This window comes from Myxine glutinosa, chromosome 7, assembly GCF_964187855.1.
Source record: "Myxine glutinosa chromosome 7, kmMyxGlut1.1, whole genome shotgun sequence".
NCBI lineage: Eukaryota > Metazoa > Chordata > Myxini > Myxiniformes > Myxinidae > Myxine > Myxine glutinosa.
The window spans coordinates 169,383,066-169,444,013 of record NC_136267.1 but is presented as its reverse complement, the minus strand read 5'-3'; the positions used below and the strand labels follow the sequence as shown (position 1 = coordinate 169,444,013).

The 60,948-nt window shown below is 43.8% G+C and overlaps 2 protein-coding genes across 2 annotated transcripts; one reads left to right on the top strand and one right to left on the bottom strand.

The window, feature by feature from the left end:
* Nucleotides 1-10,854: 10,854 nt before the first annotated feature.
* LOC144892852 (uncharacterized) lies at nt 10,855-12,602 on the bottom strand. Its single transcript, XM_078781181.1, has 2 exons — nt 12,074-12,602; nt 10,855-11,224 (listed from the first exon to the last, which is right to left on the bottom strand). The coding sequence occupies exons 1-2, from the start codon at nt 12,148-12,150 to the stop codon at nt 10,903-10,905; spliced, it is 399 nt and encodes a 132-aa protein (XP_078637307.1). The 5' UTR covers nt 12,151-12,602; the 3' UTR covers nt 10,855-10,902.
* A 2,204-nt stretch (nt 12,603-14,806) lies between these two features.
* On the top strand, nt 14,807-36,017 carry LOC144888222 (uncharacterized). Its single transcript, XM_078782531.1, has 3 exons — nt 14,807-15,060; nt 26,402-26,470; nt 35,346-36,017. Exons 1-3 carry the CDS (start codon nt 14,845-14,847, stop codon nt 35,388-35,390), a joined length of 330 nt encoding a protein of 109 aa, XP_078638657.1. The 5' UTR covers nt 14,807-14,844; the 3' UTR covers nt 35,391-36,017.
* Nucleotides 36,018-60,948: the final 24,931 nt, after the last annotated feature.

The window sequence follows — 60,948 nt, the reverse complement described above, 5'->3', positions numbered from 1 at the left end:
ACTACAGCCACAAAACGTGACACATTTAATGTTCCTGTCTCTGCAAGTGCACGTTTTGGTACTCATACATGCTCTTGGGCATTTGCATGGAGGAGGCAGGTCATCGGGCCTGCACGATACTGGCAGTATCACTGGTGTTATGCCAACGTCCGTTGCTTCATACCCATACTGGAGTGGATCTGGTTTGGTGACGGCAGGAGTTGGGGCTTGCAACCACATCTTACACTGAAGAAATGCTCGCTTTATGTGTTCTCGTAGCGTTGATGAACAGCACACAAGCTGGTTGAAGTCCAGTTCTTTCTTGGAGTTGTGGTACTGCTCCCATCGATATTCATCGAAAGTGGAACAGTCGGTCTTCTTTAATCCAGACACAAGGAACTTTTCAGCATTGCTTGTTATCTGTGGTGACAGTTCTTCTACACCAAACCCTTCCAGTAGGGAGAGATCGATGGATGCTTTCAGGCCAGACAGCTTTGGACCCACCTTGCTGGTACTGTCGCAACCGCTGAGAGCATGAATGGCTGGGAGACACGACACCAAACCGTTGTCCAGTTGATCAACCAACATGTGGACTGGTACAGTTTTCTTTGTTTTCCGGTTACCAAGCTTCACGTACAGCTTTTGTAGTTGCCAGGTTGTGTTGAAGTGGAAGATGAGGTTGACAAAGACATCTGTGTCAGGCGAGTCGACCAAGACTGATTGAACCCCGTGTTTCACAACACCATCATTAATATGGAACATGATTCTGTCGTCGGCTTCTTCTTGGTTGCTTGAGAGCTCTGCGATCTGTGTTTCAGTGCCAGCTAACAGTTTCCTGCATTCACCCCCATATACTCCTCCAAAGAATATTTCCTTGTCCGACTCGACATTCTGCAGCATCCACTTGAAGACATACTCCTGCAACCGAACTTTGTTCAACATTGAGCTCCAGAACATATCAAGATCGACAGGGAGTTTCTGATTGTCAGACCCAATGGTGATTGTGATTTGTTCTGAGGAACTTCGCTGTGCCCGTTCCATTTGCTTGATTGATGATTTTTGATAAACATCAAAAATAATGTCTATTCTTGTGGACACGGAGCCAGTAGCAAGAATCCTGTTGGAAAGACTCTCAGCCAATTCCCCGAATGTGTGAAGGCCCATCTTTTTCATCGGTAGTTTACGCACAAGTGCCATGAAGTCCACTATTGTCATCTGAGCGTCACTCTTTACATTCCTCGTCTCCTGTGGAAGGCGACTGACAAGTTCCCTGGCTAAGGAGGCTTTATCGGGCTTCTTCAATTTGATGCCATCTTTACATTCAGTGGTGAGAAACTGGGATGTGCTGGTCAATTCATACTTCAGGAGTTCTAGCATGCTGTACCCTCTTTCTCTAGCATAGTCAATGTACCTAACCGTTTCCGCTGCATCCTTTTTCGCCATCGATTTCTTCGCTGTGAACGGAGTAGAAGTACGTTTCACGAAAACAGTCTTGCGGTTGGTAGGGATTGTATCATGTAGGTGCTTCTCCTTATCCTGAAATCTGGTCTCAACAAACTCTTCATAACTCTTCTCACCAATTTCCAGGCATTCAAGTAATCCGTCGACAACCTCCTGGGGAATGTCAGCTCCAGTAGAGATGTTCTGAAGTCTGATTCCAGCGTCGAACGGATTGTTGATGGATTTTATGTAATCCAGAAGGGCCTTTGCACGAACATGGCCAATCTTCGTAGAACTTGGATTGAACTCATGGTGTAGGCTCAGCTCACTGTCATCTTTGTCTCCCAAGTTGCACCATTCCAGCAGCTGTGCCACATGAAGATCTTTCTCATGCTTTAGGAGATTCCATAAGGCTACTGCTTCTTTCTGTCTGGTCATCCCAATGATACCTCCAGCAACCTTGGCGGGTTTATTGTAACACTTCTCGAGTGCCATGTCAAATCCTACTGCACTGCCTTGTCGGGTAGTGTGGTACATCACCCATCCACCATCTGTAAAGCATCTGTAGATACCCGGGAACTTCCTTTGTAGGTCCAGGCAATCTTCAAGGAACAGCGTACCCCATCTGCTATAGTTTGTCCGGCCAAACCCGAAGAACAAAGGCATGCACCTCCGCACAGCTGAAACGAAAAGATGCCAATCGCCTTGCCGAATAGAGTGTGTAAGATCTCTCAGGATAGGATACAGCTCATCCAGAAACAAGCTCCAGTACCTCACATTCTCATTACAGGGCGTTTCTTTCCATTCGGTGAAATACTTCTTCAAGTCTGCATGTAAGATCTTGCTTTCTTCCCAAATCTCTCTGAACTCTGTATGGTCACTATCTAAAGCCTGCTGCATCTTAGTTTCCATGGTCTCTATTTGCTGGTCTAATTCACAACTAGTACTGTCCTGGTCAGGTTGAAACTTCTCAAACATAAGAACTGTCATCACCTCTGATACAAGACTCATTCCCTCCTTGCCTTTGCAATAGTGACCTCCAGTCATGACACTATTCTCTACAACGAGCTTGCCAAAGGCTTCAGTCTCAATCAAAGCCAGATCAATACCGATACAGCCTAAAAACTTCCCAAGGCAAGCGATGACAATCTTCTCCATGTGAAAAGGTCCCATTCCAAGGAATATGTTACCAAACTGATCTGGCTTCAACAGCTGGATTGCAGGCTCAACGACAAAACACCCATGACCGGAATTTCTAGCCATGTCTAGACTCTAGTCTAGACTCTAGACTAAATTCTAGTCTAGACTCTAGTCTAGACTCTAGTCTTGACTCTAGTCTAGACTCTAGTCTAGTCTAGACTCTTCAGGAATCAAGTAATTGAACAATAGGAACAGGAACAGGAACAATTACGAATAATATTGTAGTTCGTAACATGTTGAAATCGGTTTTTGGCAATTATCTTAAAAACCATTGACTTTTGGATATGAAAATGTATTACTGACCCCCCATAATGTGGCCATTGCGCAAATTTTGAGTGGTCGGGCAACCTCCTAGGTCCAACGGTTCTGTAGATACAGTCACGGCAAAAAGGGGGCGTGGCCCAAAAAGGGGTGTGGCCATTTCAGCTATTTCGCCGTCAGTGGCAAATGTGTTACCAACCAAATATTGTTCCTGGACCTTCAATTAGTGGATTCCTGAAGAGTTTAGGTCTGTACAATAAAGTGCATACTCAACCACCATGAGCTACTCTAGTAAGAGATCTTACACACTCTATTCGGCAAGGCGATTGGCATCTTTTCGTTTCAGCTGTGCGGAGGTGCATGCCTTTGTTCTTCGGGTTTGGCCGGACAAACTATAGCAGATGGGGTACGCTGTTCCTTGAAGATTGCCTGGACCTACAAAGGAAGTTCCCGGGTATCTACAGATGCTTTACAGATGGTGGATGGGTGATGTACCACACTACCCGACAAGGCAGTGCAGTAGGATTTGACATGGCACTCGAGAAGTGTTACAATAAACCCGCCAAGGTTGCTGGAGGTATCATTGGGATGACCAGACAGAAAGAAGCAGTAGCCTTATGGAATCTCCTAAAGCATGAGAAAGATCTTCATGTGGCACAGCTGCTGGAATGGTGCAACTTGGGAGACAAAGATGACAGTGAGCTGAGCCTACACCATGAGTTCAATCCAAGTTCTACGAAGATTGGCCATGTTCGTGCAAAGGCCCTTCTGGATTACATAAAATCCATCAACAATCCGTTCGACGCTGGAATCAGACTTCAGAACATCTCTACTGGAGCTGACATTCCCCAGGAGGTTGTCGACGGATTACTTGAATGCCTGGAAATTGGTGAGAAGAGTTATGAAGAGTTTGTTGAGACCAGATTTCAGGATAAGGAGAAGCACCTACATGATACAATCCCTACCAACCGCAAGACTGTTTTCGTGAAACGTACTTCTACTCCGTTCACAGCGAAGAAATCGATGGCGAAAAAGGATGCAGCGGAAATGGTTAGGTACATTGACTATGCTAGAGAAAGAGGGTACAGCATGCTAGAACTCCTGAAGTATGAATTGACCAGCACATCCCAGTTCCTCACCACTGAATGTAAAGATGGCATCAAATTGAAGAAGCCCGATAAAGCCTCCTTAGCCAGGGAACTTGTCAGTCGCCTTCCACAGGAGACGAGGAATGTAAAGAGTGACGCTCAGATGACAATAGTGGACTTCATGGCACTTGTGCGTAAACTACCGATGAAAAAGATGGGCCTTCACACATTCGGGGAATTGGCTGAGAGTCTTTCCAACAGGATTCTTGCTACAGGCTCCGTGTCCACAAGAATAGACATTATTTTTGATGTTTATCAAAAATCATCAATCAAGCAAATGGAACGGGCACAGCGAAGTTCCTCAGAACAAATCACAATCACCATTGGGTCTGACAATCAGAAACTCCCTGTCGATCTTGATATGTTCTGGAGCTCAATGTTGAACAAAGTTCGGTTGCAGGAGTATGTCTTCAAGTGGATGCTGCAGAATGTCGAGTCGGACAAGGAAATATTCTTTGGAGGAGTATATGGGGGTGAATGCAGGAAACTGTTAGCTGGCACTGAAACACAGATCGCAGAGCTCTCAAGCAACCAAGAAGAAGCCGACGACAGAATCATGTTCCATATTAATGATGGTGTTGTGAAACACGGGGTTCAATCAGTCTTGGTCGACTCGCCTGACACAGATGTCTTTGTCAACCTCATCTTCCACTTCAACACAACCTGGCAACTACAAAAGCTGTACGTGAAGCTTGGTAACCGGAAAACAAAGAAAACTGTACCAGTCCACATGTTGGTTGATCAACTGGACAACGGTTTGGTGTCGTGTCTCCCAGCCATTCATGCTCTCAGCGGTTGCGACAGTACCAGCAAGGTGGGTCCAAAGCTGTCTGGCCTGAAAGCATCCATCGATCTCTCCCTACTGGAAGGGTTTGGTGTAGAAGAACTGTCACCACAGATAACAAGCAATGCTGAAAAGTTCCTTGTGTCTGGATTAAAGAAGACCGACTGTTCCACTTTCGATGAATATCGATGGGAGCAGTACCACAACTCCAAGAAAGAACTGGACTTCAACCAGCTTGTGTGCTGTTCATCAACGCTACGAGAACACATAAAGCGAGCATTTCTTCAGTGTAAGATGTGGTTGCAAGCCCCAACTCCTGCCGTCACCAAACCAGATCCACTCCAGTATGGGTATGAAGCAACGGACGTTGGCATAACACCAGTGATACTGCCAGTATCGTGCAGGCCCGATGACCTGCCTCCTCCATGCAAATGCCCAAGAGCATGTATGAGTACCAAAACGTGCACTTGCAGAGACAGGAACATTAAATGTGTCACGTTTTGTGGCTGTAGTAAAGGCGAAAAGTGTAGAAATCCAAATAAGTAAATTCCAAAATAGGATGATGCAAAAGGTATAAGTGTCATATAATGTTGTGGCCTTGGTGGTATCATACAATTGTAGTTCGTAACATGTTGAAATCGGTTTTTGGCAATTATCTTAAAAACAATTGACTTTTGGATATGAAAATGTATTACTGACCCCCCATAATGTGGCCATTGCGCAAATTTTGAGTGGTCGGGCAACCTCCTAGGTCCAACGGTTCTGTAGATACAGTCACGGCAAAAAAGGGGGCGTGGCCCAAAAAGGGGTATGGCCATTTCAGCTATTTCGCCGTCAGTGGCAAATGTGTTACCAACCAAATATTGTTCCTGGACCTTCAATTAGTGGATTCCTGAAGAGTTTAGGTCTGTACAATAAAGTGCATACTCAACCACCATGAGCTACTAGAGTATCTCAGGATAGGATACAGCTCATCCAGAAACAAGCTCCAGTACCTCACATTCTCATTACAGGCCGTTTCTTTCCATTCGGTGAAATACTTCTTCAAGTCTGCATGTAAGATCTTGCTTTCTTCCCAAATCTCTCTGAACTCTGTATGGTCACTATCTAAAGCCTGCTGCATCTTAGTTTCCATGGTCTCTATTTGCTGGTCTAATTCACAACTAGTACTGTCCTGGTCAGGTTGAAACTTCTCAAACATAAGAACTGTCATCACCTCTGATACAAGACTCATTCCCTCCTTGCCTTTGCAATAGTGACCTCCAGTCATGACACTATTCTCTACAACGAGCTTGCCAAAGGCTTCAGTCTCAATCAAAGCCAGATCAATACCGATACAGCCTAAAAACTTCCCAAGGCAAGCGATGACAATCTTCTCCATGTGAAAAGGTCCCATTCCAAGGAATATGTTACCAAACTGATCTGGCTTCAACAGCTGGATTGCAGGCTCAACGACAAAACACCCATGACCGGAATTTCTAGCCATGTCTAGACTCTAGTCTAGACTCTAGACTAAATTCTAGTCTAGACTCTAGTCTAGACTCTAGTCTTGACTCTAGTCTAGACTCTAGTCTAGTCTAGACTCTTCAGGAATCAAGTAATTGAACAATAGGAACAGGAACAGGAACAATTACGAATAATATTGTAGTTCGTAACATGTTGAAATCGGTTTTTGGCAATTATCTTAAAAACCATTGACTTTTGGATATGAAAATGTATTACTGACCCCCCATAATGTGGCCATTGCGCAAATTTTGAGTGGTCGGGCAACCTCCTAGGTCCAACGGTTCTGTAGATACAGTCACGGCAAAAAAGGGGGCGTGGCCCAAAAAGGGGTGTGGCCATTTCAGCTATTTCGCCGTCAGTGGCAAATGTGTTACCAACCAAATATTGTTCCTGGACCTTCAATTAGTGGATTCCTGAAGAGTTTAGGTCTGTACAATAAAGTGCATACTCAACCACCATGAGCTACTCTAGTACTTCTGACAAACCAGACGTGATCTGCTTAACAGAAACTTTCCTCTTTCATGATGTCTCTGATTCCTTGGTATCTCTCCCAGGTTACTCCCTCCTCCGGTATGATAGACCTGAGCCTCGTCCTGGAGGTGGGGTTGCTATCTTTATAAAAAACTCTCTTCCTCACTCGCCCTGCACTGCCCTCTCTCCACCTCACCCCCAGGAATACCTTTGGCTACGGCTTCCCCTTCGCTCCCACCTTTTGTTCATATGTGTGTTGTACCGTCCACCAAACAGTGATGACTCCATCTACATCTCGCTGTCTGAGAATATGGACCAACTTCTATCTACCCATCCCAACTCTCTCTTCCTCATATGTGGTGATTTCAACTGTCACCATGCCAGTTGGCTGGGTGTGGGTACCTCTCTCACCAGCCATGGCTCTTCAGCAAAGGACTTCTGTGACTCACTGGGACTGACACAATCTGTCAATTTCCCGACCCAGATTTCAGTCAACGGAGCATCTTCTCTTCTGGACTTGGTTATGACTAACTTCCCTGAAAATGTCTGCTGCTCTTCTTCTGCTCCAATCGGCTCTTCTGATCATGTGCTTGTTAAAGTGGACATCTCTATGACCATTCTCAGAGAGCCTCCTCAGCGTCGACGAGTCTGGCATTTCACTCAGGCCAACTGGCACGGTCTTCAAGCAGCCATCAATCATCTGGACTGGTCTCCCATCTCTACCGCCTCTGACATCAACTCATCCTGGGAATTCTTCCAAAGTAAATTGCTCTCTCTCATGCACAGATTTATCCCATCTCGTCTTCAGTTGTCATACCCTTCCTCCCGTCCATGGTACACAGAATCTTGTGGTGAGGCTATTGCCCAGAAACAACTTGCTTTCGTCTCCTGGAAAGCAAATCCAACGGAAGGAAATCTCATTTCCTTTCACAAAGCCCGAAACAAGTGTGTGTCCACCCTCAGGAGAGCCAGGAAACAATATCTCTCCGTTCTCACGACCGAACTCTCTTATCTGTCTCCTTCTTCCAAATCCTGGTGGCGTCTGGTCAAATCTGTTTCTGGTGTTTGTTCCCCCTCCATCCCCTCCCTCACTTCAAATGGCCACACGGCTGACTCCGCACGTGAAAAAGCTGAATGCCTCAACTCTGTGTTTGCCTCTAAATCTTGTGTCCCAAACCCATCCCTCTCTGTACCCAGTCGTACCCAGCTGCTCCTGGACTCTGTGTCCTTTCCTCCTGACAAGGTGGAAAAGTTTCTGTCAACCCTCGACTCGGATTCTGCAACTGGACCTGACGGCATCAGCCCACGGGTCCTAAAATCCTGTTCTTCCGCTCTTTCACTCCCTCTCTCTGTTCTCTTCACCCTCTCTTTTGCTCAAGGTCATCTTCCATCTGCTTGGAAATCTGCCAACATCACCGCTTTGCACAAAAAGGTGCAAAAACAGATCCCAGCAACTACAGACCAATCAGCCTTCTCCCAATTATCAGCAAAGTCATGGAATCCATCATTGCTTCAGATATGAAATCTTTCCTCTTCTCCAATGGCTTGATCTCTGATCATCAATTTGGTTTCAGACCTGGACACTCTACTCTGGACATGCTGCTTCTGCTTTCTCAACAATGGATGGAGGTCCTCAATGCCAAACAGGAAATTAGAGCAGTCTCCCTTGACATATCACGTGCCTTCGATACGGTCTGGCACCCCGCTCTGCTCATCAAACTCTCCTCTTTTGGTATTCATGGAAATCTCCACGCATGGCTGGCGGACTTCCTCTCTAGTCGTAGTCAACCTGTGACCCTGAATGGGTTTCTCTCATCTCCTCTTCCTGTTCAGGCTGGAGTTCCACAAGGCAGTGTTCTGGGCCCTGTGCTTTTTCTGGTCTTCATCAATGATCTCTCTGACTCTCTTGAAAATCCTCTGTATCTCTTTGCTGATGACTCTACTCTCTGTCGCTCCATTCTTCATCCCTCAGATCGGCAGTCTGCAGCCTCCTCACTCTCTGCAGACCTGGACAAAATCACAGACTGGGCAAACAAGTGGAACATGTCTTTCAATCCTGACAAATCTCACACTCTTACGATGTTTCTCCGAAAAGACCGACTGGACAACCCTCCCATCCACTTTCTGAATAATCCTCTCCAAGAAGTTCTGTCACTCAAGCTTTTGGGTCTCACTATCTGCCATGATCTTTCCTGGGAAAACCACATTTCAAATCTGGCCTCCAAAGCCAGTCGCCGACTGGGCATCCTCCGTCGTGCGAAGTCCTTCCTTGGCACACCTGAGCTCCTCACCACATACAAGGCTTTCATCCACAGCTCAATGGAATACTGCTCTCCCCTCTGGGCTGGTGCTCCTGCCTCACACCTAGCTCGTCTTCACGCTGTTGAAACCAAAGCATGCAGAATCATTGGAATCTCCCGCGATGAAGCTAACTCCAAGGGCCTCTCACTCACTCACCGCAGGCATGTTGGTGGTCTTTCCGTCTTCTACCGACTCCTCTCTGGCCTTGCCCCCCCAGCTCTCTCTGGGCTCTGTCCCGCAAATATTCCTACAGGTCGCACAAGATCTGCCTGCAACCCTCTTATGGTCAAACTGCCAAAATCAAGACTCTCTGCTCACCTTCACTCCTCCATTCCCCTTTTCTCCCACCTCTGGAACAAACTCCCTCACTCTCTTCAATCCCTCTCCACCCTCCAGGTCTTTAAAACAGCTGTTCACCACCATCTCTTATCTTCCCCCATCCAAAACCTTGATCTTTTCTACCCCTGCTAATTTCACCCCAATTCCACTTTTTTGAAATACCAACTTCTGTCCTGGAAGTCCTTGGTGTCCTTGTGTTTTATACTTCTCCCTCCCCCCCCCCCCTTCCCACGCCTCCTCCCCCCAAGCCCTCTCCCTTCCACACATCTCCCTGCTCTCAAATGTTGTGTTTGTGTGCTTCCCCTTCTCTCCCCATCTTGTCCTCCGCTCCCTCTTTTTATATATATTTTTTGTCTGGTTGATTTGTTTGTGAAGTAAATGTTAGCTCTTTCACGAGCCTCGATTCAGTCTACAAAAAAAATAATAAAAAATTGAAAGTTCCTGCAAAAGTTAATATAAAGGGGCGCCCCACATATATAGGTTAAAACTCGTCAGTAAGTAATGTAATACGGCAGATAGTTGAAATATTTGGGAGAATTGTGACTGATGATATAAGCACGAGAGTTGGCACAAAGTTAGAGTATGCCCTAAGGAAGATATTTGTCCTATGACAACAATGGCGGCCATTTTGCAGAAAAGGACAAATCTGCGATGGCCCTATAGCCAAATATCTTTCTTAGGACATACTCTGCCTGTGTGCCAAATGCCATGCTTGTATCATCAAAGGCACAATTCCTGCACCTATCTGCCATACTATGCTTTTTAAACTGTATAAATCAAATTGGCGCCCCTTGATATGAACTTTTCTAGAGCATGACTTGGTTCCTCCTAAGAACACAAGGGTAGTATGGCATACACACGAGATGTTTTTGAATGTCCCTTCTTTTCTCGAGTTTGCCACATGGCACATACCCTATATAAAGGGACCTTTTATATGTCCCTGGCATTTTCCCCAAGAATTCTGAGCAACTTTGGGAAGCTGTCAAACATGAATGGGACAATATTGACATTTCTCAGTGCAAGAAGATTCGTAAAAGTTTGATCAAAAGAATGGATTATTTAAAGAAAGCTAAGGGACTAGCTATTCCATACTGATTTCTACAGTTATTTCTGCATGTTCTGGTGTTTTTGTGGTTTTTAAAAATGTATGGTCAGCAGGTAGTTTCACGTGGATGGCTTTCTCCAGATACCAGGGGACAATCAACACAACCCGATTACACAATACCTAAACTCCAAAAAAGACGGATCACTTCAAGAATGAAAATGGGCATCAGTAAATGAGCAAGGACTGGCGGTATTTGGTCATAAGGACAATCATGGATGTGCTGCATGAGTGAACGTCGAAGTTGAGTCTTTTACAAAATAAAGGTTCAGAAAAATTACAAAGACGAAAGCGAGTTTTTTATTTCAGCTTTTACAGCCTTTTTAATGTCATTTGTAAATCTATCAAAGGAAATCAAGTATATTCACATATTAGAAGGTAATTGTCAAATTACCTTGATGCCAAAATATCTTCACCCAAAGCCCCTTAATGCCAGAGTCCCATTCATCCGTTGTTATCTCTCCCATCTCTCTCTCCACGATGTCGCCCCAGCTCTCGCTCTCATCCACCAGCTTCACACAGTTGTGTTCCACGAACCCCTTGTTGCCATCGTCCTGAGTTCCCAAATCCTTGTATCCTTCGTCGATTCTCTCTTTACCTTCGTCGTGGCATTCATTCAATACCTTTTCCCGTTTCAACCTCCTGTTTTTGCGTAAAAGTACCATCCTGCCCTTGCTCCAGCTGCGCCGGACCCTGGATGGGCACATTCAATGGACGTAGTGTTAAAGCTACATTCGAGTACAGAATTTATTTAGTAAGTTTGGGTGTTAATTTTTTGTAAAAACAACCCCAGTTCATGTGAATTCTTGAAGATAGGACAAAAAAAACTTTTCCGCAATCCTTTTTTGGTTTTGCGCAGGCTTCTATAAATCTCTGCCCATACTGGTGAGTTGTACATATCAAGCATCTTTAGGAGAACTAACAAGTTGCCAGTACCTGCACTGGATTCTAAGCGGGGTAAGGATGGAGATGGCAAAAATGCAAATGGCGTCTTCGGTCATGAGCTGGCAAGCTGGGAGCAACAATTCACTTTTATTGCCACATCTCATCCAATTCAAATGCTCCAATGGCGAGACGTGCTCCATTTGAAACAGTTTCTTCGATATATCACAAATGCGATTTGCGAAGCGAAGGTGTTTTTTTCCAGGTTGACTCTTACCGATTTGTCAGCAAGGTAATCCTGCGCCGGGAACTGCGACAGGTACAGCCACGTGGTATAAGCAGGTACTTGCAAAGAAAAAACCCCAAAATAATTGTGCTTTTAATTGGGGCGATGTTGATCAAGAGGATCATAGGAAGACTTGTTAAAGGAAAACACTTCCAATAAAAGGAAAAGGAAACAGAATTCATCGTTTCACAAAAAAAAATATATTTAATGATTTTACTCTGAAGTTCTTGTGAAAATTCAAACAAACTTATCTCAAGTCTGTTATAAAATGTTTTTTTTCTCAACTCTACGAGCATCTGTAACCGAAATAATTTGTACATAAAAACGAACTCGTGTTTAATCTTCCAGTTTCCTCACTCCAAGCACCGACTTACCTGCTTGGATGTTGCTGTCCCTCACGGCAGGTGTGTCGTGCTCCTTGTCCCGGTTCTCTTTCCAAGTGGGTTCTCATTGTTGCCCAGGATAGCTGGGTTTCATTGAATGACGAGGATAACTCAGACAAGGAACAGCTTAAACTTCATGAACACCGAGAATGATAAGCGAAGAAACATGCAGAGAAAACGCCGAATGCCGTCGTTTAATATGTGACGTCACAATGGTACTCTGATGTCATAAAGTCGCTGTGACTTTATGTATGTGTGTATGTACAGGCCGTAACCTTTTCCCATTTGAGTTATTGTCATCAAATTTTCACCAAACCTTTACTATGATAACATAGAGAAGGTATATTAACAATGTGTCAAAAGGTCAAACGTCAGCGTCACCTAAAATCATCAATTTTCACCCAATTGGCCTGAAATTTCAGGAATTTGCATATTGGTAAAATCAATTGGTTCACTAATCAAAAGGTAGGCGTCAATTATTTTTGTTTTAGATCAAAAGGTCAAAGGTCAAGGCTGCATAAAATCATTTATCTTTTTTTTTTTTTTTTCCTCCACCACAAAAGTGAATCGAGGTTGTTTTCACCCCTGTCTGTTTGTCCGTTTGTCTGTAAACAAAATATCTCAAAAGGTTGCAGACAGATTTTGACGAAACTTGGTGGACAGGGTGGCTGTCTGACAAGGACGATTCGATTCGATTTTGGTGAAGATCTGAATATGGATTCGGATATGAGAGTTATTTAACTTTTGAGTGATTCTTCACCATTGGGAGATTGGGCCAAAAACGATACCGAGCAGGATATCTCGAAAACTTATGGATGGATTTGGATGAAACTTGGTGGACCGGTTGGATGTCTGACAAAGACAAATAAATTCGATTTTGGTGAAGATCTGAATATGGATTCGGATATGAGAGTTATTTAATTTTTGAGTGATTCTTCACCATTGGGAGATTGGGCCAAAAACGATACATAGCAGGATATGTCAAAAACCTATGGATGGATTTGGATGAAACTTGGTGGACCGGTTGGATGTCTGACAAAGACAAATAAATTCGATTTTGGTGAAGATCTGAATATGGATTCGGATATGAGAATTATTTAATTTTGTAAGTGATTCTTCACCATTGGGAGATAGGGCCAAAAACGATACTTAGCAGGATATGTCAAAAACCTATGGATGGATTTGGACTAAACGTTTTGGACCGGTTGTGTGTGTGACAAGGAAGAATCGATTCAATTTTGGTGAACATCCGGATCCGGATCCAGCTATAGAATTTTTTTAAGTGATTCTTCACCATTGAGTGAGTGATATGGCCAACCAGGTGGAGGTATGCTCTGTACTGAGTGCCCTTCTAGTTATTCCCGCCAGGGAGTAATGCATTCGATCGTGTCCGTCCGTGTGTGTGTTCGTGTGTTTGTGAACAAGATATCTGGAAAAGTTCTGAACGGATTTGGATGAAAGTTGGTGGGATGATTGCCCTTGGGATAAGGAAGAATTGATTAGTTTTTGGTGAAGCTCAGGATATTATTCCGGATCCAGGAATTTTTTGAAGGATTGTTTATCATTGGAAGATAGGGATCAGCAGCGGCCACCCTCGGCGGGAGTATGCGCTCCACTGAGTGGCGTTCTAGTTTTTAACTGTTTTCGTTATTTTCGGCATACAGAAGAAGAAGAATATAACTGAATACAAATGGTCGCGGACTTTTCATTTTCACATGCTTTCTAGTTTGACATTTTTTACTTTCTTCAGTGTCCTTCATCGTGAGTAACACTCGACCCAAACAAATCCAATTGAAATCTGACGCAACAAACCCGGGCAGTGTATAATCAGTAGAGGCCTAGAGGCCTGATGTCTTCGGCCCACCAGAAAACCAAGATGGCGGCCATATGTTGTCTGGGTGTGTTGGTGGGTGGAGTCGAGCTGGTGGGTGGAGTGAAGCTGGTGGGTGGAGTCAAGCTGGTGGGTGGAGTCAAGCGACAGATGTGGGCGGAGATATCTACTTGCTGCAGCTTCTGTGAACAGATGCATCCTTCCCATATCCCATTGTAATAACATTCCCAGCTTCCTCTCCAGCTCCACAAAGGGGATGGTGTGCGGCCGAGGTATCCTGCTGGACACGACCCATGGCAGGAATAGCCGGTGTGGTTCTTGGTTCATGGTTGACAGGAATTTATTCATTCATGGAACCAGCAATAACTTGCCTACTCTACGTCCGCCAATTAATAATGTGAGTCGACTGGACACCCAGGTTAAGGTCCATCTGACGGACTGTGATGCACCAATCACAGTTGGAGTTGAACTACCTCGAAGGACATTTTAATATAAAAGTAAATAAATGCTCAAAGCACTCTTAACCTGCACCTGCACGATCACACAGCGGTGGGCACACATGGAGGTAACCAAACAGTACGAACAAACATTAAAGCGTTCTGCGAAAACGATTGAGGAACAATGGGAGATTGTTCGAATGATTGGAACGAGGAGGTCACACGACGTGTTGAGCGAGCGCATCACACCTGCCATGAACAGGTGTGCGCCAACTAAGGGCGCTGCGTCCGGGCTGAGTAGACCAGGTGAGGTTCTTCACGCCGTTAACGTAATTACACCATCATGAAGGTGAATCTTCTTCTTCTTCTACAAATCACACCCATTCTTTTTATTATTTATTTATTATTAATAAATATAAGTTTTCTTCCTCTTCTTCTCTCACCTCACTTGTTTCTAGTCAAGCACAACGAGCACGTGGTTGCGGGTTTCAGGCATGGGGGAGTGGACCCACGGTCTGTGCTCTTGTCTGGGGGACCTGGGGCTGTGCATACAGACGTGCTGTTGTCCGTGCGTTACGGCCGGACAGAATGCTGAGGCGACGGCGGTGGGAGGCTGCGTGCTGTGCGCATTGGCTTTCCTGGCTCCATGTATCGGGTGGTTCTTCACGGCACAAAGTCGGAGGAACGTACGTGGGATGAAAGGTATCGAGGTGAGAGAGTAACGACAACCTCACCGACTACATTTGACGCCATTGTAAATGTATAATAATAGCGCACGGTACTCTCACACTCGGCCGTGGAATAACGAACAACCCGTGGCTGCAATTGCGCCATAATATTACGACTTTGTGAGGATTAAGCAGAGCAGTGGATACAGAGCGTCAGTTTAGGAGGTCGGGGTTCAAACCCAGACCGAGGCGAACCAAAGACTTTAAAAATGGTGCTTACTGCTTGTCTCAGCATTTAATGAACTAGGGCATGCCCGTACTATATATATGCCCGTACTATATATCTATCTAAAATTATATCCCCCCCCTCTATTTACATGAAATGGTTTGGTCCATTCGCAACGCCAAAGCGAACGGCGAACGGCTTGCGAGTACAGTGACAATCCCCCCCCTCTATTTACATGAAATGGTTTCGTCCATTCGCAACGACCACAGAACCCCCCCTCTATTTACATGGAATGGTTTGGTCCATTCGCAACGCCGGCACACGCGATCGTTCGCTGCTCTCTGATTGGTTGAATCGTTTTTTGGACATAGCTCGGTAAGTAATTGTCCGATTAATATGAAACCTTGAAAAGGCACATCCTCGGGTCCCCAGCAATATACCTGGCAAGTTAAAAGTATATCGGACCCGTGGTTGTCGAGAAACAGCGGTCACAGACAGACAAACGTACAAACGTACAGACAGAGATTACTGGAATTATAGATAGATAGCACCGCAAAGTGGGCGTAACCCCTCAGCCCATGCATGGTGGAAACCAATTTCAAGATGGCTGCCGTGGCGGCCATATTGAAAATCGCAGCGTGCCCATTTTCGAAAAGAACCTTCCCCTACTCAAGCCCAACACACACTGCAAAAATGGATTTAATCGGACAAGCCGTTCTGCTCAAAATTGATGGAAACCAATTTCAAGATGGCTGCCGTGGCGGCCATATTGAAAATTGCAGCACGCCCATTTTCGAAAGGAACCTTCCCCTACTCAATCCCAACACTGCAAAAATGGATTTAATCAGACAAGCCGTTCTGCTCGAAATTGATGGAAACCAATTTCAAGATGGCTGCCGTGGCGGCCATATTGAAAATCGCAGCGCGCCCATTTTCGAAAGGCACCTTCCTCTTCTCAAGCCCAACACACACTGCAAAAATGGATTTAATCGGACAAGCCGTTTTGCTCGAAATTGATGGAAACCAATTTCAAGATGGCTGCCGTGGCGGCTATATTGAAAATCGCAGCGCGCCCATTTTCGAAAGGAACCTTCCTCTACTCAACCCCAACACACACTGCAAACATGGATTTAATAGGAGAGGCCGTTCTTGAAATTGACGGAAACCAAAAGTTGACGGATGCACGGACGACGCCCGTGACGACAATACCCCTTAGCCCAATTTGGGCTGAGGGGTGAAAAGCGCGCTGAGCACGGGCATGAAACAGAATGATGTAAAGATGAACTGTTTAGAGTTTGGGGTCATTGGTCAAAGGTCAAAGTCTGTAATAGGTTTATAAGTTGAGAACGGCTGAAGTGATCCAATTCAAACTTAGTACAGGTATGTATAATGATGTAAAGATTAACGTATTCGATTTTGAGGTCCAAGGTCAAATCTGTAAAGGTCTATAACTCGAATGGCTGAAGTGATCCAATTCAAATTTGGTACAAGTATGTATAATGATGCAAACATGAACTGATTAGATTTTGGGTTCAGGAGGTCAATGGTTAAAGGTCCGTCTGTAATAGGTCAATAACTTGAGAATGGCTAAAGAGATCAAATTCAAACTTGGTACAGATATGTATAATGATGTAAACATGAACTGATTGGATTTTGGGGGTCTCGAGGTCAAAGGTCAGAGGTCATAGGTAAAAATTGTGAACAGCTGAAGGGATTTAAATTAAAACTTGGTGCAGGTATGCATCATGATGTAAACATGAACTGATTAAATTTTGGAGTCGATAGGTTGGAGGTCATGTCGGATATAAAAATATACTAACTTGGGCACAGCTGAATGGATTTAAATCAAAGTTGATACAAGTATTATCATCAGACTGACAAGCTCTCCATGGTCAAGGTTGAATGGATTCAACCAGCTGGTTTCCATCAGTGGAACCATGGACTGGATGTCAGCCTCATCTCTTCTGATTCTTGACATCTGTAGGTCAGGATGACTGAAGTTGTCATGTTGGCCTCCATGAACCATGTCCCTTAGCTGTCTCATATAAGTGCTTCGGTACTCAGATGTCAGGTAGTATCTAGCCACAGCTCCAGGTTTCAGGCTGAACCCTTTTGTGCCTCCAGGTGTCTGGGTGTCCTTGTTGACAGTCTCTTTGATCGTCTGGTCCACAGGTATCCGTCCAAAGGGATTCTTGCAGCCGATCTGCACAGAAAACCCACCTTGCATAAAGTGGGCATGGATGTCAGGATGTTCGATGGGTAGCCGAGACATTGTGGCATAGTAGTAGGTCAGGAACCGGGCGTAGTTCACCTTGTCATAGGCAAAGCACCAGGGAATCATCTCTCGAATAGCTGCCAGGTGAAGCATCCAGTTACCTTCTCGAGATGCTCAGATGAGGCCCAGCATAATCTCAACCATGTCTAGGTAAGACATCCAGAAGGCTGCAAGGCTGTTCTCATCTCTGAGGGAGTTCAGGTAGGTTTCGAACAGCTCCAAGATACGTGTGCATGATTCATCCTGAAGCAGGTCCTGGAAGGATGCTTGGCAAACATTGTTGTGGAACTCTCCAATGCTCTTCAGGGCTTCTTCTAGGTGTTGGCTGTCTTCAGGATGAGTGTTCTCTATCCACAGAAGGAAGCCTTTCCAGGCAAGTCTCATCAGTGCTTGATATGCAGTCTTGTGTGCTCTAACTGCCCGGTTGTACCTGCGACCTTCCTTCAGCCCAGCCACAGACCCTTCTACAATGACACCTGATTCAACAAACACATCTCTGAGTCCTGCATCTTCAAATCTCTTCCCTAGGATGGACAGGAGGTTGCAGATTGTGTGGAAGATGCCCATCCTGATGATGTTCTTGAATTTGTCATGTTTCCACACTATCTCAGCAGCCTTGGCAAAGAGTGCTTGGTCAAACACGCAGACTATCTTGTCCAGCTGCAGGGACTGCATGATGTGAAACGTTTGCTCCAGTACGTCATTCACAGTTGACATCTCAGTTGCAGGAGCATTGATTGTGGGAAGGTAGCTCACAGTGTCCTGGATCACTGTCACATCATTGTGGATCTGGATGTTGAACCCTGTCCAGCTGCTTATGGTCTGGTTCTCAGGATCTGACATTCGAGTCAGGAGCCATCCATGGTTCTTCTTCTTTGCATCTTGAACTTCTTTGTTTGTGTCGGAATCAAGGGTCTCAGTCTTAGGTGGCCCAGTTCGCTGTCCAACATTGTAGGTTGGTAGCATCAATGGGGCAGGACTGATGCTCCTCTTCTTCGATTTGCTGACTGCAGGCAGGACCTTCTGTGGCATGGGCCCTGCAACTTTGGGTTGGACAGTAATGCCATTGACCCTGTGAGGTGCCTTCTCCACTCAGTGTCTCTTCAAGACGGTCAATGTTATCCTAGGCCAGGGTGGTAAACACACCAGGATGCATGTCTTCTGGCAGTGGTATGTCCTCTGCTGAGCGTTCCAGCTTCTGGACACAAAGACCTGTGTCAATCTCCTCTACTTGGGAGTAGGATGGCCAAGACGATTCAGACTTCGTATCAGTTCTGTGTTTCCTGTCAGTGACTTCACAGCAAATGGGAGGAGTATGTGCTTTGGTGGCTTAGTCTTGCCACAGGTGACAGCAAAGACTAGATCACTGCCAAAAGAAGCAGCAAGATGCTGGACTCTTTCAGAGGGATTTGCACACTCAGTATCCCCAGTCAGCAGGGTATACAGGAACTTTGTGACAACTTCAGGGATGACACTTTTCTGTGTATCAGGTGGCCATGACTGTTGGACATCTTGTTTCTTGATCTGATTCCTCAGCTGTATGGCTGCTTTGGTGAGGACATCCATGGATTTGATAGACTGTGCTTTACGTAGATCTTGCTTCATGTTGTGGGCTTCCTTGACAAGGTCATCCATTGACAGGCTGTCTGGATAGAGAAGCACCCTTCCTTTCTCATTTGAGACAAAGTGAAGTGACCCTTCCAGCTCACTTTCAAGCTTGCGACGAACATGCTTCTTTGTCGAGGGTTTGATCTTGGTGATGCCATGGGAGTTCATGGATCTCTCAAGCCTGGCTGTGAGGTCTGTTAAAGGCAATATTTCAGGGTTTGGGAGGAATTCAGTCCTCACATGCATGAACAGTTCCTCATAGGCTTGTCTCTCTGTCTCCTCATAATCTGCTGCCTCACTCTCTTCCTGTTGTACTTCTGAAGAGCTGGTAGAAGACACTCTTCTTGTGTACTCTTTGTAGCACGTCTTGTGGTAATTCCCCTCTGCGGCAACTAGGTCTCTGCTCAGCAATTGCAAGCACTCTTAGAGCACATTTCTTTATTGCCGCCTTGTGGATGGTGTCGTCTGCTCGTAACTCAAGACACTGCATAAGAGGTTCCCTTGATTTTTGTCCTTTGATGTATTTTGGCTTCTGGCAGAAGATGCAGATCTTGTCGTACAGTCTTGAAGTAGGCCTACTTGGTGCATCCCTGGTCCTGGATGATGATCTTCTGGAAGCAGCTTCTGTGGGTTCAGCACTGGCACCTTTGGAGAGGATCGAGTCCAAAGACTTCTTCATGGTAAACATGCTGCGGCATTTGCGATGGTACTGTACCTGAGGTACTTCCCCTTCTTTTAGTCCTTTTGCCAAGTCAAGGACTGGGGCATGCTGTCTGATCTCTGCAGCCCGGAGCAAAGCCTTCCATGAATCCAGGTCCCTCAATGTCACCAGGGAATCGGTCATCGTCTGAGCAATGAATAAGACAGTTTGTGCACGGCCGCTTCTTCGGCAGGGTGGTACCTTGATCCATCGACATCACTCTGATCACTGTACAACACTATCTGCAACATACAAAAAGATAATATTGGTTAAGATATTAGTTTTGAAAGAAAAGATAATATAAGTATAATTGGTGAAAAAAAAAACGCTTAAATCTACCTGTAATTCAAAATGTTAAGTTTCCAGCTGAAGATAAATACAATTATTGCAGGCAGTAAACACAATACAATGTAAAAAATAGTGTGAATCACATTTATTTTGCATTTTGCTTTTTAATCAAAAGGAAATAACCTTATTTGCATTGTAGCCTAGTCAAAAAATCTGAAAATGTGCCTTTATAGAATGATTGAGGCATTTTTGAGTAAAAGCAAGCAAACCACTTTTTCTGGGGTAGTTTTTCATGCTGAATATGAATCTGTTGTTTGCCAAGCCCAAAAATGCGTAATTAGGTCACTAATCAAGGTCAAAGGTCAATGAGTGCAAAATTCAAAATTTTTGAAAAAATGCTTTATTTTACATCCCCTATCTGTACATTTCAATTATTTTACAATATTTTGTCTAGTAAGGTTGCTAAAGCTTTTCAAAATCTTATTTTTAAAGGAAACGTGAGGACACATCTATGCTCATTTGCCTTTATCTCTGTAAGGGGCGACAATTAGTTTTTGCGTAATTTGCTTGCAGTTTAACCTCTAAATGCACAATGGGGCAGAGTTTTTATGCTCCTATTGATGGTCTAGAGATAGATTTTATAAAGACAGAATCTAAATGTCACCGGTAAACAACATAGGTCAAAGGTCAATGAGTGCGAAAGTCTTGCAATGACGTAACAGTTACTTGCACTTGAAACCATCCCTTTCACTCAACAGTGAAAGTGGCTTCATCTTTCTGACCCCAATGCATTTGCCATGTTTGTCAAATCATTTCCATTCAGACAGAGCAGGGTGTTCTTCAATAGACCCTTAATGATGAAGAATGAATCTAATAGCCTAGCATAAGCCATCTAGTTCGTACCCTAGGCATCAGGCATTAAACATTTCAGGAGTACAGGTAAGGGTCTTTTTAAGATTGTTAAAAAATGAAATATAAAATCAAATGAAAGTAAAGGAATGCATTCTTCTTTGGTGAGATACATGTACATACAAATGTGTAATGTATGCTTGACATCTCACATCATAGGCAGGCCTACATACATGTACATTTACCTAACAGTAGCAAAAAGACAGGCAGGGCATGGGCATTGACGATGAGTGCCTAATGCATCTACCACTAATGAATTAGTGATATCGGTTAGATGTTTTGTCTTGAAGAAGCTTTACTTTGTGTCTTTGAGAATAAGATTAAAACCCGGGCCAACACTGCCTGCGCTTATTCGATCATTTAAGGGCTGTTGCAGTATATCATACAACGTTGTAGTTTTCATGGTCAGAACATGCGTGCCTGGTGCTTAGTTTGGTTTCTGTTTCTCCCCTCAGGCCAACCATGGAACCTATTGCCAGCCTCAAGCGACAGCGTGAGGATGTGTCGTTTGAACTTTGTATCATTTGTCAGGGAACTAGCCAGGTCAAAGATACGATTTTCAACCAGACAAACCAGGGTATTGCTGCCATCAGAGAGGCGACCGAGCTCCGATGCAAACTTAGACACTATGAATTTCGATCAGCCGTGGACAGGCTTTCGACTCTCTTTGCAGAGCCTCCAGAAAGTCTCCCCAAACTTAAATGGCATAAGCTATGTTACTCTGCATACACACACAAGGGGAAAATAAATGCTAAGCTAGCCAAGGAACAATCGAAAAACGAAAAAGATCCTGAAAGAAAGAGTGTTTCGGCTGAAGCATGTCCGTTTTTACGCAGTAGTACTACTAAGATGAACTGGACATTGTGTATGTTCTGCCAGAACTTTGACAAGAAGCAGAAGACAAGTCGTGTCACAACCTTCAAAATGAGTAATGAAATTACGGAAAAAGCTAAATTTGTACATAACATCTTAGTCCGTACTGCAAATGAGAATGATTTAATCTCAGCTGAGGCATGTTACCATGTTAACTGTCTTAGTAAATTCTTTAGGGATGTCAAAAGGGCGGAAACTGAAAGCAAATCAGCAGACATGGCGATATCATGGTTGTGTCAAGAGCTGCGTCACTCTGCTGAGAAAGGGCACGTATTTGAACTATCTGCAGTGTTCGAGAGGTACAAAGAGTTAGCCAGTGAGTGCGACGGCACAATTCCTACATCGTATCTTAGTAGACTGGGGACTTTTAAAGAAACTTTGTCGAATTGCATTGGGGACATTTATGAATTTCTTGTGCTAAGAAATTTGGCGCCTTCAGAGAAACAAACTTTGCTTCTTCCACGACATTTCAGTCACATACCTCTTTCAGAAATGGTGTGCGGTCAGAACAGTGCAGACTATATTCCCATATTTAGACAACAGGATGATCATTTTCTGTCTTTAGTGCACGTTGCTCTGCAACTCCGCAGTGATATCATGTCACATCCTGCATTCGAAGGTTGCGATGTAAGCGAAAAAGCAGAGTTGGCAAGTGTACCACCATCTGTACTCATGTTTGTGAATATCTTGCTTGGAGGCCAAAGTAGTGTCGATGCTGAGTTTGACGAAAGTGAGATGTCTGAAACTGGTTGGGTGAAGAAGACAAGGGTCCTTAGCATTGGACAAGACATGGTCTATGGTGTATGTGGAGACAAGAAGGCACCGCCTAAACACGTTGGAATGGGTATGACGCTGCACCAGTCAACTCGATCAAAGAAATTAGTTGAGCTATTCCATAATGCTGGGCACATAATCAGCTATAACCGGGTTCTTAGGTATGACACTGCCATGGCTGAAAACACTCTGAAAGCGCTTGATCAAGAAACTGGGGCAGTTGTTACCAGCAACCTGGTTTCGGGACGATTTGTGCATTTTTCTGGCGACAATATTGACATCAATGACTCTACCCTAGATGGCAAAAATACATTTCACGCTACTCAGTTAGCTGCCTGGCAGAGGGGGCCATCTGCTGAAAGCGGTCTTGGAGACATCAAACCATCCAATACGTCAACGTTGGATATACCAACAGCAGTTGAAAAGATCCATGAGGTATACATCAACAAGGATACCCTCATTCCCGAGTTTGGAGAGGTTGAAACAGGATGGTTTCTTAGGGAGAAAGATACTGGCAGTGCTCTTCAAGACAGTGAACATCGGGACATGGCATTCTTAGCATCTCGCCAAGGAGAAAGCGAAAGATATTCCTGGACCACGTTCAACCAGTTGCACAGCACTTTGGATGAGAGCAGGAACAATTAAGAAACGGAAGTATGTTCCTGTGCATGACATAAAGTCGGAACTTGGACTTGCTGATCATGTCTATGAGACTTTACCAGCATTTCATGCGTTGACAGGATGCGATACGGTTTCATTTTTCTCAGGACACTCAAAGAAAACAGAATGGGATATCTTCCTTGAACACAACAGTCTGCTTCAAGATCTTGGCAAGTTTCCGACACCATCAAAGAAGGTCACAGAAGATGCTGAAAAGTTCATTTGCCATATCTACAAGGAACCATCTGAGAACTGTAATCAAGCCCGCATTAAACTGTTCAACAAATGCCATGCAACGGAGACCCTACCTCCATCTAGTGATGCAGCAAAGTTCCACATAGAGCGTGCAAACTACCAAAGTTTCATTTGGAGAGAGGCCAGTAATCCAATGACAGATCTGCCACCGCCGACTGATTGTGGATGGAAACTCGTTGATGACAAGTTGTCACCGGTTCTTACAACTTTACCGTCAATTCCAAAGGGATGCCGAGAACTTACTCAGTGTGGTTGCAAGAAAGGTTGCAGTTCTGATAGTTGCTCTTGTCGGAAGTGGGGGAAACAGTTCTGCACTGAGGCCTGCAAGTGCAATGCCAGTGAAACACCATGTCGAAACAGGCCAAAGTAGGGGGGGGGGGGGGGGGTCAGAGCTTACACAGTTAAGCTAATTGGCATTCCCCTGGATGGCTCCTCCTTCCAGCCAATCAGTCTGACAGACTGCAATTGATTCAGGATTAATTAAGAATACATGTGATAATGATCAACTGCCTGCACTCCAAACATGTTTGCCATGAAGTGCATTTTGCGCCTTGTGCCATGTAAGTGCACTTTGCGCCTTGTGACCGTTAGCCTTAATTAAGTGGCTAATTAGTCAAATATTGACATTTAGTAGAAAACAATCTTGCTATTATATAGGACTCAGGTAAACCACTTCACTGATGGTATTTAAGGCAACAATTCAAGTGAATTAAAACAGTATGTCAAAAAACGAAAAGTTGCTTCATTACGGATATATTCACAAAAATCTGATTTTTTCCCTTCACAATTCCCTTTACTTTCATAATTGTGAAAAGCTGTAGTAACCTTACCAGACAAAATACTGTAAAATAATTGAAATGTACAGATAGGTGATGTAAAATAAAACATTTTTTCAAAAATTTTGAATTTTGCACTCATTGACCTTTGACCTTGATTAGTGACCTAATTACGCATTTTTGGGCTTGGCAAACAACAGATTCGTATTCAGCACGAAAAACTACCCCAGAAAAAGTGGTTTGCTTGCTTTTACTCAAAAATGCCTCATGAATTCACGTTTCCCAGAAATTTGACTAGTCTATTGTTTTAATCCACATTGGTGGAGATAGAAATTTGGCACTGGCGTATCTTTCATTTTTTGCAAATTACACAATGGCGTTAATGACAAAAAAAAAAAGAGTTTTAAAAATTATTGACAAAGCTACCTATCTCAAAAGGCTATCATATCTTATTACACATATCAACCCTATAAACATTTTAGTACTACTTTGGTTTGGTCCCCCCAGGTGGTACCGATATCTGCTCTGGCCCATGGACTACATGTAATGATGTGGGCGGAGGCATATCGGTCGACATCGTGACGTCGAAGAGTGACGTTTTAGTTTATTTTTATTTTCTTCCTCCTGCCATCCAACACAAATGAGCTGCCTTCTACCCCACTAATGATGTATCTGATGTAAGAGACTGTTCTAGTCGGTTATTTGAGAAAAAAGAAGAAAAATACCCCCCCACCCTCCACCCCTGTCATTTTAGTAATTTTGCTGTGCGGGGTTAAAGGCTGTCAGTCAGCCATCTTTGGTCGGTTGGCAAAACAAAATCTTCTGCATATGTATACTCGTGTATTGTCTTTGTGCCAAGTTTGACGAAAATCAGTCCATGCATGTCTGAGAAATGGATGGGGACACGTTTAAGTAACAAAATGGCCACCAGTCGACCATCTTAGACCTGATCTCGAAAAGAAATGACGTGTGTATGTAAGCCATCATTCATTATCTGTGTGCCAAGTTTGAACAAATTGGTAAATGCATGTCCGAGAGATAGTTGAGGACGTGGTCAATATTGGGTTGTTGTTTTTTTACAACTAAAATGGCCACCAGTCGGCCATCTTGGACCTGATCTCGAAAAGAAATGACGTGCGTATGTAAGCCATCATTCATTATCTGTGTGCCAAGTTTGAACAAATTGGTAAATGCATGTCCGAGAGATAGTTGAGGACGTGGTCAATATTGGGTTGTTGTTTTTTTACAACTAAAATGGCCACCAGTCGGCCATCTTGTATCTGATCTCAAAAAAAAAAATGTTGTGCATATCTATGTAAGCCATATTTCCTCAATTGTGTGCCAAATTTGAACAACATCGGCAAATGCATGTCCGAGAAATGGTTGAGGACGTGTTCAACATTGGGTTTTTTTTGTTTGTTTTGTTTTTTTACAACCAAAACGGCCGGCAATCTTTGATCGCATCACAAAACAAAATGGTGTGCATATGTGTACAATCATGCATTGTCTTTGTACCAAGTATGAACAAAATCTGTTCATACATCTCCGAGATATGGTTACTGATGGACGGATGGACAAGACCAAATCCATAAGCCCCTGTTTCCTAAGTCCAGCGGGGGCTAATAATGCACAGGCATGGCTAAAAGACCACTCGTGAGCATTCACCACTCTGTTTAGCACACCAAGCTCCATTTGCATGCTATGCCATGGTTAATTAATTATATATAATCATTTTTGCAGTCCCCTTGATTCAAATAATTAATAACTTCATTGTTCTGTGGAACAAATGTTTTTGCCTCGACAGACGAGTCAACTTTATTTTCCTTTTTTTTTGTACCAAATGTCATTCGTCGTATTTTTATGTCTGTGCTTTAAAATCTTTTCCTTGAGCTATGAATGGCTTAAAAAAACAAAAAAAACAAACAACATTTGAACCATTTTTTGTCCTTGCTAATAAAGGTAAAATGTTTATGCTCGTAGATGCAGTTATAACTTATCACATCCCATCATAATTTTGTTGTTTTTCTGTCTCTTTGTAGGGCTCCTTTCTCGGAGATTTCTGCTGCTCCATGTGCTGTACTGGGTGTGTGCTTGTGCAAACGGCCAGGGTAAGAATTGCTCCTGTTGAGGTGGTCGTAGTAGACCCACTGTGTCATAGATTAAATGATCTTGCAAGGTAGTAATGAATGAGGGTGTTGCAAGAAAAAGACAACTATGCCCATTTGGCTTGCACAGAATCTCATTTTAACACATCACGTGATAACTGCTGTTAGGAAATATGGTCCGTGACCGTTGCCAATGATGTTGAAATTACGAAATGTGCTCAGAGTGTGAGATTTCTGGTTACTTTCACTCATTTAATTTGACTAGTTGGTTGGTCCTGGGATTTCGGAAGAGTTCAGTGTGAACATCGGTTTGAGGCAGGGAAGCGCTCTCAGCCCACCCGTGTTTATCATGGTGATTGAGCTGGTAAGCAGGAAGGTAAACGTGAAAAAATATTCTGGGGAGGATATTGTATGCAGACTGTTAATGTGGAGAGTGGGCAGGAGGTACTGGGGGAATGGAAGGAGGCATTTGAGAAGCATCGGTTGAAGATGAGCATGGAGAAGACTGAAGTGATGTGGGTCGGGCAGCAGAGAAAAGAAAAGAAGTGAATATCTGGTTAGAGGGGAAGTTTTTCGGAGGGACTTCTGTGAATATATAAATGAGAAGGAAGAATAACCAGTTCTGCATTGGGTTTTTCCATTTCACGGGGCTTTGTGGGTTTGCTTCTGGAATAAATTAAAGTTTGAAAAACGGAAACTGCCCAACATTACCCTTTCCAAGAAAGATCTACGGTGGAACAAATGGCTCTGACATGGACTATGGTACATGGTACATCAATCACTCCAGATTGAAAGATTCTTTCATCAAATTGCATTGTTTTTGTTTGACAGTATGAAGAAATATGTCATTTCTTGTTTCGAGTCACTTTAATCGAGGTGCGATATTTTATTATTTATGAGTAAGCAACAACACTCGTTGAGCAGTAAGGGTGGGGAAAACCGCCAATGTCATAACTCTTGTGAACAATTGAGGAAGAAGCGGATTAAAGCCTGAACCTTGCCACTTATTTACCAGTTCGCAAACCTCGAGCCTGATGTGACAGTTTGTTTCGTGGATGAATGCACTGGATTTGGGAGTTGCTTCCTCTTGGTTATAGACCTCACTTCGCTGGGTACAAAGTGGGTTAGCGACACATTGCATCAAATTGAACTACTGCTGTGTGTAAATCGGACCTGTGATTGGGCATTGAACACGGTTTTTTGTTTTTTTTAGAGGGGGGGGGGGGGGTTTATATACAGGGTCGAGGCTCATGAAAGAGCTAACATTTATCACACAAAAAAATCAAATAGACACATAAAACATATAATAATGGGAGTGGTAGACAAGATGGGGAGAGAAGGGGAAGCACACAAATGCAACATTTGAGAGCAGGGAACGTGGGACGGAGAGGGCTTGGGGGGAGGAGGCATGGGAAGGGAAGGGGGGGGGGTGGGAGAAGTATAAAACACAAGGACACTGCAAGGACTTCCAGGAAAGAAGTTGGTATTTCCAAACAAGTGAATCTGGGGTGAAATTAGCGGGGGTAGAAAAGATCAAGGTTTTGGATGGGGGAAGATAAGAGATGGTGGTGAACAGCTGTTTTAAAGACCTGGAGGGAGGAGTGGGATTGAAGAGAGTGAGGGAGTTTGTTCCAGAGGCGGGAGAAAAGAGGAATGAAGGAGTGAAGGTGAGCAGAGTCTTTATTTTTGGCAGTTTAACCATAAGAGGGTTGCTGGCAGATCTTGGGGGACAGAGCCCAGAAAGAGCTGGGGGGGCAAGGCCAGAGAGGAGTCTGAAGAAGACAGAAAGACCACCTACCTGCCTGCGGTGAGTAAGTGAAAGGCCCTTAGAATCAGCTTCATCGGCCTGATTCCAATGATTCTGAATGCTTTGGTTTCAACAGCGTGAAGACGAGCTAGGTGTGAGGCAGGAGCACCAGCCCAGATGGGAGAACAGTATTCCATTGAGCTGCGGATGAAAGCCTTGTATGTGGTGAGGAGCTCAGGTGTGCCAAAGAAGGACTTCGCACGACGGATGATGCCTTGCTAACTTGAAAATCACAACAAACCCAATTTGTTATCAATGTTCGTCTTTCATTAATCATTCACTTTCTAAACTCCCCTCTTGCCCCTCCCATCCAAATCCCCCCCCCCCCTTGCACCTACACTCCTAAACTCCCCCCTTGCCCCTCCACTCTTAAACTCCCCCCTTGCCCTTCCCCTCCTAAACTCCCCCCTTGCCCCCCCATCCAAATCCCCCCCTTGCCCCTCCACTCCTGAACTCCCCCCTTGCCCCTCCCCTCCAAATCCCCCCCTTGCCCCTCCACTCCTGAACTCCCCCCCTTGCCCCTCCCCTCCAAAACTCCCCCCTTGCCCCTCCCCTCCTAAACTCCCCCCTCACTCCTCCCCTTCAAAACTCCCCCCCAACCCCTCCCATTCAATTCTCCCCCCATACCATTCCTCTCCAATTCTCCCTCCTCCCCCCTCCTCCTCCAAGCTGCCTCCTCCCCACTTCGTCTCCCTTCTATCTCATACCTCCACCCCCCCAAACCTTCTACTTTCCTCTGCCCCCCCTCAAACAACCCCTCACTGTGCCTCATCCCTTCACCATCAAACCTTTCATCCTCCTCATCCTTCCCTTTCTTGGAACTCTTCTGCAATATCTGACACACTATCAACTGCTCTCCCTACCTCCCCCTCTCATCCTTCATCTTACCCTACTCCTCCCCTCCCCTGTCCTGTACCCGATGCTCCCCCTCTCTCTTCATTAACGGTATGGACCTCAAACATCCAGGGCCTTCGCTCAAACCTGACTGATCTCTCCATACAGGTTGCTTCTGACAATCCAGACTTGATCTGCTTAACAGAGACTTTCTTCCTTCAAGATGTCTCTGATTCCTTAATATCTCTTCCTGGTTACTCCCTCCTCCGGTATGATAGACCTGAGCCTCGGCCTGGTGGTGGGGTGGCTATCTTTATCAAAAACTCTCTTCCTCACTCTCCTTGCACTGCCCTCTTTCCTCCTCACCCCCAGGAGTACCTCTGGCTACGGCTTCCTCTCCGCTCCCACCTTTTGTTCATATGTGTTCTGTACCGTCCCCCAAACAGTGATGACTCCATCAACATTTCACTGTCTGACAACATGGACCAACTTCTATCCACTCATCCCAACTCTCTTCCTCATATGTGGTGACTTCAACTGTCATCATGCCACCTGGTTGGGTGTGGGTTCCTATCTCACCAGTCATGGCACCTCAGCAAAGGACTTCTGTGACTCACTGGGATTGACACAATCTGTCAATTTCCCGACCCGGATCTCAGCCAATGGAGTATCTTCTCTTCTAGACTTGATTATGACAAACTTCCCTGCTAATGTCTGCTGCTCTTCTTCTGCTCCAATCGGTTCTTCTGATCATGTGCTTGTCAAAGTGGACATCTCTCTGGCCATTCTCAGAGAGCCTCCTCAAAGTCGATGAGTCTGGCATTTCACTCAGGCCGACTGGGACGGTCTTCAAGCAGCCATCAATCGTCTGGATTGGTCTCCCATCTCCACTGCCTCTGACATCAATTCTTCCTGGGAATTCTTCCAAAGCAAACTGATCTCTCTCATGCACAGATTTATCCCATCTCGCCTTCAGTTGTCTTACCCTTCCTCCCGTCCATGGTACACTGAATCTTGTGGTGAGGCAGTTGCCCTGAAACAACTTGCCTTTGCCTCTTGGAAGGCTAATCCAAATGAAGGCAATCTCAGTTCCTTCCACCAAGCTCGGAACAAGTGTGTGTCTACCCTCAGGAGTGCCAGGAAACACAATCTCTCCTCACTCAAGAATGAACTCTCAAACCTGTCTCCTTCCTCCAAATCCTGGTGGCGTCTGGTCAAATCCGTTTCTGGTGTTTGTTCCCCCTCCATCCCCTCCCTTACCTCAAATGGCCACACAGTTGACATCGCACGTGACAAAGCCGAATGCCTCAACTCTGTGTTTGCCTCAAAATCCTTAGTCCCAAACCCATCTCTCTCTGTTCCCACCTTTCCCAGTCGAACCCAACTGCTCCTGGACTCTGTGGCCTTCTCTCCTGACAAGGTGGAGGAGTTTTTGTCAAACCTCGACTCTGATTCTGCAACTGGACCAGACGGCATCAGCCCACGGGTCCTAAAATCCTGCTCTGCCGCTCTATATCACCCTCTCTCTGTTCTTTTCACCCTATCTTTTGCTCAAGGTCATCTGCCAGCATCCTGGAAATCAGCTAACATTACCGCTTTACAGAAAAAAGGTGCAAAAACAGATCCTTGCAACTACAGACCAACCAGCCTGCTCCCAATTATCAGCAAAGTCATGGAATCCATCATTGCTTCGGATATGAAATCTTTCCTCTTCTCCAATGGCTTGATCTCTGATCATCAATTTGGTTTCAGACCAGGTCACTCTACTCTGGACATGCTGCTTCTGCTGTCTCAACAATGGATGGAGGTCCTCAATGCCAAACAGGAAATCAGAGCTGTCTCCCTTGACATATCACGTGCCTTCGATACGGTCTGGCACCCAGCTCTGCTCACCAAACTCTCCTCCTATGGTATCCATGGAAATCTCCATGCATGGCTTGCGGACTTCCTCTCTGGTCGTAGTCATCGTGTGGCCTTGAATGGATTTCTCTCATCTCCCCTTCCTGTTCAGGCTGGAGTTCCCCAAGGCAGTGTTCTGGGCCCTGTGCTTTTTCTGGTCTTTATCAATGATCTCTCCGACTCTCTGGAAAATCCTCTCTATCTCTTTGCTGATGACTCCACTCTCTGCCGCTCCATTCCTCTTCCCTCAGATCGGCAGTCTGCAGCCTCCTCACTCTCTGAAGACCTGGACAAAATCACAGACTGGTCAAACAAGTGGAACATGTCTTTCAATCCTGACAAATCTCACTCTCTTACTTTGTCTCTCCGAAAAGATCGACTGGACAACCCTCCCATCTACTTTCTCAACCATCCTCTCCAAGAAGTTCTGTCGCTCAAGCTTTTGGGTCTCACTATCTGCCATGATCTTTCTTGGGAAAACCACATTTCCAAGCTGGCCTCCAAAGCCAGTCGCCGACTGGGCATCCTCCGTCGTGCGAAGTCCTTCCTCGGCACACCTGAGCTCCTCACCACATAGAAGGCTTTCATCCGCAGCTGAATGGAATACTGTTCTCCCCTATGGGCTGGTGCTCCTGCCTCACACCTTGCTCGGCTTCACGCTGTTGAATCCAAAGCTTTCAAAATCATTGGAATCTCCCGCGATGAAGCCATCTCTGAGGGCCTTTCACTCACTCACCGCAGGCAGGTAGGTGGTCTTTCTGTCTTCTACCGACTCCTCTCCGGCCTTGCTCCCCCAGCTCTCTCTGTGCTCTGTCCCCCAAATATTCCTACAGGTCGCACAAGATCTGCCAGCAACCCTCTGATGGTTAAACTGCCGAAATCTCGGCTCTCTGCTCACCTTCACTCTTTCATTCCTCTTTTCTCCCACCTCTGGAACAAACTCCCACACTCCCTTCAATCCCACTCCTCCCTCCAGGTCTTTAAAACAGCTGTTCACCACCATCTCTTATCTTCCCCCATCCAAAACCTTGATCTTTTCTACCCCCACTAATTCACCCCAGATCCACCTTGTTTGAAATTCCAACTTCCTTCCTGGAAGTCCTGGCAGTGTCCATATGTTTATACCTCTCCCACCCCCCCCCCTCCCCTTCACATGCCTCCCCCCCAAAGCCCTCTCCCTCCCACAGATCTCTCGATGTCTCCATGTCTCTCGGTACCTGCTCTCAAATGTTTTGTTTGTGTCCTTCCCCCTCTCTCCCCATCTTGTCTACCGCTCCCGATATTATTTGTTGTATGTGTCTGTTTGTCTTTCTGTGTGATTAATGTTCGCTCTTTCACGAGCCTCGATCTTGTATGCAAAAAAAAAAAAGAAAAAGAAAAAAAAAAGTGAGATTTGTCAGGATTGAAAGACTTGTTCCACTTGTTTGACCAGTCTGATTTTGTCCAGGTCTGCAGAGTGAGGAGGCTGCAGACTGCCGATCTGAGGGATGAGGAATGGAGTGGCAGAGAGTGGAGTCATCAGCAAAGAGATAGAGGATTTTCAAGAGAGTCAGAGAGATCATTGATGAAGACCAGAAAACAAGTGTGCAGTGGGAACTGAGAATTTCTGAGAACACCAAATTTTAAGTGTGCAGTGGGAGAGGAAATGCCATGGAGGTTAATTTTCACATACTGAGGAAGTCTCGAGCATGTAAAAAGTTGAGCTTTGATACCAAAGGAAATAAAAACCTTTTCATGTGTTGTGGCATCAAAAATGTGTCCTGTGGTAGCCATTGGCACATATGTTACCGTGTTGCCTGCCACAAAAAGCGCCATATTTGTGGTAACACTATCGACCAAATACTTTTGATAAAGGCATTCTGGAGAAAGATTATGCAAATTTTAGCTCTTTCACGAGCCTCGATGTTGTATACATACAAAAAAATTAATCGGCACTGACATTTGGAGCCATCATCCAAAAGGGCAAATGGCATGTCACCAACTGCCTCCAGCCATCGACGGATGTCTGCAATGTCGAAGGCAGAGCATTAATGACTCGGTCATATCAGGACCAAAGGTGGAGGAGCGGTGGTCAATCTGCATGCATCAAGGCCGACTGAGCTTGCCAGCCAACCACTGAATTCTGAAGCTCAGGAGGGCAGAAACTAATTCATGGATTGACGGATACACCCCTCTGGTTTTGGTTTTGATGTTGTCCTGACTGATGAATCACCCTGATGTAATAATGCCCCTGGCTGACAGGATAGCCTACAGTTATGCATACTTGCCTCGAAGCTTTCTAGCCTGGGTTACAATCCCGACTTAGCTATAAACTGTCATAAGTGTTTCACAAGCAGTGATTCATCAATGTGTCATGTCCCTCAGACGGATGTTAACCTGGGCGTTAAACGCACCCATCCATTCGGCAAGTTTTGTCATCATCCGTCCACAACGTTTTGTAACATTGCCGCATCATTCCGCCCCCATTTCTCCATGGTGAAAAATAACTTCAAAAATTCTCGTATCCGGATTCGCATCTTCACCAAAGTCAAATATATTTGTCCTTGTCATGCCCAAACTGTTCAAGTTTCGTCCGAATAAATTTCGTCAGGGCCAACCCCCGATTTATTTTACTGCCATGAACAAACTTTGGTACTCCACGGGTGATGGTTGGTTGGATCATGTTTCATCTTGAATTGTGTGTAGCTTCACAGAAGAAAGCAAACACCTATTGGGGTGGGAGGGGGGGGGGGGGAGCAGGTGGGTGAGGACTGAAGAAGTCAAATATACTGTAGACCCCTTTAGACCCTTTTTTTTTTTTTAATGCCATGAACAAAATTCAATCCATCACAGGTGATGGCGGTTGGGGTTAAGTTTAATCGAAATTGTGTGTAGTTTTGGAGAAGTTGCGGTTGTTTAAATACAGCCTGACTGACTTGCTGACTCGCTGATGGACCCCACCGCACCGATGCTAATACATCCCCTGAATAATTTTTGTTCTCGGTAAGCTAAAAATGAGTATGGGGTCATAATGTCAATATCACTTGGATATTGTGGGGTTTTAACCCGTAAAAGTATCTTTAGAAAACACTTCATCACTATTTAGAAATGTTGGGAACCTTTGGAAATCTAGGTGAGTTGGTCGTTTTTCCATTTCCCACTCACTGCCCTATCCATGTTTTGAGTTGGAAGGAGGTCTTGAAATTGGAACAATCTACAATTCCCTTTCTTTGGCCCTTTGGCAGCAAGTTTGGAAATTATTTAGGTTTTTTTCTTGTAATAATAATAATAATAATAATTCATTTATTTTGTATAGCGCTTTTCATGAAGCCCAAAGGCTCTTTGACAGAGTGCAAACCAAATTGGGGCAAATTGGGGCAAATTGTAGTGGGGCAACTTAGCATAACAATTGTGCATTTTGTGAGGAAAGCACCAAATTTGGCACACTAGTAGACTATCATATTATGAAAAGATCTGGATATTGGGCCATCTCAGATTCAGAGATTTGATTTTTGCAAGATTTCGATTCGATTGGGATCGAAGAGAACACCTTCTTCGTCTTCTGTACAGTGAAGTTGCCAGCCCTGAATTCTCTCGCTACATCTGGGTGCTTCATTGGGAGTGCAACCATGTCCCTCAGGTGAACAGGGACCCACCTGGCATAGTGTGTGTGGTCTAAGGCATGGACCCATGGGACCAGTTCCGTCAGGGCATCAAGTTACATCGTGAGTGAAGCCTGCCGCAGAGAACGCACGTAGACCAGTACCAACATCTCTAGTTCCAGCACAGTTGCCCAGTACTGAAAGTTGGGAATGTCTTCTCTCCGGTGACACCAGTCTTCGAACTCGGGCAGGTCTTCTGCATCATCAGCATATGTCATACAGTGGCGTTCATACGCACGGTGTTGCAGGATGTGCAGTGCCGCTGCAGTGATTTGATGAGCTCTTCTTGTGCGGGTGATGTGGGCAGCTCGCAGTAAGGAGTCGGCCGTCCCTGGCGTTGCAATCTCAGCTTGCAAATCTGCAAAATCTGCAAATCTTGCAAAAATCAAATCTGAATCTGAGATGGCCCAATCAATATCCAGATCTTTTCATAATATGATAGTCTACTAGTGTGCCAAATTTGGTGCTTTCCTCACAAAATGCACAATTGTTGTGCTATATTTAGCTTAGCTGCCGGACTATTGAGCAATATGCCTTTGGAATTTTGTTTTGATGTAAAATTTGTTTTTTAACCTCAAATGTCACAGTTCATGGAACAGTGTAAAACTTGATATCTTCCGATGTGATTCACTATGGATGGCCCCCTTCCGTGTGACGTCTCCAGCAGCTCTGCTAACTGGAATGTATTTTTCTGCAGGAGCTCCGGGCTCCCCTGGCCGAACAGAAGATGAGCAGGCGTTGACCTGAAATTAGATTCTTGATATAATGTATAAGTGAATGAAGTCATAGTTTCATGAACTCCGGAAGTTTTTTTTTTTTTTTTTTTTTTTTTTAAATAATGTATTTCCATGCCATCCTTTACAAACTACATTTCGGAACTTGTATCAGTTGTGCAGTTTGCTTTTTAATATTGTGAAGTGTGTAAATTTGTTTTGCCTTTGGCATCGAACCTGAACGACATTCGTATTCATTGATGTGCGATGATGGACATGCTCTCTGCTGCACAATAAATGCGCCCCCTCCAGCCCAAGGGCAAATTATTGGATTCTGTGAAGTTTCTAACAGCTACAAGGATGATCCAGGTGAAATTGGCCAAAGAATCAGAAACCGCTGATTTGGTTTGATTGTGGGTGGTTGGAGGGCTTGCTGGTGGGCACCTTGAGAATGAAAGGAAAAGATTGTTCGAAGAAGAAGGAAGAAGCCAAGCCAAAAATTGCAGCTAACCCTAACCATAACCGTTGTGCAGCTACCCGATCAATTTTCAGCCCTGGTACACTGGATCCTGAGTGGATGTGGTTGCGGTCAATTGGTTTGCTTTTTCAACATTGAAGCAAACTTGACAAAGGTAGCTGTGTTACTCCGCAAAGCTTGCAACAATCTTTGGCATCTCGATGCCACTTGGAAAAACGTTTTGCAAAGGCCAAACCAGTTTCCTTCCCCAAAGCCACAGTGGGACCTTATCCAGTCTGCTTCTGGTGTTTGCTCCACCACCATCCACTCCCTCGCCTCAAACTCGAATGACTTCAAACTCTGCCCCGAGGATGAGGTATAATGTTTGAAACTAACACCATACTGCTCTGTCCCCACCTTACCGTGATGTACCCACTGTCTAATGGACTCTGTCCTCATCTGAAAAGGGAGAGAATTTATTATTATTTTTGGTCCGACCCCGATTCTGCTTTTGCGAGGAGCCCAGTTGGTATCGGTATCCCTGTTCTCAAATCCTGCTTTGCTGTTCTTGCTTCTCTGTCTGCACTGTTCACTCTGCTTTTGCCAGCTTCCAGTTGCTGGATAGTTGGCTCACATTTGAGGAAACCGCATAGATTGCAGTTTTCGGTATTTTTATTTTATTTTATTTCTTGTTCATTCCTTCCCTTTTTATTGTATCCGAATTGCTCTGCTGAATGACGGACAGTGCATAACACCATGCCGTTACTCTTCTATGAGCCTTGCTCTTGTAGCTTGTGTATATATATATATATATATATATACAGGGTGTTTCAAAAAGATGGACCCGATTTGAAATCGCTATATCTCTGCAACCACGAACCGCCCATAAATGAACCTCTTACCACTTGAAAGGGCGGGGCATAGAGTTTCAAATGACCACCGCTAGATGGCTCTCCCAGCGCACCAGCAGCCTCTAGCCTCAGTCGTTCGCAAGATGGCGACCCCGCAACACAAGGCGTTTTGCGTTCTGCATTTCAGCAAGACTGAATCCGTAATTGCGGTGCAGCGTGCGTTTCAACGGCGTTTTGGCATTGATCCGCCAATGCCAGAGCATTCGTCGTTTGTACCGACAATTTGAGGAAACAGGCTGTTCATGTAAGGGGAAGAGCCCAGGGCGACCACGCACTTCAGAGGAAAACGTGAAGAATTCAAGAATTTTCTGCGTAGCCCACGCAAGTCCACTCGTCGTGCCAGCTGAGAACTTACGATCCCTCATACGACTGTTTGGCGTGTGTTCAGGCGACGTGTAATCCCGAGGCCATACCCGTTGCAACTGGTACAGGCTCTTCGTACAGGTGACAAACGAAAGCGTGTAGAATTTAGTGATGCGATGTTACAGAACAGGGAAGACGACAGCTTCTTACCGCGTTTGATTTTTAGTGATGAAGCAACGTTTCATCGAAGCGGTAAAGTTAACAGTCACAATGTGCGCATATGGGGACTAGAGAATCCACACTAAACTGTAGAGCATGAGCGTGATTTCCCGAAAGTGAACGTGTTTTTTTTGTTGTTGTTGTTTTTTGTATACTAAATCGAGGCTTGTGAAAGAGCTAACATTTATTTCACGAACAAATCAACCAGACAAACAAAATATATAAAAAGAGGGAGCGGAAGACAAGATGGGGAGAGGAGGGGAAGCACACAAACACAACATTTGAGAGCAGGGAGATGTGTGGGAGGGAGAAGGCTTGGGGGAAGGAGGCGTGGGAAGGGGGGAGGGGGGGTGGGAGAAGTATAAAACACAAGGACAACAAGGACTTCCAGGACAGAAGTTGGTATTTCAAAAAAGTGGATTTGGGGTGAAATTAGCGGGGGTAGAAAAGATCAAGGTTTTGGATGGGGGAAGAAAGGAGATGGTGGTGAACAGCTGTTTTAAAGACCTGGAGGGAGGAGTGGGTTTGAAGAGAGTGAGGGAGTTTGTTCCAGAGGTGGGAGAAAAGAGGAGTGAAGGTGAGCAGAGTTTTGATTTTGGCAGTTTAACCATAAGAGGGTTGCAGGCAGATCTTGTGTGACCTGCAGGAATATTTGGGGGACAGAGCCCAGAGAGAGCTGGGGGGGCAAGGCCAGAGAGGAGTCGGTAGAAGACGGAAAGACCACCAACATGCCTGCCGTGAGTGAGTGAAAGGCCCTTGGAGTTGGCTTAATCGCGGGAGATACCAATGATTCTGAACGCTTTGGGTTCAACAGCGTGAAGACGAGCTAGGTGTGAGGCAGGAGCACCAGCCCAGAGGGGAGAGCAGTATTCCATTGAGCTGCGGATGAAAGCCTTGTATGTGGTGAGGAGCTCAGGTGTGCCAAGGAAGGACTTCGCACGAGGGAGGATGCCCAGTCGGCGACTGGCTTTGGAGGCCAGATTTGAAATGTGGTTTTCCCAGGAAAGGTCATGGCAGATAGTGAGACCCAAAAGCTTGAGTGACAGAACTTCGTGGAGAGGATTATTCAGAAAGTGGATGGGAGGGTTGTCCAGTCGGTCTTTTCGGAGAGACATCATAAGAGTGTGAGATTTGTCAGGATTGAAAGACATGTTCCACTTGTTTGCCCAGTCTGTGATTTTGTCCAGGTCTGCAGAGAGTGAGGAGGCTGCAGACTGCCGATCTGAGGGATGAGGAATGGAGCGACAGAGTAGAGTCATCAGCAAAGAGATAGAGAGGATTTTAAAGAGTCAGAGAGATCACTGATGAAGACCAGAAAAAGCACAGGGCCCAGAACACTGCCTTGGGGAACTCCAGCCTGAACAGGAAGAGGAGCTGAGAGAAACCCCTTCAGGGCCACACATTGACTATGACTAGAGAGGACGTCCGCCAGCCATGCGTGGAGATTTCCATGGATACCAAAGGAGGAGAGTTTGGTGAGCAGAGCGGGGTGCCAGACCGTATCGAAGGCACGTGATATGTCAAGGGAGACAGCTCTAATTTCCTGTTTGGCATTGAGGACCTCCATCCATTGTTGAGAAAGCAGAAGCAGCATGTCCAGAGTATAGTGACCAGGTCTGAAACCAAATTGATCAGAGATCAAGCCATTAGAGAAGAGGAAAGATTTCATATCTGAAGCAATGATGGATTCCATGACTTTGCTGATAATTGGGAGAAGGCTGATTGGTCTGTAGTTGCTAGGATCTGTTTTTGCACCTTTTTTGTGCAAAGCGGTGATGTTGGCTGATTTCCAAGCAGATGGCAGATGACCTTGAGCAAAAGAGGGTGAAGAGAACAGAGAGAGGGAGTGAAAGAGCGGAAGAACAGGATTTTAGGACCCGTGGGCTGATGCCGTCATGTCCAGTTGCAGAATCAGAGTCGAGGGTTGACAAACTTTTCCACCTTGTCAGGAGGAAAGGACAGAGTCCAGGAGCAGCTGGGTACGACTGGGTACGGTGGGTACAGAGAGGGATGGGTTTGGGACACAAGATTTAGAGGCAAACACAGAGTTGAGGCATTCAGCTTTTTCACGTGCGGAGTTAGCCGTGTAGCCGTTTGAGGTGAGGGAGGGGATGGAGGGGGATCAAAAACCAGAAACAGATTTGACCAGACGCCATCAGGATTTGGAAGAGGGAGACAGATAAGAGTTCTGTCTTGAACGGAGAGATATTGTTTCCTGGCTCTCCTGAGGGTGGACACACATTTGTTTCGGGCTTTGTGAAAGGAAATGAGATTTCCTTCCGTTGGATTTGCTTTCCAGGAGACGAAAGTAAGTTGTTTCTGGGCAACAGCCTCACCACAAAATTACGTGTACATGGACGGGAGGAAGGGTATGACAACTGAAGACGAGACGGGATAAATCTGTGCATGAGAGAGAGCAATTTTCTTTGGAAGAATTCCCAGGATGAGTTGATGTCAGAGGCGTTAGAGATGGGAGACCAGTCCAGATGATTGATGGCTGCTTGAAGACCGTGCCAGTTGGCCTGAGTGAAATGCCAGACTCGTCGACGCTGAGGAGGCTCTCTGAAAATGGTCAGAGAGATGTCCACTTTAACAAGCACATGATCAAATGAGCCGATTGGAGCAGAAGAAGAGCAGCAGACATTTTCAGGGAAGTTAGTCATAACCAAGTCCAGAAGAGAAGATGCTCCGTTGACTGAGATCCGGGTCGGGAAATTTACAGATTGTGTCAGTCCCAGTGAGTCGCAGAAGTCCTTTGCTGAAGAGCCATGGCTGGTGAGATAGGTACCCACACCCAGCCAACTGGCATGGTGACAAGTGAAATCACCACATATGAGGAAGAGTTGGGATGGGTAGATAGAAGTTGGTCCATATCAGACAGCGAGATGTAGATGGAGTCATCACTCTTTGGTGGACGGTACAACACACATATGAACAAAAGGTGGGAGCGAAGGGGAAGCCGTAGCCAAAGGTATTTCTGGGGGTGAGGTGGAGAGAGGGTAGTGCAGGGCGAGTGAGGAAGAGTGTTTTTATAAAGATAGCAACCCCACCTCCAGGACGAGGCTCAGGTCTATCATACCGGAGGAGGGAGTAACCTGGGAGAGATACTAAGGAAGATAAGGAAGAAAGAGAGGAAGAAAGAGATACCAAGTTTTGTGCCGTTTCTCAAATAAAGGTTTATGGCCCTTTCTTTTTCGAGGGAAAAACAGTTACGGGGCAAACCTATCTCGAAATGCTGCAGAACTGGCTCTTTCCACAACTTAATGAAGATTCCGATGACTTCATTTTTCAGCAAGACGGAGCACCGCCACATTGGCACCTGCAGGTTCGACGTTTTCTAAATGACACACTGCCTCAACGTTGGAGAGGTCGCACGAGACCCCAATACTTGGCGCAACACTCTTGGCCCCCAAGATTTCCAGACATTACACCCTGCGACTTTTTCTTGTGGGGATACGTCAAAGACGGTGTTTTTGTGCCACCATTGGCGACTAATCTGGATGACCTCAAAAACAGAATCACGGCAGCGGTGACTTCAGTGAAAGAAGACACTCTGAGAGACGTTTGGGACGAATTCAACTATCGTCTTGATGTTGTCCTTGCAGCAGGTGGAGGGCACATAGAGCATTTATAAAATGGTTAGTAAAACTTTATAACTCATTAAACCGTTTGTGACTTTTTGTGTAATTGCAACATGTTGCCATCGTGAAATATACTACTTTGAAATTGGGTCCATCTTTTTGAAACAGCCTGTATATCAAGTAATGAACGGCAGTTGGGAATTATATCCACCACATTCATTTTTCCGTTCTCCAACCTATAGCTTTGTCTTTAAAAAAAAAAAAAAACGTTTTGGCCAGCAACCCGGCATGCACTGGGCCTCCACTAGCCTTCATCAAGAAAGGTTCCCTTGTTTGCCTCCTCCCAGATATACCTGGGGGGGGGGGGGGGCGGGGGGATGTGTGGGCCTATTTATCAACCAATCACAAAGCTGTGTTGCGAGACCTCGTGACCATAGACCCATGATCGGCTTATGTTGCAAGTGTTTTGTGCGTGTTTGAGCGGTGTATTGTGTTTTGTTGTCCTTGTTGCCTGTGTCGGTTATGTCCCACTTTGTCCTGGTCCTCCTCCCAGCATCGTTGTCTCTCTGCTGTATTTATGCATGAGAGGTCCGTATGCCTGAGGTAACGCCACAGTCTCCTCTGTCAACGGTGCCCTCGTTTGGCCAGTGTGCCATGCCTCCAGTATTCGCCTCCTGGAATGGTTTGGGGATGCCGCCAGCACATTCACATTGTACCATAGAGGAACATGGCCGCCCTTATTCCATGCTTGGGGACAGCAGATCTTTCCGGGTGCATACACTCAAATGCCTTCTGGTGTTCATTAATGCGCTGGCCTAAGGTTCTTCCAGTCTCGCCTATGTATTCAGCACAGTCACATGGAATGGTGCAGTCCACACCTGTGCAATCATTCTTTTGTCTTTTGTCTTTGACCTTGGTCAGTGCACGTCTCAAGGTGTATATCGGTTGGTAGTTAACCCTCACCCCCGACCGGTCTCAAAATCCTGCCAATCCTTTGGGCTACTCCTGGCACAAATGGTAGCACACAGAAGCCCTTAGGTGGTTCCTGTGGCACGTCCTGGGTTATTGGAGCTGCCAGTACCATTTCATTTTTTTGGCAGAGGTGGTCTGGGTCGCCATTGGCTTTCAATACCCATTTGAGATGCTTGATCTCTGTCCTTTTGTCCTCCAAGGTGGACGGTATATTCCTTGCCCATGTCACCCCTCGGCCCAAATTGGGCTAAGGGGTATTGTCGTCCGGGCATCCGTCAACTTTTGGTTTCCGTCAATTTCGAGCAGAACGGCTTGTCCGATTAAATCCATGTTTGCAGTGTGTGTTGGGGTTGAGTAGATGAAGGTTCCTTTCGAAAAGGGGTACGCTGCGATTTTCGATATGGCCACCACGGCAGCCATCTTGAAAGTGGTTTCCACCATGCATGTGCTGAGGGGTTACGCCTGCTTTGCGGTGCTATTTATTAACCATGCAAGCAGCACGTTTAACATGCGTTCTTCCTTCTTCGTTGGATCCTTCGTTATACGTTCATAGGTGTTCGTATCATTCAAAAACTCTTGCATTTTGTCCTTGTATGTTAAACGGTCCAATAAAACTGTCGCACGACCTTTGTCCACCGGTACAACCACGATCTTGTCCATCCTGCGCAACTCTTGCAATGCTCGGCGTTCCACTGAATCCAGGTTGAATCCATTTGGGCTGCGGCGAGGTGGGCGGAGTAAAACTGCTGCCACATGTGACAGAACCGCGTTTACGACATCATCCAACAGTTCCGTGATGGCGGTTTCAACTCGTGACACGCTCACATCTGTCGGTATTCCTTTTGGAGTGACCGCAAAATTAAGGCCTTTTCTTAATACACTCACATGTGACTCTGTGAAATGTTTACCGGAGAGATTAACCACCCATCAGTCCTGGAGTGAATCGCTGGCGTTTCCATCGTGCACCAGTTTGTCTTGGAGTGCAGCAAACCTTTTCTCGGGCTTCTCCTTCACTGAACCTGTGGTGGCGATCTTTCTTCCACCTATTTCGTCTTTGACAGCACATTTTACAAACAGGTGTTCGGCACTGCGATGGGCTCCCCGGTGTCTGCGGTGGTTGCCAACATGGTGATGGCAGAGCTGGAGACACGCACCATCCCATCCCTCCTAACACAGCCACGTGTCTGGTCCCGATATGTCGATGACACTTTTGTCATCTGCTCCAGCATGGCTGTTAATACAATCCTGGAGGGCATCAGTGGAACGTTTCCTTCCATCAAGTTTACCTGTGAGGAAGAACAGGATGGGTCGCTTCCGTTTCTGGACGTCTTGGTGAAGAGGAACCCAAATGGAAGCTTAATTACCGCAGTGTATAGGAAACCCACCGAGACCGACTGTTACCTCGATTTTACTTCTTGCCATCCAACGCACCACAAAAGAGCTGTGGTGAATACACATAAAAAGGGCAAGGAATATACCGTCCACCTTGGAGGACAAAAGTAGAGAGATCAAGCATCTCAAATGGGTATTGAAAGCCAAAGGCTACCCAGACCAACTCTGCCCAAAAAAATGAAATGGTACTGGCAGCTCCAAGAACCCAGGATGTGCCACAGGAACCACCTATGGGCTTCTGTGTGCTACCATTTGTGCCAGGAGTAGCTCAAAGGATTGGCAGGATTTTGAGACCGGTCGGGGTGAGGGTTAACTACCAACCGATATACACCTTGAGACGTGCACTGACAAAGGTCAAAGACAAAAGAATGATTGCACAGGTGTGGTACACACCATTCCATGTGACTGTGGTGGAGAATACATAGGCGAGACCCGAAGAACCTTAGGCCAGCGCATTAATGAACACCAGAAGGCCTTTGAGTGTAATCACCCGGAAAGATCTGCTATCGCCAAGCATGGAATAAGGGCGGGCTATGTTCCTCTTTGGTACAATGTGAATGTGCTGGCGGCATCCCCGAACTGTGCCAGGAGTCGAATACTGGAGGCCTGGCACACTGGCCAAACGAGGGCACCGTTGACAGAGGTGACAGTGGCGTTACCACAGGCATATGGACCTCTTATGCATAAATACACCAGAGAGACACGGGTGATGGGAGGAGAACAAGGACAAAGTGCGACATAACCGATACAGGCGACAAGGACAACAAAACACAATACACAGCTCAAACACACACAAAACACTGGCAACACAAGCCGATCACGGGTCTATGGTCACGAGGTCTCGCAACACAGCTTTGTGATTGGTTGATAGAATAGGCCCACCCATCCCCCCAGGTTTATCTGGGAGGAGGCAAACAAGGGAACCTCTCTTGATGAAGGCTAGTGGAGGCTCAGTGCATGCTGGGTTGCTGGCCGAAACGTTGTTTGTTTGTTTTTAAAGACAAAACTTTCGGTTGGAGAACGGAAAAATGGATGTCGTGGATATATATATATATATATATATATATATATATATATATATATATATATATATATATATATATATATATATATATATATATATATATATATATATATATATATGTGGATATATATATATATATATATATATGTGGATATATATATATATATATATATATGTGGATATATATATATATATATATATATGTGGATATATATATATATATATATATATGTGGATATATATATATATATATATATATGTGGATATATATATATATATATATATATGTGGATATATATATATATATATATATATGTGGATATATATATATATATATATATATATGTGGATATATATATATATATATGTGGATATATATATATATATATGTGGATATATATATATATATATATGTGGATATATATATATATATATATGTGGATATATATATATATATATATATGTGGATATATATATATATATGTGGATATATATATATATATATATTAGGGTGGTGCTCAAAATAATTTTTTGGAAATATTTACTGGGACATGGCTTTATGTTGTTCCTTTTGTTCCAAAATGAAAAGACACCAAATATGAAAGCAATCTGATTTTATTTAGGGGTGCCACATCAGCCTTCAAACTAAAGGTGTCTACAAAACTTTTCTATATATGGATCGAAAGCAAAACCAGAAGTTTGTTTTATGAAAATCCACCCTCCACTCACTTTCTTTGTATTCTAGCAAACACAAGTTACAATAGCTGCACAAATAGCACTATATTGCTATGAAAACTCAAATTCAATGATAACAATCCAAATGTTCAGTTCATAAAATGAAGAGACACCATATCACATAATATTAAAAAACCCAAATATGATGAGAAATGTAACTCCTATTTCTGGGCCTGTTTCACCACTGTTGCCTTCTTGGCATCGGGGTACATCTTCCTGTGAGCAGCAACAACTTGGTGCAGAGCTTGCTTTTGCTCTTCATCCTTTGTAAGGAGCTTATTGTAGTCTTGTATCAATGCGACACCCCTTTCTGCCCTGTCGTTCACCACGACTAAGCCACTGGCGGCTTTCTTTGCTTCCTGAAAGCTGGTTTCTTGCTCCCATGAACCAGGAGCTTATCTTATCCATCCAATCAGTTGGGGTCCCTAGGATGCTGAAGAAATGCTTGGTGTGTTTTGTTATGAGGCCAGCGATTGACAGGGCGGTTCCTCGTTTGATAGCTGGTCTCTTTGGAGAGGGGTTTTCACCGTCATTTTTCAATGCTTCAATCATATTGATCTTGCTTTCTTTGTCAATTCTGGTGTCAAAGAATGCAAATGCCACTAGTACTGGGCTCATGTACCACGTGTGGTGGCCAAGTGCCTTCAAGGCTGCCTGAGCCATCTTCTGATTGATTTGTTCAAACTTTTCCAACTTCTTGAAGAGGTTAATGTCATTCAGGGGAGCCTCAATAGCTTGTGGAGCCCGAAACCAAGCCTGTACATGCACAAGGCAGACAAAAATGTTGAAGGCTCGGAGTTCTCTCGCCTCTCGAAGTGTCAAGTGGAACTCTGACCGAAACATGAACACCTGTAGTGAATATAGTGCTTTTGCCATCCATCTGGCTCTGTGCATTGCTCCTGGAGCCATGATCTGGATTCCACGAGGTGGGATTCCTCCCATGTAGATGACAGTCAGTTCTAGGAGTTCACGATAATCATCTCGTGGCTGCTGATCTTTCAAACACACAAGAACGTTTTTGATTCCAACACAGTGTCTATAGATCCCATGGAAGCCTTCCTCTCTGAGAATTGATCGTGAAGAAACTTCCTGTCATCGGGGTTGGTGATTATGGCCTCCGAATCTGCATGCCTAAGATCAAACGTCTTCTCCAAGGAGGCCTTGAAGGATGCTTCCTTTTTCTCTTGGGTCGCACCACCCCGCTTTGCACCTTTTTGGAGGCTCCTCCATTCTTCATATAGCCTCTCCAAACGATGGATGCAGTGCTGCTTCGTCGTTGTAGGTAGGTGAGCTTTTTCCCAGAACTTCACAACCTCTTCAATGGTGAGGGTTGCACTCTCCCGGGCAGTGCGATTCTCCTTCTTCAGGTGATGGAAAAACAGGACAAGAGATTGATGCACAGTCGGGAGCTTGGCACCTTTGATGGCATCTCCAGAAGTGGACCCAATGAGATACACATTATCCTGAGCCCGAGTTTTCAATGAAACACTGGTACTAGCACATGCCATATCTGCAAAATAAGCAAGAATGTGGGTAAAATCCTGTTAATTCTTACTCCACAGGGTCACTCTCTACAAAAGAGCCACAGTCAATAAGTTAGGCCTACATATTACACACTAAAAAAGCGTACCCCTGACCCAGGGAACCTGTACAAAACATGCATGAAAATTGCCCAGATAGCGATCATAGGAAGTCTCAAAACTATATGTATAATATATTGTATATATATAATGTATAATGTGTATTGATGTATATTTATTATTTAATGTATATTTACTATATATTTATTTTTAATATTATATTTAATGTATATATATAATTATGTATTTATTTTGTGTATATACAGCCCAAAAAATGGGAATTCCTATTTTTGCATGGGGGAAAATTCATCACTGATGTGGCACCCCTAAGTATTATTGGATTCCATTCAAATTTGGTGTGGTTTCCTTTGACACCAAAAGGAACAAAAATAGACCATGTCCCGGAGAAAATCTGCATTTTGATTTTTTGAAGCCCACCCTAATATATATATATATATATATATATATATATATATATATATGTGGATATATATATATATATATATATGTGGATATATATATATGTGGATATATATATATATATATATATATATATATATGTGGATATATATATATATATATATATGTGGATATATATATATGTGGATATATATATATATATATATATATATATATATATATATGTGGATATATATATATATATATGTGGATATATATATGTGGATATATATATATATATATGTGGATATATATATGTGGATATATATATATATATATGTGGATATATATATGTGGATATATATATATATATATGTGGATATATATATATGTGGATATATATATATATATATATATATATATATGGATATATATATATATATATATATATATATGTATGTGGGGGTCAACGACCTCAAGGGAAGGAAGAAGAACAAGGATCAGAGCAGCAATGTTTAATAAAATCGATTACAAACACACAGTGTGGAGCAAGGCTCAAGAATGCACCGCCTGACACGCAGCGGGCATTTCCAAGACACTCGCTGCAAAATCAGCAAATAGGCATTTCATATATAGCAAAAATATCAGATAAGAGTCTGCGCTAAAGACAAAGAAAACTGGGCCGTAAAGACCCACCTACCATCGTCCCTTCCTGCAGAAGGCCAAACTTAGACTGAAAAGATGTAAGCATAGGATAGGGTGACCTTTTTTGGCTCTTTATCTAAACACATCAGACCCGAGCGCAGGCCGAAGGAAATATTCTCATAATACCTTCAATGGTTTTCTTGACACTAGGCATAATAGTAGATTAATGATTGAATACACATGCTGAATACAATAACAATCAAAGGATATGTAATGTCTATATTTCTCCCGAGGTTGGTTACGTCCTTGATTTAGGAGACACACTAGAAACTACAAAGATATATAATTAATTATTCCCTTTGTGAAGAAGGCGTTTGGCAACATGTTTTTCCCTGTACGTGGGTTGTGGGCTATTTATCTTATGTCTGGCACATACATTCAAGGTCTTGTTTACTGGGCTAAGGATCCACAGGTTTTTCCTGTATCCTGCACCTCGAGCCTAGAAACCACATTTTGTCCACCCGCCTCTGCCTGCAGCTGAGTTCAAATCAGTTTTCAGAAGCACAATATATAATTTCAGATGTTATCAATTGAGTCATGGGGTTTAAGCCCTAATGGCTAACATATATATATATATATATATATATATATATATATATATATATATATATATATATATATATATATATATATATATATATAGTATATATTATATATATATGTATATATATATTGTTGCGGAACCCAACGTCGGCCTATGGTTCCGCCTTTGAGGGGGGATTATGCCCCTCGTCTGTTACTGACCGACGTGGTCCCTGAAGCTGCACCGCGGCCTCCGAAAAGACCGGTGAGCAGCTTCGTTCGCGACCGCGGATAAGATGTTACTGGATTGCCGAGCGGATGGCAGCCGCGGCCCGAACCGTTAACAATGACTAGACCCGATTCTGAAACGTTGGCCAAATCGTGCCACGGGTATTCAATTGGGAAAAGACAAAGACGACACGGATGTGAAGAAGAAGAAGACAAGAGGTAGGAAATACGAATATGATTTATTTACTATTTACAACCAAAAGAAACCAAGGAAGAAGGAAAGATAATAAAATAAAGACAGAAAGAGGGACGGACCAGAAGGACACAGTGAAAATTCTAGCTTATCTATGCAGTCTTAATTAATACCCAGGACAAGACACACGAAACAGACTATGAGCAAACTCACACGAATGGGGAATGAAGGCAGGAACGGATCGCTGGAGGTGGATGGCTTTGCGGGAGAGGAAGGTTCAGCGGGGATCAGTCGGGCTGGAAGCGGACAGCCGCCGTCAATATTCGAGCTGCGATCACCAAAAACCGCCGCGGTTCCAAACTGCGCGGCGAAGCTCCTCCGGTGCACCGGGCGCTCTCCAAAGCTGCTCCGGTCTCTCTCACGTTCCTCTGGTGGAACTCTTAGAACTCAATGGTTCGCTCTCCGTGCCGCCGTGGGGACGTCGGGTGCTTTCTCAGGACTCCTTTCTTAAACGCAACCACCTTGGACTTGGACTCCTCTCTTTCTTGGAACCTTTTTTGGACTTCTCTCTTTAACGCAACCTGTCTCAAAGGCTTCCGCGCGTGCTTATATAAGGCCGCGGGCGATCAAGCCGCTGGCCTCCAGGACACGCCCATCGGTGAGCTTGCCTCGGCCTTGATTGGTCGGCACGGCTCTGTGGCTCCACCCTTGACGATGGGCGGGCACGCCCTTCTTCTCTGAGTGGGAGCACATGGGCAATGGCGGCGAATGCAGTTGGCAGGAAAGGCTTTAGGAATGGGGCTTTGGGAATGAAAATGAATGGGGATCTACCTTATTTCAACTAGTGGGAACAGAGCCTTAACCTACATAGAATAAGGAAATAAACTACCAACAAGGAGGAAATCTATGATTGGCTAACGTGATTGTTTATGACCTAATTACGGGACGCACTTTGACCTTTATACACAACTGGAGGACGGAGGGTGATATTTTACAATGTACTATACAATAAAAAAACACAATTCTCATATCCACAACAATATACGTGTATATATATATATATATATATATATATATATATATATATATATATATATATATATATATAGTTCTGTTTGTTTTTTTGACGTAGTATATTCGTTATACTGTTTTGGTTCTATACTGTTTTGGTTCTGCTAAAGCAGTTTCTTGGCAATGGGTTATACTGGGTGGTTTGCCATTGCCTTACCTGCATTATTTGGCCATGCTCTATCCTTTTAAATTCTGAATGTCAATTTTAGCAAGAAAGCAGCACGTACCATTCTAAAAGTGCTCGTTTTGGCTCAGTCGCGATTTGAACCATGGACCTCCCAGACTCAGATAGGACAATAACTCTAATCATTACACCACCAAGGCTGGATAGAGATAGAGATATACTGGACTATACAGATTATACTAGACTACACAGGTCTATACAGACCAGATGCAGGATACAGATTATACTGAACAATAGATTATACTGGACTATACAGATTATACAGTGTTGTGTGTACCTCCCCAAATTCCCGTTATGGTGCCCCTCAGTCTCAAGCGGGAACACGGCAAAGATTTGTAATTTTGAGTTTTCTAATAAACCATGGTAAAACCACACCAAATGCAACTGTAAAACAAAACGAGCAATATTGTATTAAGAACTCTCACATACACAATAACAACACTATGATAGAAATTACAGTGAATCTTTCACTTGCATCAACTGAACAATACATATGCTGGTACCATCATTCCCCCAATGCTCTCAAAGCAATAAACTTACGATACAAAGAACGTGAGTGGAATGTAACATTCCCCAAAGTCTGTGCACGGATCCCCACGCTGGTTGAAGGTCGAAGTCGTGCAGAACTGCAAAATGACAGGCAGGTAGGTATAGGCATGGCGGCGAGGAGTTACGAGTTACGAGGTGAGAGGTCGACATGAGAATCAAGCCGATATGGAAACCAACGGCAATCCACACTGATGTCGATATGGGAATCCCAATGGTAAAACAAGATGTACCACGCGGACAGCCTCTTCGAGTACAAAATGGCGTATCGGCCTGTAATGGAGACTCTTGCTTTCCCGCCAACAATAACTCGTGCATGGTAATAAAACCTGTGCCGCAGGTTTAATTGCAATCCCAATGTAGGACGATGTCGTGGGCAATCCCTTTCACGGGAAGCCTCAACTCATTCGAGACAAATATCAAAAAAGTCCGCTCGCAGCCTCAATGCGATTCATGGCTGTGTCCTCTCCATGCCAATCTCCCCCTCTCTTCTCTCTTCTCTTCCGGAGTCTTTGCCGCATTTTTCTTTTTCCTTCACAAACATGTATTTTTACCTTTTAGTAAAGTCATCTCCATTTCACACAAAAATATGAACAACAATATTACCTGAAACTAAAAATCCTACAAGTAAATAATCAACAACAAAGGCAGAAGTGACGAATCCGTAAAAACAGATACAGATTATACTGGTCTATACAGAACTATACAGGACTATACAGGACTATACTGTAGCGGCTGCCGCTGGGGTTTCACAATCGCCTTGCACCTATCAAGGACGCGGAGCGATCACCATGCCGGGCTCGTCCAGGACGCCCGGGCAGGCCCGCGCTCAACTTGCCAGGCCTCGGTCGGGACGCCCGGGCAGGCCCGCCCTCAACTTGCCAGGCCGCAGCCAGGACGCTGGGTCACGCCCCCTGGCGCCGGGCCTGGGCAAACCCCCTGGGATAATAGATATATATTGCTGACCGATAAACGGGTTTTCAGAGTGCCTGAGTGTTTGATTCGATTAAAGCAACTCAGATGAATTCCAGCTTTTTGTCGCGTCCATTCTTCCGATCGACGTGGGAGCCCCAGCTCCTTCAATACACTAGATACAGGATACAGATTATACTGGTCTACACTGGTCTATACAGACGATGCAGATTATACAGGTCTACACTGGTCTATACAGACTAGATACAGGATACAGATTACAGTATACTGGTCTACACAGACTAGATACAGATTATACTGGTCTATACAGACAAGATACAGGATACAGATTATACAGGTCTATACAGACTAGATACAGATTATACTGGCCTATACAGACTAGATATAGATTATGCAGGTCTATACAGACTAGATACAGATATATACAGGTCCATACTGGTCTATACAGACTAGATATAGATTATGCAGGTCTATACTGGTCTAGATACAGATTAAACATGCCTATACAGGACTATACAGGTCTATACTGGACTATACTGGACTATACTGGACTATACAGGACTATACAAGTCTATACTGGTCGAAACAGACTAGGTACAGATTCTACAGGTCTATACAGGACTATACTGCTCTATACAGGACTATACTATACTGGTCTATACAGGACTATACTATACTGGTCTATACAGGACTATACTATACTGGTCTATACAGGACTATACTATACTGGTCTATAGAGGACTATACTATACTGGTCTATACAGGACTATACTATACTGGTCTATACAGGACAATACTATATTGGTCTATACAGGACTATACTATACTGGTCTATACAGGACTATACTATACTGGTCTATACAGGACTATACTATACTGGTCTATACAGATACAGGACTATACCAGTATACCATACTTGTCTATAATATACAGGACTATAGTATACTTGTCTATATACAGGACTATACTATACTTGTCTATACAGGACTATACTATTCTTGTCTATGCAGGACTATCCTATACAGGACTATACTATATTGGTCTGTACAGGACTATACTATACTATACTGGTCTACACAGGACGATACTTTTATGTCGGTTGGGTAAAGCAATATCTAGAGTCAGGTAGATCTGGATAGGTAACATGCTTCGACTGTCGCGATAGGGAATCTACCTTGTAATTTCTGTGTAGTCCGGTTTGTCGGGTTAAGATGTATACCTGTGAACATACCAGGATGTTCGAGTGTTAGATAGGGTAGGGATTAAAGACAAACCCCTGTGTGTCAAACCTGGTAATCAAACCTTTGTACCTTATGGCAATGCACACCTGTAGACACTTAGACAGGCCCTTAGCGCAACATTAAATAACTCCCTTCCCTGACAGTGACTTTGGAAGGAACAGGCAAGGAAACCAGGCCAGGACACCGCCGATGATGGTTGCCGCCAGCTACACCTCCGGCAGGCCTAGCCACATCGAGTGCCACGAGCTATGACCACGCTACAGGCCTGTGTTTCGGTGGAGGTCACTGATTGGGTGGCGTGCCAAGGCTGACGTCACCACCGCAAGGATATATAGGGGTGCGCCGAATGACTTTCTCTCTTGCGGCTCTTGCATTTCAGCAGTGCGTCTGGCACATCGAGTCTCTCTTGCTCTTGCAGCTCGAACCCTCTTGCAGCACGTCCCTCCCTGGCTGTCTTGTGCTCTCTGCGTTTTTCCTCTTGGTCTTGAGAGGTTCTGGTGGTCTTGGCTCGCCATCTGCGTGGTGCTTGGAGCAGTGCTTTTGGTGCATTGGGGCCACGTGTGCGATCGGTGCTTCTGGAGCTTGGAGTTTGGAGCGAGGGACCTCGTGGTGTGCGATCGACTGGAGCTTGGAGCGAGGCCCGGTGGCACGCGAGCGGGGCCGAACGGAGCCGTGTTTGGACGGCAGACAATACAAGACGACAGACGAGATAAGGCCGCACCCACAGAACATTTTACAGGACACGAAGTTTCTTTTTATTAATTAATCTTGCCTTGTTCGTTTCTGAAGTCGGTGTGTGGGATCCCAATTTAGGAATTAGATTTATCGCCGCGTTTCCCTGTCCTGATTCTTATTGCAATAAACCCTTGTATTATTTTCCATTCCCCACAAATCTGGTTCTGTTTGAGTTCGTTTGCCTTCCACAGGTATGCGCTTTTACCGCAGCTTCTACTTTCCTTCTTCTTCCCGCGCTACATAAGTAGAATCTGTGTTTGGTTATCGCCTCAATTAAATCCGTTCTGGTCCATCTGCGACCCCTGGTATTAACCGAAGGGTCCACACGACAATACTATACTGGTCCATACAGGACTATACTATACTGGTCCATACAGGACTATACTATACTGGTCTATACTGGTCTATACTGGTCTATACAGAACTATGCAGACTAAATACAGATTATACAGGACAATACTATACAGGACTATACTGGTCTATACAGAACTATACAGACGAGATACAGATTATACAGGTCTATACAGGACGATACTATACTGGTCTATACACGACAATACTATACTGGTCTCTACAGGACTATACTGGTCTATACAGAACTATACAGACCAGATACAGATTACACAGGTCTGTACACGACTAAACAGAACTATACTGGTCTATACAGAACTATACTGGTCTATACAGAACTATACAGACCAGATAGACTATACAGGACTATACTGGTCTATACAGACCAGATACAGATTATACTGGTCTATACAGGACTATACTGGTCCATACAGGACGATTCTATACTGGTCTATACAGGACTATACAGGACTATACAGGACTATACAGGACTATACTGGACTATACTGGAGTATACTGGACTATACGGGTTCCTCCTCCCTCTGGACTCCCACCCCATCCCTTCTCCTCCCTCCTCACACTCCTTCCCCTCCCTCCTTCCACCCCCACGCTCTCCCTCCAGAGTCGTACCCCTTCCCCTCCCGCCCTCAAATTCTCTCACCCCCTCCCTCTGGCCTCTCACTTCGCACTTTCGCCTCCCTCCCACCTCCTCCCATCCCACACCCTCCATCCCGACTCCTGCCCCACCCCTTCTCCTGCCTCCTCCTTCGACCCCACCCCTCCCTCCGGACTCCCACCCTTTCACCCTGACAGGTGGTGGTGGTGCCTCGTGTGTTTACAGTTTATACAGGTGTTATGAATTGTAATGACATTACAATGACTTGTAATGAAATAAGTTATGAATTGTGAGAAAATGACTGTTTTAAAACTCCATCTACTAATGTGTATCGTGGTAAAAAGGTGATCCTATAAAGGTTCGTCGCGATTAACTATGGGAGCTCAGGGGAGAAGGCAGCCATTACCAAGCAGCTTATTGAGTACTCGCCAGGTAGCTTAAACACTCAAGCAAACACTCGAACGAAAGACGAACTGCATTTGACGTCACAAAATGTGGCGTGGCCATGCGAGATGTGCAAAAAACAGACGTCGCTGCGTGATGACGTCATGAGCAGTGGCGACCTTTTTTTACATACCTTCCACTCAAGCAAATGTGGGATATCATTACCTCCGCCATCAAAGGTGGATGGATGGAGGCTGTTTTCAGCCCTGTCTGTTTGTCCGTTTCTTTGTTTTGTGAACAAAATATCTCAAAGTTGTGGACGGATTCGGACGATATTTGGCAGAGAGGTAGCCTATGTGACAAGGACGAAATGATTCGATTTTGGTGAACATTCGGATTCGGCTACTATAATTTTAAAGTGATTCTTCACCATTGAGTGATATGGCCCAAACTTATATATAGGAGGATATCTCAAAAAGTTGTGGACGGATTTGGACGAAACTTGGTGGACCGGTTGGGTGTCTGACAAGAACGATTCGATTCGATTTTGGTGAAGATCTGAATATGGATTCGGATATGAGAATTAATTAATTTCTAAGTGATTCTTCACCAATGAGTGATATGGCCAAAAATTATATACATGTATAGGAGGATATCTCAAAACGTTGTGGACGGATTTGGACGAAACTTTGTGGACCATTTAGATGTGTGCCTCGGACTAATCGATTCGATTATGGTGAAGATCTGAATATGGATTCGGATATGAGAGTTATTTAATTTTTTTAGTGATTCTTCACCATTGAGTGATATGGCTGAAAGCAACATATAGCAGGATATCTCAAAAAGTTATGGACGGATTTGGACAAAACTTGGTGGACAGGTTGTGTGTGCGACAAGGAAGAATTGATTCCATTTTGGTGAAGATCCGGATCCGGTCAGCAGCCGATCAGCCGATCAGCAAAAATAACAAAAATAGTACATGTCGTAAAATTTAAGCTCTCGAAAGAAAGATCGCACCCGTGTCAGAAGGAAGGGGTTCTACTTGCCTTAAAAAAATTAATTAAATAGGCAAAGCCTAAAAACGAATGCAAAACTTCAGAATTACCTTGTATAACCCATTAGAATTACACTTTAGAATCCTTTAGAATTACCTTGTACAACCCATCAGAATTACACTTTATAACCCATCAGAATTACACTTTAGAATCCTTTAGAATTACCTTGTATAACCCATCGGAATTACACTTTAGAACCCATCAGAATTACACTTTGGAACCCATCAGAATTACACTTTAGAACCCATCAGAATTACACTTTAGAACCCATCAGAATTACACCTTCGAACCTCATCAGAATTACACTTTAGAACCCAGCAGAATTACACTTTAGAACCCATCAGAATTACACTTTAGAACCCATCAGAATTACACTTTAGAACCCATCTGAATTGCACTTTAGAACCCATCAGAATTACACTTTGGAACCCATCAGAATTACACTTTAGACACCATCAGAATTACACTTTAGAAACCATCAGAATTACACTTTAGAACCCATGCGAATTACACTTTAGAACCCATCCGAATTACACTTTAGAACCCATCAGAATTACACTTTAGAACCCCATCAGAATTACACTTTAGAATCCTTTAGAATAACACTTTGGACCCCATCAGAATTACACTTTGGAACCAATCAGAATTACACTTTAGAACCCAACAGAATTACACTTTAGAACCCATCAGAATTACACTTTATAACCCATCAGAATTACACTTTAGAACCCATCAGAATTACACTTTGGAACCCATCAGAATTACACTTTAGAACCCATCAGAATTACCTTGTATAACCCATCAGAATTACACTTTAGAACCCATCAGAATTGCACTTTAGAACCCATCAGAATTACACTTTAGAACCCAGCAGAATTACACTTTAGAACCAATCAGAATTACACTTTAGAACCCATCAGAATTACACTTTAGAACCCATCAGAATTACACTTTAGAACCCATCAGAATTACACTTTAGAACCCCATCAGAATTACACTTTAGAATCCTTTAGAATAACACTTTGGACCCCATCAGAATTACACTTTGGAACCAATCAGAATTACACTTTAGAACCCATCAGAATTACACTTTAGAACCCAGCAGAATTACACTTTAGAACCCATCCGAATTACACTTTAGAACCCATCAGAATTGCACTTTAGAACCCATCAGAATTACACTTTGGAACCCATAAGAATTACACTTTGGACCCCATCAGAATTACACTTTAGAACCCATCAGAATTACACTTTAGAACCCATCCGAATTAAACTTTAGAACCCATCCGAATTACACTTTAGAACCCCATCAGAATTACACTTTGGAACCAATCAGAATTACACTTTAGAACCCATCAGAATTACACTTTAGAACCTCATCAGAATTACACTTTAGAATCCTTTAGAATAACACTTTGGAACCCATCAGAATTACACTTTAGAACCTCATCAGAATTACACTTTAGAATCCTTTAGAATAACACTTTGGACCCCATCAGAATTACACTTTGGAACCAATCAGAATTACACTTTAGAACCCATCAGAATTACACTTTAGAACCCATCAGAATTACACTTTAGAACCCATCAGAATTACACTTTGGAACCAATCAGAATAACACTTTGGACCCCATCAGAATTACACTTTGGAACCAATCAGAATTACACTTTAGAACCCATCAGAATTACACTTTGGAACCCATCAGAATTAAACTTTGGAACCCATCAGAATTACACTTTAGAACCCATCAGAATTACACTTTAGAAACCATCAGAATTACCTTGTAAGTACACTGTAGAACCCATCAGAATTACACTTTAGAACCCATCAGAATTACACTTTAGAACCCATCAGAATTACACTTTAGAACCCATCAGAATTATACTTTGGAACCCATCAGAATTACACTTTAGAACCCATCAGAATTACACTTTAGAATCCTTCAGAATTACACTTTGGACCCCATCAGAATTACACTTTAGAACCCATCAGAATTACACTTTAGAACCCATCAGAATTACACTTTAGAACCCATCAGAATTACACTTTATAACCCATCAGAATTACACTTTAGAACCCATCAGAATTACACTTTGGAATCCTTCAGAATTACACTTTAGAACCCATCAGAATTACACTTTGGAACCCATCAGAATTACCTTGTATAACCCATCAGAATTACACTTTAGAATCCTTCAGAATTACACTTTGGAACCCATCAGAATTACACTTTAGAACCCATCAGAATTACACTTTGTAACCCATCAGAATTACACTTTGTAACCCATCAGAATTACACTTTAGAACCCATCAGAATTACACTTTAGAACCCATCAGAATTACACTTTGGAACCCATCAGAATTACACTTTAGAACCCATCAGAATTACACTTTAGAACCCATCAGAATTACACTTTAGAACCCATCAGAATTACACTTTGGAACCCATCAGAATTACACTTTGGAATCCTTTAGAATTACCTTGTATAACCCATGAGAATTACACTTTAGAATCCTTTAGAATTACCTTGTATAACCCATCAGAATTACACTTTATAACCCATCAGAATTACACTTTAGAACCCATCAGAATTACACTTTGGAACCCATCAGAATTACACTTTGGAACCCATCAGAATTACACTTTGGAACCCATCAGAATTACACTTTAGAACCCATCAGAATTACACTTTGGAACCCATCAGAATTACACTTTGGAACCCATCAGAATTACACTTTAGAACCCATCAGAATTACCTTGTAAGTACACTTTAGAACCCATCAGAATTACACTTTAGAACCCATCAGAATTACACTTTAGAACCCATCAGAATTACACTTTGGAACCCATCAGAATTACACTTTGGAACCCATCAGAATTACACTTTAGAACCCATCAGAATTACACTTTAGGACCCATCAGAATTACACTTTAGAACCCATCAAAATTACACTTTAGAACCCATCAGAATTACACTTTGGAATTCCTTCAGAATTACACTTTAGAACCCATCAGAATTACACTTTGGAACCCATCAGAAATACCTTGTATAACCCATCAGAATTACACTTTATAACCCATCAGAATTACACTTTATAACCCATCAGAATTACACTTTATAACCCATCAGAATTACACTTTAGAACCCATCAGAATTACACTTTGGAACCCATCAGAATTACACTTTAGAACCCATCAGAATTACCTTGTATAACCCATCAGAATTACACTTTAGAACCCATCAGAATTGCACTTTAGAACCCATCAGAATTACACTTTAGAACCCAGCAGAATTACACTTTAGAACCCAGCTGAATTACACTTTAGAACCAATCAGAATTACACTTTAGAACCCATCAGAATTACACTTTAGAACCCATCAGAATTACACTTTAGAACCCATCAGAATTACACTTTAGAACCCATCAGAAGTACACTTTAGAACCCCATCAGAATTACACTTTAGAATCCTTTAGAATAACACTTTGGACCCCATCAGAATTACACTTTGGAACCAATCAGAATTACACTTTAGAACCCATCAGAATTACACTTTAGAACCCAGCAGAATTACACTTTAGATCCCATCCGAATTACACTTTAGAACCCATCAGAATTGCACTTTAGAACCCATCAGAATTACACTTTGGAACCCATCAGAATTACACTTTGGACCCCATCAGAATTACACTTTAGAACCCATCCGAATTACACTTTAGAACCCATCCGAATTACACTTTAGAACCCATCCGAATTACACTTTAGAACCCCATCAGAATTACACTTTAGAATCCTTTAGAATTACACTTTGGACCCCATCAGAATTACACTTTGGAACCAATCAGAATTACACTTTAGAACCCATCAGAATTACACTTTAGAACCCATCCGAATTACACTTTAGAACCCATCCGAATTACACTTTAGAACCTCATCAGAATTACACTTTAGAATCCTTTAGAATAACACTTTGGACCCCATCAGAATTACACTTTGGAACCAATCAGAATTACACTTTAGAACCCATCAGAATTACACTTTAGAACCCATCAGAATTACACTTTTGAACCCATCAGAATTACACTTTGGAACCCATCAGAATTACACTTTGGAACCCATCAGAATTACACTTTGGAACCCATCAGAATTACACTTTGGAACCCATCAGAATTACACTTTGGAACCCATCAGAATTACACTTTAGAACCCATCAGAATTACACTTTAGAACCCATCAGAATTACACTTTAGAACCCATCAGAATTACACTTTCGAACCCATCAGAATTACACTTTCGAACCCATCAGAATTACACTTTCGAACCCATCAGAATTACACTTTCGAACCCATCAGAATTACACTTTCGAACCCATCAGAATTACACTTTAGAACCCATCAGAATTACACTTTAGAACCCATCAGAATTGCACTTTAGAACCCATCAGAATTACACTTTAGAACCCATCAGAATTACACTTTAGAACCCATCAGAATTACACTTTAGAACCCATCAGAATTACACTTTATAACCCATCAGAATTACCTTGTATAACTCATCAGAATTACCTTGTATAACTCTTCAGAATTACACTTTCGAACCCATCAGAATTACACTTTATAACTCATCAGAATTACACTTTATAACCCATCAGAATTACACTTTAGAACCCATCAGAATTACACTTTATAACTCATCAGAATTACACTTTATAACCCATCAGAATTACACTTTAGAACCCATCAGAATTACACTTTAGAACCCATCAGAATTACACTTTATAACCCATCAGAATTACACTTTAGAACCCATCAGAATTACACTTTGGAACCCATCAGAATTACACTTTAGAACCCATCAGAATTGCACTTTAGAACCCATCAGAATTACACTTTAGAACCCATCAGAATTACACTTTAGAACCCATCAGAATTACCTTGTATAACCCATCAGAATTACACTTTAGAACCCATCAGAATTGCACTTTAGAACCCATCAGAATTACACTTTAGAACCCATCAGAATTACACTTTAGAACCCATCAGAATTACACTTTAGAACCCATCAGAATTACACTTTAGAACCCATCAGAATTACTCTTTAGAACCCATCAGAATTACACTTCAGAACCCATCAGAATTACACTTTAGAAACCCATCAGAATTACACTTTAGAACCCATCAGAATTACCTTGTAGAACCCATCAGAATTACACTTTAGAACCCATCAGAATTACACTTTAGAACCCGTC

Coding starts and splice junctions, on each gene's coding strand:
- LOC144888222 (XM_078782531.1), top strand. CDS start 14,845: ATGGGGGAGTGGACCCACGGTCTGTGCTCTTGTCTGGGGGACCTGGGG. Junction 15,061..26,401: donor GTGGGATGAAAGGTATCGAG/GTGAGAGAGTAA, acceptor GTCTCTTTGTAG/GGCTCCTTTCTCGGAGATTT. Junction 26,471..35,345: donor TGCTTGTGCAAACGGCCAGG/GTAAGAATTGCT, acceptor ATTTTTCTGCAG/GAGCTCCGGGCTCCCCTGGC.
- LOC144892852 (XM_078781181.1), bottom strand. CDS start 12,150: ATGAGAACCCACTTGGAAAGAGAACCGGGACAAGGAGCACGACACACC. Junction 11,225..12,073: donor GGACAGCAACATCCAAGCAG/GTAAGTCGGTGC, acceptor GTGCCCATCCAG/GGTCCGGCGCAGCTGGAGCA.